The sequence below is a fragment of the Trichosurus vulpecula genome, chromosome 7 (assembly GCF_011100635.1).
Source record: "Trichosurus vulpecula isolate mTriVul1 chromosome 7, mTriVul1.pri, whole genome shotgun sequence".
Lineage (NCBI taxonomy): Eukaryota > Metazoa > Chordata > Mammalia > Diprotodontia > Phalangeridae > Trichosurus > Trichosurus vulpecula.
The window spans coordinates 256,122,074-256,172,945 of NC_050579.1; the positions used below are offsets into that span (position 1 = coordinate 256,122,074).

At 42.5% G+C, this 50,872-nt stretch overlaps 2 protein-coding genes across 6 annotated transcripts; one reads left to right on the forward strand and one right to left on the reverse strand.

Annotated features, from left to right (window-relative positions):
• The first annotated feature begins 25,336 nt into the window (after positions 1–25,336).
• ZNF692 (zinc finger protein 692) lies at positions 25,337–37,711 on the forward strand. 4 transcript variants are annotated; one of them, XM_036768994.1, is made up of 12 exons: positions 25,337–25,811; positions 26,289–26,466; positions 26,853–26,884; positions 27,492–27,752; positions 28,012–28,060; positions 28,197–28,331; positions 28,855–29,046; positions 29,204–29,281; positions 29,377–29,455; positions 33,071–33,185; positions 35,610–35,709; positions 37,152–37,711. In XM_036768994.1, exons 2-12 carry the CDS (start codon positions 26,303–26,305, stop codon positions 37,462–37,464), a joined length of 1,518 nt encoding a protein of 505 aa, XP_036624889.1. In that variant the 5' UTR covers positions 25,337–25,811; positions 26,289–26,302; the 3' UTR covers positions 37,465–37,711. The 4 variants fall into 4 exon arrangements, with proteins under 4 accessions (XP_036624889.1, XP_036624888.1, XP_036624890.1 ...); XM_036768993.1 differs by having other exon boundaries at positions 25,337–26,466; positions 28,173–28,331; XM_036768995.1 differs by having other exon boundaries at positions 25,337–26,466; positions 29,207–29,281.
• A 519-nt stretch (positions 37,712–38,230) lies between these two features.
• ZNF672 (zinc finger protein 672) lies at positions 38,231–50,212 on the reverse strand. 2 transcript variants are annotated; one of them, XM_036766146.1, is made up of 2 exons: positions 49,935–50,212; positions 38,231–41,437 (listed from the first exon to the last, which is right to left on the reverse strand). In XM_036766146.1, the coding sequence occupies exon 2, from the start codon at positions 40,970–40,972 to the stop codon at positions 39,362–39,364; it is 1,611 nt and encodes a 536-aa protein (XP_036622041.1). In that variant the 5' UTR covers positions 40,973–41,437; positions 49,935–50,212; the 3' UTR covers positions 38,231–39,361. The 2 variants fall into 2 exon arrangements, with proteins under 2 accessions (XP_036622041.1, XP_036622042.1); XM_036766147.1 differs by lacking the exon at positions 49,935–50,212 and adding an exon at positions 46,909–47,043.
• Positions 50,213–50,872: the final 660 nt, after the last annotated feature.

Below are 50,872 nucleotides of genomic sequence, written 5' to 3' on the forward strand. Positions count from 1 at the left end.
GCTAAGAGAATATTCCTCACTCTGAAATTGATTAAATTAAACTTCTTGATTACTGGCACCACTCCTGTCTCTAGGCCTGCTTTGGGTGGCACCCAGCACTCTCAGGTTAGAGACTGGTAAAAATCCTGTTAACAGTATCCTACACCTAGGTTCCATTTAGGACTGACAGTTGGACTAGCTTTTACAAAAGAATATTTACTTTAGAGGCATTAATTTTGTCCAAATTATTTACATCAAAGGTATAATAAACCAATGAGGTATAATTTCCTTCTTTTCCCATGAGATGCCCACAACTCCTCCCACACTTTCCACCTCTCTACTTCTCTTCCAATCTATCATATTCCCAGAAATAAAATCACAAAAACAGATAATACAATTACAACAATGCCTATTGTATTTTTCCTCATCTCTGGGAAGGAGGGAAGGGAATTGAGTTTAGCTCAATCCTAATCCCAAATTCCAAAGTCCAAAATTCACCTCAAGTTCCAGTCCCAGGCATTCCTAGTTTCTATGACCTTTCTTGTCAGGGTGGCTGACTTCAATAATCCTTCCTGGAATCCTGGCTTCCAGGTCACCAGGCCTTAAGTTCCCACTATCAAGACTGGTGGGCATTTGTAACACCCACACCTAAAACTGAGGAGAAATACAAGGAAGCAGAACAAAAATAGGAACACTCCAGGCCCATTTCTCAGAGCCACTGGATAAAAGGAAAGATGAGGGGGAAAAGGTATACAGTTATCTTCTCTTCTCAGTAGTTGTAGTTCACAGTACTGGTGCTTGGGGGTGAATGTATGTGTGTCCATATGTGGATGTAGAGGGAAAGAGTTCCCAGGAAGGAGCCAAGCTTGTTCAATCTTCCAGTTTTAAAAGAGCAGAACCTCCTTCAAAGCCAATAAAAGGAGAAGTCTACTCCTCCCCACCAGTGAGGTATGGGGAAAGAGAAAACCAGGATCTGGAAGGTTAGACAATCTGCACATTCGCTTGTATACAATGTGTACATAAGTTAGGATTGGAATAGGGATATTGGGGAGGATGAGAGACACTGATAGATTAGAAAACACCACCCCACCTTCTGACCTCTCTTCTTCACTTACAACCTTGAAAGGAGGTTGCCATGCTCCTTTTTTCCCCACCCTCCTATACTCGTGAATTTGGGGTCAAAATACATTTTACATCCACTGAAACTTGGTGGAGAGCTTCAAATTTCTGCATATGAAGGTCTAAATGGGAATCCTCTAGGAGATAACTAAAATCAAAGAAACCCTTAGAAAGGGGTAGCTAGGTGGCTCGGTAGATAAGTGCCTACCTTAATAAGACTCCACTGCTCATTTTCTGTTCAAATCTGGCCTCAGCCACTTACTAGCTATGTGACCCTGGGGCAAGTCACTTAACCCTCAGTTTCCCCATCCTTTAAAATGGGCTGGAGAAGGAAATGACAAACCACTCTAGTATTTTTGCCAAGAAAACACCAAAGAGGCAAAACTGAACAACCAAACCTATAAAAACCAGAGTGTCCCACCACCACAATTCTTTCCCTCATTCTTTCTGTCCCTCCCTCCTTCTCCAACCTAACCAGAGACTCCCACCACCACAATTCCTTCCCCCATTCTTTCCATCCCTCCCTCCTTCCCCAGCCTAACCAGAGACTCCCACCACCTCAATTCCTTCCCCCATTCTTTCTGTCCCTCCCTCCTCCAACCTAACCAGAGACTCCCACCACCATAATTCCTTCCCTCATTCTTTCTGTCCCTCCCTCCTTCTCCAACCTATCCTGTCACATTCCAAAAACAAATCAAAAAAAAAAAAAACAGCAAAATTGCAAGGAGTATCTCAGTTGTTTTTTTTTTTTAATTATTCTCCTCTCTTCAGCTGGGGGAGATGTAGTAAGGGAAGAGCTGGGTAGTCTTCATTCAAAGTCCATATTTTATCTCCCCCGACTTTCATTTTATTTTTTCCTAAAATATTGGACCCCAACACCTCTCCTGACCTCGTCTTCCTCCGTGGTTCCTTCCTGGGGCTTTCATTAAAGAAAAAAAATCCATGGGCCTTGCTCTTGAAAAGGCCTTCTGTCTTCCCTCTTGCTGAAGATCCAGATTCACAAGTTTATCTTTCCAGAAGCGTAGGCTTAGCTGTCTTAAAGAGTGCTTCCTCAAACTCTGCTTTCCACAGCTGCAGAAATTTTAAGAGAGTTTGACATGGGGGCAGGAAAAGAAAAAGTACATTTTGAGACACAAAGTGGGTGGGTTGGGTTTAGGAGTAAGGAAGAAGGTTTGGTGGTGGTAGTTTGTATTGATGGTTCTGGTGGTGAGTACTTAAAGGGGGTGAGGGGAGAATGGAAGCAAAGGGGAGAAGAGGAGGAGGATGAACCCCTCTCCTCTTTCCCCCTCTCTCTCCCCAAACTCCGCGTCCACCTCAACGCCCCCTCAGATGCTCCCGGCCTAATAGTAAAGAGGAGCCAAAGGTATTGGGCGGGGATTGAATCCTGAGCTGGGCGGGCAGAAGGCTCTGCAGGGCGGCCTTGATCTCGTTTGGACCCACGGGGTCTTCTGGATCACCGTCGAGGCACTCCTTCTTCAACCTGCTGGCCTCAAGAGCAATGCGGTCGAAGAAGTCTTTGACAACCGAGTAGAGGATGGCCAATGCCCCCTTCGAAAGAGGGGCCCGGCCATTGGACAGTTGCTGCTTCAGCACCTGGACCACATAGGAATCCCTCCAGGGCATCCTCCGGTGCCTTTTTCGGTGGACTTTTTTCGAAAGTCTGCGCTGCAACATCCGGGCCTGCACAGGGCGTCCCCTCCTAAGAGTGTCGGGGGAACTGGAGGAACGATCTCCGCTTTCCACGGTACTAGTGGTTTCCACGTCCATCTACTGTCAGGGTCTGGTGGATTGAGATTGTGTTAGGTGGTTGGGTGGACTTTTTTCCCCTTGATTTGCCCCAACCCTCCTAGATCCCCGGGGTAACCCGGCTTGAAATGGCAAACCAGAACCTCTCTCCGCCTTTTATACGGCCCTGCACCACCCCCCCAGACCTCCCCCCACACAGGTCACAATGGGAGCCCCTATGCACTATCTTATCTCAGTGTGATGACTGGCTAAAGTAGGACTTAAAGGAAACTGGGACTCCGATGGTTTAAAAACACACTCTCTGCCGCTAAGGCAAGGGGCATATTTAATTTGTTTAATCTCTCTAAGTTAGTTGCAAAGAGTATGGGACTCTGTTCCAGTTCCACAGTTCATCTTCAGTCTTTCTTTTTTTAGGATGGCCTTCAACTGGTACCCATGTCAAAAATGGTCATTCCTCGGCTTCCCCACCCACCCTTAACCCAGTTTTCTATTAAGGATCTCAGATCACTTTCTATGCAGGTGCAAACAAAAATTTATCATTCAGCCATGTTTCTACAGGCCCTCTTTAGCTCCCCTCTTAAGGTTAGATTAAAGAAAGGAAGGTTATTAGAAGGAGGGGGAAGGGATGGTGAGCAGAGAGGAAATATCAAATAGAGAAGCACAGAATTTTAGAGCTGGAAGAGAGACCTTAGAAAGTTAGGTAATAAACATTAAGTGCCTACTGTGTCAGTCACTAAAGGCCAAAAAACAGTTCCAGCTCTCAAAGCTAAGAGTAATGAGGGAGATGACATGAAAACAGCTTATGTACAAACAAGCTATATACAGGGTAAATTGGAGATAATCAGTAGAGGGAAGACACTAGAATTAAGAAGGACTGGAAAAAGCTTCCTGTAGAGGGTAGGATTTTAGCTGGAACTTGAGGGAAGCCAGGGAAGCCACAAGGAAGAAATGAGAAGGGAGAGCATTCCATTTATAGGAGACAGCCAGTGAAAATGTACAGGCTTGAGAAATGGGCTGTCTTGTTTGAGGAACAGCAAAGAAGCCAGGGTCATTGGATCAGAGCGCAGGTTAGAGTGTAAGTGTAAGAAAACTGGAAAGATTAATGGAGGAGGATGAGGGGAGCAGGTTATGAAGGGATTTGAACACCAAGAAAGGATTTTTAATTTGATCTCAGAGGTGACAGGGAGCCACTGGGATTATTGAGTAGGAAGGGTGACAAGGTCAGAGCTTAATTTTAGGAAGATTATTTTGGTAGCTGAGTGAAGGATAGACTAGAGTGAGGAGACTTGAGGCAGGGAGACCAACCAGCAGGCTATTGCAATAGTCTAGGCATCAGGTGATGGAGGACGCATACCAGGTGGTGGAAGTGTCAGAAGAGAGAAGAGGTCATATGTGAGAGATGCTTTGAAAGTGAAATGGGTCTTAGCAACAGATTGAATGGGGGGAAGGGGTGAGAGTGGTTGTAAAACTGGGAGGATGATAGTACGTGACAGTAATAGGAAAGAAGGGAGTGTATGATGGGAACCAGAGCCTGGGAACATAACTTCAAGTCTCACAGTTAATGTAGACTCTCTTGAATGAATTAAACAGCAAAAGAAGCTCTGTCTCATGGGAACACTTGCACGTGATCCTGGGCCATCCTTGGGACTACACCTTCTTTTTCTGTTGCTATGTAATACCTGACCTGGCCTAAGGGTGGTGCTGGAATCCACCAGTTTGTCCTCCTGCTGCCAATGACTGGGTTTCCTGAGCAAACACCCCCAATAAACCTAATAAAGCCTATTTATTGCTAAACTGGCATGGGCCCTTCTTTCTTCCCTATCTTGGTATTCTCTCAGACGGTGTGAACCCCTTACAACTGGCATAATCAAGGCAGATTGTTCCTTTGAACAGATCTTGTGTCCTTACAGGGAGGATTCTGCGGGGAAAATAATGAGTTCAGTTTGGGATTTGTTGAGTTTGACCATGGAACAGACGGTTCATTCAAAAGGCAGTTATACATGTGAGACTGGATGTCAGCAGAAAGGTTAGGGCTGGGTGAGTAGATCTGAGAATCATGGCACATGGAGATAAATGATAATCGGATCTCTAAAATGTTGATAATAGCACCTATCTCTCAGGTTATTGCAAAAATAAACTGAGGTAATTTTTGTAACGCTTAGTTTGCTTTAAAAAAATCCAGCAAGGAAAGGATGTGCGGAAATTGGAACATTGTTGCATTGCTGGTGGAGTTGTGAGCTGATCCAGCCATTTTGGAGAGCAGTTTGGAACTATGCCCAAAGGGCTATAGAAATGTTCATACCCTTTGACCCAGCAATACCACTTCTAGGGTTGTATCCCAAAGAAATCACACAAGCGGGAAAAGGACCCATATGTACAGAAATATTTATAGCAGCTCTTTTTGTGGTAGCCAAGAATTGGAAATCAAAGGGATGCCCATCAATTGGGGAATGGCTGAACAAGCTGTGGTATATGAAGGTGATGGAATACTATTGTGCCATAAGAAATGGGGATGATGCAGACTTCATAACAACCTGGAAAAACCTACACGACATAATGCTGAGTGAGCGGAGCAGAGCCAGGAGAACGTTGTGCACAGCCACAGATATATGGATTCTGTGAGGACCAACCCTGACATACTGCGCTTTTCTCAGCAACCTAAGGGGCAAGGACAACTCCAGGGGACTCACGATGGAGAATGCTATCTTCATCCAGAGAAAGAACTGTGAAGTTTGAATACAGATTGAGGCGCACTACATGATCGCCTTTTTTTTGCTTCTCTTTTGTTTTTTTGGGTTGTTTTTTTTTTTTTTTGGTTCTGTTTCTTCTTTCTCATGATTCATTCCATTGGTCAAAATTCTTCTCCACGACTTGACTAGCGCATAAATTAATTCAATGCGAAGTTATACATGACAGTTATATGAGATTCCATGCAGTCTTGGGGAGGGAGGGGGGAGGGAGGGGAGAAAATCTGGAACTCAAAACTATGTAGAACCATGTGTGGTAAACTAAAAATAAATAAAGAAATTAAAAACAAAATCCAGCAAATGAGACTTAAGAAGGAGTGATAGGTTGGAGAACCAGGAGAGAGTGGTGTGATGAAAACTTAGAGAGATGAGAGTGTCAAGAGGGTGAGCAATGGTGTCAAAGACTGTAAAAGGATGAAGCTTGAGATAAGAAAATTATATTGGGCGATTTTTTTTCTGGTCTTCAGAGGCCATCTGGTTTACGCCCTTCATTTTATTTTTTTAATATTTAATTTTTTTCCAGTTACATGTAAAATGTTTTAACATCCATTTTTTTTTTAAAAATTGAGTCCTAAATTCTTCCCCTCTCTCCTTTACCTCCCCCTTCATAGGGAAGGCAGGCAATTTGACATAGGTTATATATGTGCAATCATGTAAAACATATTTCCATATTAGTTTTGTTGTGAAAGAAAACACATACACGCAAAAATCAACAACAACTTAGGATAAAGAAGAAAGAAAAAAAAGTATGCTTCGGTCTGTATTCAGACTCCATCAATTTTTTTCCTCTGGAGGCAGACAGCATTTTTCATCATATGTCTTTTGGAATTATCTTACTTAGATTATTGTATTGCTGAGAATAGCTAAGTCATTCACAGTTGATCATCACGCAAAATTGGTGTTACTGTGTACAATATCCTCCTGGTTCTGCTCACTTCACTCAGCATCAGTTCAACTAAGTCTTTCCAGGTTTTTCTGAAATCTGCCTGCTCATTTCTTATAGCACAATAGCATTATAGCATTACAATCATATACCACAACTTGTTCAGCACCCCCTCAATTTCCAATCTTTGTCACCACAAAAAGAGTTGCTATAAATATTTTTGTACATATAGATCCTTTTCCTTTAAAAAAAAATTTCTCTTTGGGATATAGACCTACTAGTTTTATTGTTGGGTCAGAGGGTATGTGCAGTTGTATAGCTCTTTGGCCATAGCTCCAAACTGCTTTCCATAAGGGTTGGATCAGTTCACAACTCCACCCACAGTGAATTAGTGTCCCATTTTTCTCACATCTCTCCTGAACATGTGTCATTTTCCTTTTCTGTAACATTAGCCAGTCTGATAGGTGTGAGGTGATACATCAGAGTTGTTTTAATTTATATTTCTCTTATTAATAGTGATTTAGAACATTTTTTCATATGACTATGGATAGCTTTGATTTCTTTGTCTGAATACTGCCTGTTCACATCCTTTGACTATTTATTAATTGGGGAATGACTGGTATTCTTATAAATGTGACTCAGTTCTCTACATACTTGAGAAATGAGATCTTTATCTGAAAAAAATTGCTATAATATTTTTCCCCAAGTTTTCTTCTTTCCTTCTAATCTTGGCTGCATTTGTTTTGTTCGTGCAAACCCTTTTTAATTTAATGTAATTAAAAGTATCCATTTTACATCCCATAATGCTCTCTATCTTTTGTTTGGTCATAAATTCTTCCCTTATCCATAGATCTTACAAGTAAACTATTCCATGCTCCCCTAATTTACTTATGGTATTACCCTTTATGTCTAAATCATGTACCTATTTTGGCCTTACTTTGTCATAAAAGTGTGAGATGTTGGTCTATAACTAGTTTTTGCCAAACTGCTTTCCAGTTTTTCCAGCAATTTTTGTCAAATAGTGAGTTCTTGTCCCCAAAACTTGGATCTTTGAGTTTATCAAACACTAGGTGACTATGACCAATGTCATACACTACTTGTGCACTGAATCTATTCCACTGATCCACCACTGTGTTCCTTAGCCACTACCAGATTGTTTTGATGATGACCACTTTGTAATACAAATACTGCTAAGCCACCTTTCTTCACATTTTTTATCAATTCCCTTGATATTCTTGACCTTTTGTTCTTCCAAATGAACTTTGTTATAATTTTTTCTAGCTCTATAAAATACTTTTTGGTAGTTTGATTGGCACGGCACTGAATAAGCACATTGATTTAGGTAGAATTGTCATTTTTATTATATTGGCTCAGCCTACCCATGAGCAATTCATATTTTCCCATTGTTTAGATCTGGCTTTCTTTGTTTTTCTTCCTCCTTTATTTCTGTATATACACAGGATGCTCTGCAGAGAATAAGAATGTTCAGAAAAATTAAAAATACATACATTTTAGCATCTTTTATGAAATAAAAAATCAATTTCTCTTGCAACCAGTCTTCTTTACTCATAGTTCAAGTTAGTTCAAGTCCTCTTCACTTTTTGCCATAATTATGCAATAGATTCCTAATGTGGTTCTCTGCTGCTAGTCTTCCTTCTCCACTTCATGCTTCACACAGATGCCTAATTGATATTTCTAAAGCACAGATCTTGCAATGTAACTTCCTCAGCTCAAAAAGTTCTATTTGGCTCCCTATTGTTTTGACATTCAAATCTTTCACTTGGCTCTATTCTGTTTTTTGCAGGGTCCTCCTTACTACAGTCCACCCAAACTAGGTAAACTACTTGAAGTTTCCCATACAGGACAATCCACTTCCCACCTCTGTGTGTGATGAGGAATTAATTTCTGAAATGCTTTGCTCTACCTCAGAAATCCTTCATGGCTCAGGTTAACTGCCACCGATTTCCTCTTTTCTTTATCTCCCCTGTTCCCCACCCCCATCTCTCTGTGAAGACATTTTTGGTTTTTGTATATACGTTCATTTGCTTCTCTGAAAACATTATTCCCCTAATAGAAGGTAAACCCATTCTGGGTGGACTCTTATTATTATACCCCTTAAATATGAGTATACCCCAAAGCTCTGTCATTGGTCCTGTTATCTCTCTTGCTCTTTCACTTGTTATCATCCTCCCCTGTGCAGAGTATTTACATATATACATATATATATATATATATATATATATATATATATATATATATATATATATATATATATCCAACTCTAGTTCATCTCTTCCCCTGAGCTCCAGAATCAGTAACATGTTTCTGTTTGGCTATTAAGACATTTCAAACTGGATCTACCATAGTACTTCCCAATTAACATGTGGACCACATATGTGGTTGTGGTTATGGTGTGTGCTAGGTTCTCGAAGGGGCCCATGACAATCAGGGAGATGATATGACTTGAAATTGAATTGGATTTGAGGGAGGGCTGTGCAAAATAATCAGCCTCACTTTCTCCTCCAGTGCCATCTGGGTTCCAGTGGCTAGATATCACCCAGGAACCCCATGTATACAATCAGTTGACAAATCATGTTCATTTACAACTCTACAACATTTTTCATCCATCTCCCCACCTCTTTCACAAGGTGAAAGTTAAACTCACTAATATTCTGGATTATTTCAACAGTTTCCTTAATTATTCTCCTTTCCTCAAATTTCTTCCCACTCCAATCCAATCTCCACATAGCTGCCAAAGATTGGCCTAAAGCACGGGTCTGAGATATGTCACTCCCCTTTCCTACAAACTTCAATTTTGTTTTCAGGATCAAATATAAACTCCTTCCTTGGTTTGATATTGTTAAAAGCCCTTCACCACCTGGCCATATCTTATCTTTCCAGCCTTATTACACATAACTTTACATTCACTTTGTGGCCTAACCAAGACTCACCTGTTCCTTACACAAAACACTCTATCACCCAATCTCCCTTTACATTGACTGTTCCCTCTTGTCTACATCCTCATCTCTGCTTCTTAGGATCTCTAGTTTCATTCAAGACTAAGCTTCAAGCACCACTTCTACATGGAGCTTATTCTGCTACTCCCTCCCCTCCAAAAACTTAAGTTGTATTGGTAATACCAAGACACATACATGTATGTATAGATGTATAGATATGTATATGTATGTATACGTATAGATAGACTGTAACCTCCATGAAGGCAGGGGGACTCTTTTACTTTTAATACATTTTCCTAGCATAGTGCATATAGTAGACAATTAAACAAATTTCCTAGTGATTGGTTGATCAAATAAGTTGCTAGATATTTTTTAAAAATCGCCTTCTAACAAAAACCTGTTAGGAAATAAAATAGATGCTACAAAGTCCAATTTTACTTTGCCTAGAAAAGAGAATTCTGACATGTTGCATATGTTATCAAGATGTGGGTTTTTGTGCCAATTGGTTTTGACTTTTTATTCCAAGGTATTAACAGGATTTTTACTGAGCCAGTGCTCAGAGCTGCACAAAGCAGGCCAACAGAGGGAGTGCCAGTAATGAAGTAGTTTAATTAATTAATTTCAGAGTGAGCAATGTTCTCTTAGCTGAAGTAAAAAGCACAGATTACACTTAAATCACAAGTGAGGAAGGAGGAGGGAAGGTGGATTACAAACAATCATTTAGTGGTTTCCCACAAGAAACCCACAAGTCCCACAATACAACAATTCTGGAGTCAAGTTTTCTGGGGGTCATGACCACCTACCCAAGTACAGAACCAGAGTTCTGTGATGAGAATGGGTTCTACAATCTCTGATTCACTTTACTTAAGGTCCAGTGATTGTGAACTTTGTCAGTTTTGATGAATCAATTTAAGCTGCATTGTGAGCTCTGACTTCTAAGCCAGAGAGGCACCTCTTGAGAAAACTAGATTATTAGTATATTCATTACACATATCATATCAATTAATATGTAAATTATAAGTTCTCTTCAAAGGCAAAGCTCACTGGGTGAGGTTGGAGAGTATCTAGAAATAAGTGACATAAAAACAAAGTCATCAATAAAATGTCAATTTTAAGATAAACTTAATAAAAATGTGGGGGAGTAGAAAGACAAAGTACAAGAACCCCTGAAGCTAATACGGTAAACTATGCCACTTTCAATGACAACAGCATGATAATAAGGGGAGAACATCTTAAATTGCAACAATTAGTATTTATTGAGTCATCAATAATACATTAAAGACAGAAAAATGTAGATTTTCAGAAACATTTTTCATAAAAGTGGTTATGGAGGGGGGCGGAGCCAAGATGGCGGCTGGTAAGCACGGACTAGAGTGAGCTCCGTACCCGAGTCCCTCCAAAAACCTATAAAAATGGCTCTGAACCAATTCTAGAACGGCAGAACCCACAGAACAGCAGAAGGAAGCAGGGCTCCAGCCCAGGACAGCCCGGATGGTCTCTGGGTGAGCTCTATTCCACACGGAGCTGGGAGCTGGGAGCTGGGAGCTGGGAACGGAGTGGAGCAGAGCCCAGCCTGAGCGGCGTGGACGATCCAGACCAGAAGCCTGGCGGAGGGGGCCCTAGCGCCCTGAATATGTGAGCTGCGGCAGTTAACAGACCCCTCGACCCACAAACACCAAAGACTGGGGAGAAGGTTAGTGGGAAAAGCTGCGGGAGTGGAAGGAGTTCGCCATTCGGCTTCCAGCCCCGGGGGCAGCGGAGGTGGGGCAGCTACAGCTGTTGTTACTTCCGGCTTCAGGCCCACCTGGTGGGAGGAATTAAGTGGCGGATCACAGCAGGGGTGCACAGCCTGCCGAAGATCTGAGCCCAGTCTGGACTGGGGGTCCTTGGGGAAGGAGGAGTGCGGCTCTGATAGAGCTGGCACCTCCCCCCCAAACGTAGAACATAGAACTCTGTAACCTACAAGCAGTCATACCCCACTGAAAAACTCAAGGGTCAAGTTAGTTGTTTGGGAATATGGCCAGGCAGCGAAAACGCGCCCAGATTCAGTCTCAGACTTTGGATTCTTTCTTTGGTGACAAAGAAGACCAAAACATACAGCCTAAAGAAGACAACAAAGTCATAGAGCCTACAACCAAAGCCTCCAAGAAAAACATGAACTGGCCCCAGACCATAGAAGAACTCAAAAAGGATTTGGAAAAGCAAGTTAGAGAAGTAGAGGAAAAATTGGGAAGAGAAATAAGAAGGATGCGAGAAAACCATGAAAAACAATGACTTGCTAAAGGAGACCCAAAAAAATACTGAAAAATACACTGAAGAAAACAACACCTTAAAAAATAGACTAACTCAAATGGCAAAAGAGCTCCAAAAAGCCAATGAGGAGAAGAATTCCTTGAAAGGCAGAATTAGCCAAATGGAAAAGGAGGTCCAAAAGACCACTGAAGAAAATACTACTTTAAAAATTAGATTGGAGCAAGTGGAAGCTAGTGACTTTATGAGAAATCAGGATATTATAAAACAGAACCAGAGGAATGAAAAAATGGAAGACAATGTGAAATATCTCCTTGGAAAAACCACTGACCTGGAAAATAGATCCAGGAGAAATAATTTAAAAATTATTGGACTACCTGAAAGCCATGATCAAAAAAAGAGCCTAGATACCATCTTTCAGGAAATTATCAAGGAGAACTGCCCTGATATTCTAGAGCCACAGGGCAAAATAGAAATTGAAAGAATCCATCGATCGCCTCCGCAAATAGATCCCAAAAAGAAATCTCCTAGGAATATTGTTGCCAAATTCCAGAGCTCCCAGATCAAGGAGAAAATACTGCAAGCAGCCAGAAAGAAACAATTTGAGTATTGTGGAAACCCAATCAGAGTAACCCAAGATCTGGCAGCTTCTACATTAAGAGATCGAAGGGCTTGGAATGCGATATTCCGGAGGTCAATGGAGCTAGGATTAAAACCTAGAATCACCTACCCAGCAAAAATGAGTATCATGTTCCAAGGCAAAATATGGACTTTCAATAAAATAGAGGACTTTCAAGCTTTCTCAGTGAAAAGACCAGAACTGAATAGAAAATTTGACTTTCAAACACAAGAATCAAGAGAAGCATGAAAAGGTAATCAATAAACGGAAATTGCAAGGGACTTACTAAAGTTGAACTGTTTTGTTTACATTCCTACATGGAAAGATGATGAGTATGATTCATGAGACCTCAGTATTAGGGTAGTTGAAGGGAATATGCATATATATATATATGTTCAAGTATATATATAAGTGAATGTGTATGTATGTATGTATCTATGTGTATATGTATGTATGTGTATGTATGTGTATATATATATATGTAAAAGAGAGAGAGCAGACACAGGGTGAGTTGAGGATGAAGGGAAGATATCTAAAAGAAATAAAATGAAATTAAGGGATGAGAGAGTAACATACTGAGAGAGGGAGATAGGGAGAGATAGAATGGGGTGGATTATCTCGCATAAAGGTGGCAAGAGGAAGCAGTTCTTTGGGAGGAGGGGAGAGGGCAGGTGAGGGGGGAATGAGTGAACCTTGCTCTCATCAGATTTGGCCTGAGGGGGAATACCATACATACTCAGTTGGGTATCTTACCCCACAGGAAAGAAGAGGGAGGAAGATAAAAAAAAAAATAATAAAAGGTGGGGGGATGATGGAGTGGAGGACAGATGGGGGTGGAGGTAATCAAAACAAACACTTTGGAAAGGGGACAGGGTCAAGGGAGAAAATTCAATAAAGCGGGATGGGTTGGGAAGGAGCAAAATGTAGTTAGCCTTTCACAACATGAGTATTGTGGAAGGGTTATACATAATAATACATGTGTGGCCTAGGTTGAATTGCTCAACTTCTTAGGGAGGGTGGGTGGGAAGGGAAGAGGGAAGGGAATTTGGAACTCAAAGTTTTAAAATCAGATGTTCAAAAACAAAAAAACTTTTTGTATGCAACTAAAAAATAAGATACACAGGCAATGGGGCGTAGAAATTTATCTTGCCCTACAAGAAAGAAAGGGAAAAGGGGATGAGAGGGGAGGGGGGTGATAGAGGGGAGGGCTGACTGGGGAACAGGGCAACCAGAATATACGCCATCTTGGAGTGGGGGGGGAGGGCAGAAATGGGGAGAAAATTTGTAATTCAAACTGTTGTGAAAATCAATGCTGAAAACCAAATATGTTAAATAAATAAATTGCATTTAAAAAAAAAAAAGTGGTTATGGACAAAAAGACCTACTCCTAGGCCTAGCCCCCTCTTTCCTGAGATATTTTGAGAACTCATGCCATCATCTCTACATCAAAAAGCCCTTCTCAGTGATTTATTTTCACATGCCAGTAGCTTTTCTACACATCAAATTGTGGAAAGTCTTTTTCCTTATTATTGTGCTATAAGAAATGACAAGCAGGTTGACTTCAGAAAAACTTGGACTTATATGAAGATCATATAACATGAAGTGAACCAGGAGAACATTGTACATAGTAACAGCAGTATTTTATGATGAAGAATTGTAAATGACTTAGCTATTATTCTCAGCAATACAATGATCCAAGACTCAGGAAGGGATCCACGATGAAAACTGCTATCTGCCTCCAGATCTGATTGGAAGAGAAACTGTGTCTGTAGCAGGAAAGGAACTGTGTCTGAAAAAGACTGAAGCATATCATTTTCCCCCTTCTTCCCTCTTTTTTTCTTATTTCTTTCTTTTTTGAAAGACATCTTGCACAAAATGACTAATATGGAAATGTGTTACATGATTGCACAGGTATAACTTATTGTCCGATTGCTTACCATCTATCTCAGGGAGGGAGGAGGGGAGAGAGGGGGATAGAATTTGGAACTCAAAACTTAAAAAAAAAGTTAATATTGTTTTTACATGTAATTGGGAAAAAATAAAATATTATTAAAGGGCATAATGTATTTTTTAAAAGTCTTTTCCCTATTTGGATTGTTGGAGCTAACTAAAAGTAGAGAAGAAAATTGCCTTACTTGACAGTTATCATAAAAGGATAATTGTCAAGTAAGGCAATTTTGTCTTCTCTGCTTTTTTCTTCTTCCATTTTACAGTTAAGGAAAGAAAGGTTTCTTGTCTGCCCTAATTTTACATTTCCCCACTTTACCTTGCATACAAAATGGATCGATGATCTAATGTTGGGAAGCATTCATACATTCTCATCTTATGAACTGACCCCTTGTCCAATCCCCACATCTACTCTCTGCCAGAGGATCACAGATCTTTTTCTAATTTGCATTATACTGGTGGGCTCCTTTCCAGGTCTTCATTGTAAGGGTACACAGAGGCAGCATTTGGGATGATCACAGTGTGTCTTGCTACAGAAAAAGTTCCTTTTCCAATCAGATGAATCGCATTATATCTTTTATGCTTCCTTCTTTTATGCAATTTATCTTCCTAAGTTGGTTTTGCTGCACTCTATCTACGCACCTTACCACAAAAGTTCTCTTAGGTGACCTAATTTGGTTTTTCAGAGATACTTAGCATTTTGTGATTTTTTTAGCTGCATATAGAAAAATTAAAGGAATGGGGGTGGAGGGGGTGGCAGCAGCAGGAAGGGCATTGCAATTAAGAGGCTATTTCAAAAGTGGATAGTAATGACAGCTTACAATTTCTCTAGGATATTAGTGTAAGTAAGGAGGATTTTGTAACCTAATTTTAGAGTTTAGTTTCCCAGGCTCCATAACCCATGACAGTCTCTAGTTTCCAGGTGTTAGATAATATTTCCCAGGCCTATATAACTTGTAAACATCTCCACCACGGCCTCTCAGTGAGATATGGGGTGACATAATGTGATGATACTACACTTGTATTGAATGAGGATATTGCTAAAGTTAACCTGTGAGCTTAATGTTGGCAAGATGCCTTCTTTGTCTCTTGCCCTATAAGGCAAGTGGGCACTGGTCAGTGAGTGGGAACCCATAGGGGAATATGATGGTGTAATGCTGCGTGTGCCTTGTTTGGCCCCCATCAAGGCTTGCAGGGAATCTGTGTTTGCCTCAACCAGCCCGCATTCTGACTTAGGGGATCACGTAGGAGTTGTAGCTCCTACTATATTCTCACTGGCCCCTGTGAGAAGGGTGATTAGGGAATGCTGTAAGAGTTGCTGCTCCCATTATCAATAACTCCCTTTGAGAAGACTAGACTAGAATAAAATAAGTTCATTAACCCTCCAAAGCTGTCTCCCTGTCCTTCCTGTCTGACCAGCTCAAGAGTGAACCTGTCACTGTTAGAGGCTAGAGTCTTAAAACTACAGTACCTCCCATGTGTTATTTGTGAAATAGTAATATGAGTATGAATAGAGTATGAAAGTTATTAAAGCCATCATAGAACTAATTTAAAATAGGAAGTAAGAAAGAGAGGAAGAATCAGACTAATAAAAAATGTTTTCAGCATTAATGGATGAGGTGATGATGGTATCACTGACAGAGAGTAAGTTTTCCAGGAAAAGATGGCAACTTCTGTTTTGGATATGCTGGGTTTGAAGGCTTGGTAGGCCCCATATAAGTAAAACTGTAGTTTCAACAGTTGGAAATACAAGTCTGAAATTTTGGAAGGCTATTCAGGGCTTTAAGAGTCATCTGTACATAGGCGAAGTCATAAGTGATTAAGATTGCTGCAACAGAGGCTATAGAAGAAAGGATCAGAAAGCTAAGGACTGGATTATTGAGGAATGTAATCAGGAAAAAAGAAAAACAGAAAAGAACAGCCATCGAGGAAGTAAAAAATATTAGGAATATAACATATTCATGGAAGTTAAAGGAGGAAAATTACTCAGAGGGTCTTTTTCTGAAATTTTTTTTCCAGAAGTATCAGTCAATTAGTAAGAGATTTACATTACAATTATAGTGAAGTCTTAAGAATATCAAAGGTCATATATATATATATATATGTATATATATATATGTATATATAGTATATATATATATACTATATGCGTGAGAAGGAAATTTATCATTTTCATATTAATTGATATGTGTAATGAACATACTAATAACTTAGCTTTCTCAAGCCTTGCCGGCTTGGGAGTCAGAGCTCACAATGCAATTTAAACTGATTAATCAAAACTCCAACAATGCTCACAATCACTGGACCTTAAGTGAAGTGAATCAAAGATTGTAGAACCTGTTCCCATCACAGAATTCTGGTTCTGTACTCTAGGGGAGGTGGCCACAACCACAAAAGATCTGACTCCAGAATTGATGTATTGTGGGACTTTTAGGTTTCTTGTGGGAAATCACTAAATAATTGCTTTGTAATGCGCCTTCCTGCTCTCCTTCTCCCACCTGTGATTTCAGCTAAGAGAACATTCATCATTCTGAAATTTATTAAATAAGCTACTTGATTACTGGCACCACTCCTGTCTCTAGGCCTGCTTTGGGTGGCACCCAGCACTCTCAGGTTAGAGACTGGTAAAAATCCTGTTAACAGTATCCTACACCTAGGTTCCATTTAGGACTGACAGTTGGACTAGCTTTTACAAAAGAATATTTACTTTAGAGGCATTAATTTTGTCCAAATTATTTACATCAAAGGAATAATAAACCGATGAGGTATAATTTCCTTCTTTTCCCATGAGATGCCCACAACTCCTCCCACACTTTCCACCTCTCTACTTCTCTTCCAATCTATCATATTCCCAGAAATAAAATCACAAAAACAGATAATAAAATTACAACAATGCCTATTGTATTTTTCCTCATCTCTGGGAAGGAGGGAAGGGAATTGAGTTTAGCTCAATCCCAATCCCAAATTCCAAAGTCCAAAATTCACCTCAAGTTCCAGTCCCAGGCATTCCTAGTTTCTATGACCTTTCTTGTCAGGGTGGCTGACTTCAATAATCCTTCCTGGAATCCTGGCTTCCAGGTCACCAGGCCTTAAGTTCCCACTATCAAGACTGGTGGGTATTTGTAACACCCACACCTAAAACTGAGGAGAAATACAAGGAAGCAGAACAAAAATAGGAACACTCCAGGCCCATTTCTCAGAGCCACTGGATAAAAGGAAAGATGAGGGGGAAAAGGTATACAGTTATCTTCTCTTCTCAGTAGTTGTAGTTCACAGTACTGGTGCTTGGGGGTGAATGTATGTGTGTCCATATGTGGATGTAGAGGGAAAGAGTTCCCAGGAAGGAGCCAAGCTTGTTCAATCTTCCAGTTTTAAAAGAGCAGAACCTCCTTCAAAGCCAATAAAAGGAGAAGTCTACTCCTCCCCACCAGTGAGGTATGGGGAAAGAGAAAACCAGGATCTGGAAGGTTAGACAATCTGCACATTCGCTTGTATACAATGTGTACATAAGTTAGGATTGGAATAGGGATGTTGGGGAGGCTGACAGACACTGATAGATTAGAAAACACCACCCCACCTTCTGACCTCTCTTCTTCACTTACAACCTTGAAAGGAGGTTGCCAGGCTCCTTTTTTCCCCCACCCTCCTTTACTCGTGAATTTGGGGTCAAAATACATTTTACATACACTGAAACTTGGTGGAGAGCTTCAGATTCCTGCATATGAAGGTCTAAATGGGAATCCTCTAGGAGATAACTAAAATCAAAGAAACCCTTAGAAAGGGTAGCTGGGTGGCTCGGTAGATAAGTGCCTACCCTGATAAGACTCCACTGCTCATTTTGTATTCAAATCTGGCCTCAGCCACTTACTAGCTATGTGACCCTGGGGCAAGTCACTTAACCCTCAGTTTCCTCCTCCTTTAAAATGGGCTGGAGAAGGAAATGACAAACCACTCTAGTATTTTTGCCAAGAAAACACCAAAGAGGCAGAACTGAACAACCAAACCTTTAAAAACCAGAGTGTCCCACCACCACAATTCCTTCCCTCATTCTTTCTGTCCCTCCCTCCTTCTCCAACCTAACCAGAGACTCCCACCACAATTCCTTCCCCCATTCTTTCCATCCCTCCCTCCTTCTCCAGCCTAACCAGAGACTTCCACCACCACAATTCCTTCCCTCATTCTTTCTGTCCCTCCCTCCTTCTCCAACCTATCCTGTCACATCCCAAAAACAAATCAAAAAAAAAAACAGCAAATTACAAGGAGTATCTCAGTTGTTGTTTTTTTTTAATTATTCTTCTCTCTTCAGCTAGGGGATGGGGTAAGGGAAGAGCTAGGTTGTCTCCATTCAAAGTCCATATTTGATCTCTCTCGACTTTCATTTTATTTTTTCCTAAAATATTGGACCCCAACACCTCTCCTGACCTCGTCTTCCTCCGTGGTTCCTTCCTGGGGCTTTTCATTAAAAAAAAAAAATCCACGGGCCTTGCTCTTGAAAAGGCCTTCTGTCTTCCCTCTTGCTGAAGATCCAGATTCACGAGTTTATCTCTCCAGAAGCGTAGGCTTAGCTGTCTTAAAGAGTGCTTCCTCAAACTCTGCTTTCCACAGCTGCAGAAATTTTAAGAGAGTTTGACATGGGGGCAGGAAAAGAAAAAGTACATTTTGAGACACAAAGTGGGTGGGTTGGGTTTAGGAGTAAGGAAGAAGGTTTGGTGGTGGTAGTTTGTATTGATGGTTCTGGTGGTGAGTACTTAAAGGGGGTGAGGGGAGAATGGAAGCAAAGGGGAGAAGAGGAGGAGGATGAACCCCTCTCCTCTTTCCCCCTCTCTCTCCCCAAACTCCGCGTCCACCTCAACGCCCCCTCAGATGCTCCCGGCCTAATAGTAAAGAGGAGCCAAAGGTATTGGGCGGGGATTGAATCCTGAGCTGGGCGGGCAGAAGGCTCTGCAGGGCGGCCTTGATCTCGTTTGGACCCACGGGGTCTTCTGGATCACCGTCGAGGCACTCCTTCTTCAACCTGCTGGCCTCAAGAGCAATGCGGTCGAAGAAGTCTTTGACAACCGAGTAGAGGATGGCCAATGCCCCCTTCGAAAGAGGGGCCCGGCCATTGGACAGTTGCTGCTTCAGCACCTGGACCACATAGGAATCCCTCCAGGGCATCCTCCGGTGCCTTTTTCGGTGGACTTTTTTCGAAAGTCTGCGCTGCAACATCCGGGCCTGCACAGGGCGTCCCCTCCTAAGAGTGTCGGGGGAACTGGAGGAACGATCTCCGCTTTCCACGGTACTAGTGGTTTCCACGTCCATCTACTGTCAGGGTCTGGTGGATTGAGATTGTGTTAGGTGGTTGGGTGGACTTTTTTCCCCTTGATTTGCCCCAACCCTCCTAGATCCCCGGGGTAACCCGGCTTGAAATGGCAAACCAGAACCTCTCTCCGCCTTTTATACGGCCCTGCACCACCCCCCCAGACCTCCCCCCACACAGGTCACAATGGGAGCCCCTATGCACTATCTTATCTCAGTGTGATGACTGGCTAAAGTAGGACTTAAAGGAAACTGGGACTCCGATGGTTTAAAAACACACTCTCTGCCGCTAAGGCAAGGGGCATATTTAATTTGTTTAATCTCTCTAAGTTAGTTGCAAAGAGTATGGGACTCTGTTCCAGTTCCACAGTTCATCTTCGGTCTTTCTTTTTTTAGGATGGCCTTCAACTGGTACCCATGTCAAAAATGGTCATTCCTCGGCTTCCCCACCCACCCTTAACCCAGTTTTCTATTAAGGATCTCAGATCACTTTCTATGCAGGTGCAAACAAAAATTTATCATTCAGCCATGTTTCTACAGGCCCTCTTTAGCTCCCCTCTTAAGGTTAGATTAAGGAAAGGAAGGTTATTAGGAGGAGGGGGAAGGGATGGAGAGCAGAGAGGAAATATCAAATAGAGAAGCACAGAATTTTAGAGCTGGAAGAGAGACCTTAGAAAGTTAGGTAATAAACATTAAGTGCCTACTGTGTCAGTCACTAAAGGCCAAAAAACAGTTCCAGCTCTCAAAGCTAAGAGTAATGAGGGAGATGACATGAAAACAGCTTATGTACAAACAAGCTATATACAGGGTAAATTGGAGATAATCAGTAGAGGGAAGACACTAGAATTAAGAAGGACTGGAAAAAGCTTCCTGTAGAGGGTAGGATTTTAGCTGGAACTTGAGGGAAGCCAGGGAAGCCACAAGGAAGAAATGAGAAGGGAGAGCATTCCATTTATAGGAGACAGCCAGTGAAAATGTACAGGCTTGAGAAATGGGCTGTCTTGTTTGAGGAACAGCAAAGAAGCCAGGGTCATTGGATCAGAGCGCAGGTTAGAGTGTAAGTGTAAGAAAACTGGAAAGATTAATGGAGGAGGATGAGGGGAACAGTTATGAAGGGATTTGAACACCAAGAAAGGATTTTTAATTTGATCTCAGAGGTGACAGGGAGCCACTGGGATTATTGAGTAGGAAAGGTGACAAGGTCAGAGCTTAATTTTAGGAAGATTATTTTGGTAGCTGAGTGAAGGACAGACTAGAGCGAGGAGACTTGAGGCAGGGAGACCAACCAGCAGGCTATTGCAATAGTCTAGGCATCAGGTGATGGAGGACGCATACCAGGTGGTGGAAGTGTCAGAAGAGAGAAGAGGTCATATGTGAGAGATGCTTTGAAAGTGAAATGGGTCTTAGCAACAGATTGAATGGGGGGAAGGGGTGAGAGTGGTTGTAAAACTGGGAGGATGATAGTACGTGACAGTAATAGGAAAGAAGGGAGTGTATGATGGGAACCAGAGCCTGGGAACATAACTTCAAGTCTCACAGTTAATGTAGACTCTCTTGAATGAATTAAACAGCAAAAGAAGCTCTGTCTCATGGGAACACTTGCACGTGATCCTGGGCCATCCTTGGGACTACACCTTCTTTTTCTGTTGCTATGTAATACCTGACCTGGCCTAAGGGTGGTGCTGGAATCCACCAGTTTGTCCTCCTGCTGCCAATGACTGGGTTTCCTGAGCAAACTCCCCCAATAAACCTAATAAAGCCTATTTATTGCTAAGCTGGCATGGGCCCTTCTTTCTTCCCTATCTTGGTATTCTCTCAGACGGTGTGAACCCCTTACAACTGGCATAATCAAGGCAGATTGTTCCTTTGAACAGATCTTGTGTCCTTACAGGGAGGATTCTGCGGGGAAAATAATGAGTTCAGTTTGGGATTTGTTGAGTTTGACCATGGAACAGACGGTTCATTCAAAAGGCAGTTACACATGTGAGACTGGATGTCAGCAGAAAGGTTAGGGCTGGGTGAGTAGATCTGAGAATCATAGCACATGGAGATAAATGATAATCGGATCTCTAAAATGTTGATAATAGCACCTATCTCTCAGGTTATTGCAAAAATAAACTGAGATAATATTTGTAAAGCTTAGTTAGCCTGGCATCTAGTGGGTGCTTAATAAATGTTTGCTTTAAAAAAATCCAGCAAATGAGACTTAAGAAGCAGTGATAGGTTGGAGAACCAGGAGACAGTAGTGTGATGAAAACTTAGAGAGATGAGAGTGTCAAGAGGGTGAGCAATGGTGTCAAAGACTGCAAAAGGATGAAGCTTGAGAAAAGAGAATTGTATTGGGCGATTTTTTTTCTGGTCTTCAGAGGCCATCTGGTTCAGGCCTTTCATTTTATTTTTTTAATATTTAACTTTTTTCCAGTTACATGTAAAATGTTTTAACATCCATTTTTAAAAAAAATTTGAGTCCTAAATTCTTCCCCTCTCTCCTTTACCTCCCCCTTCATAGGGAAGGCAGGCAATTTGACATAGGTTATATATGTGCAATCATGTAAAACATATTTCCATATTAGTTTTGTTGTGAAAGAAAACACATACACGCAAAAATCAACAACAACTTAGGATAAAGAAGAAAGAAAAAAAAGTATGCTTCGGTCTGTATTCAGACTCCATCAATTTTTTTCCTCTGGAGGCAGACAGCATTTTTCATCATATGTCTTTTGGAATTATCTTACTTAGATTATTGTATTGCTGAGAATAGCTAAGTCATTCACAGTTGATCATCACGCAAAATTGGTGTTACTGTGTACAATATCCTCCTGGTTCTGCTCACTTCACTCAGCATCAGTTCAACTAAGTCTTTCCAGGTTTTTCTGAAATCTGCCTGCTCATTTCTTATAGCACAATAGCATTATAGCATTACAATCATATACCACAACTTGTTCAGCACCCCCTCAATTTCCAATCTTTGTCACCACAAAAAGAGTTGCTATAAATATTTTTGTACATATAGATCCTTTTCCTTTAAAAAAAAATTTCTCTTTGGGATATAGACCTACTAGTTTTATTGTTGGGTCAGAGGGTATGTGCAGTTGTATAGCTCTTTGGCCATAGCTCCAAACTGCTTTCCATAAGGGTTGGATCAGTTCACAACTCCACCCACAGTGAATTAGTGTCCCATTTTTCTCACATCTCTCCTGAACATGTGTCATTTTCCTTTTCTGTAACATTAGCCAGTCTGATAGGTGTGAGGTGATACATCAGAGTTGTTTTAATTTATATTTCTCTTATTAATAGTGATTTAGAACATTTTTTCATATGACTATGGATAGCTTTGATTTCTTTGTCTGAATACTGCCTGTTCACATCCTTTGACTATTTATTAATTGGGGAATGACTGGTATTCTTATAAATGTGACTCAGTTCTCTACATACTTGAGAAATGAGATCTTTATCTGAAAAAAATTGCTATAATATTTTTCCCCAAGTTTTCTTCTTTCCTTCTAATCTTGGCTGCATTTGTTTTGTTCGTGCAAACCCTTTTTAATTTAATGTAATTAAAAGTATCCATTTTACATCCCATAATGCTCTCTATCTTTTGTTTGGTCATAAATTCTTCCCTTATCCATAGATCTTACAAGTAAACTATTCCATGCTCCCCTAATTTACTTATGGTATTACCCTTTATGTCTAAATCATGTACCTATTTTGGCCTTACTTTGTCATAAAAGTGTGAGATGTTGGTCTATAACTAGTTTTTGCCAAACTGCTTTCCAGTTTTTCCAGCAATTTTTGTCAAATAGTGAGTTCTTGTCCCCAAAACTTGGATCTTTGAGTTTATCAAACACTAGGTGACTATGACCAATGTCATACACTACTTGTGCACTGAATCTATTCCACTGATCCACCACTGTGTTCCTTAGCCACTACCAGATTGTTTTGATGATGACCACTTTGTAATACAAATACTGCTAAGCCACCTTTCTTCACATTTTTTATCAATTCCCTTGATATTCTTGACCTTTTGTTCTTCCAAATGAACTTTGTTATAATTTTTTCTAGCTCTATAAAATACTTTTTGGTAGTTTGATTGGCACGGCACTGAATAAGCACATTGATTTAGGTAGAATTGTCATTTTTATTATATTGGCTCAGCCTACCCATGAGCAATTCATATTTTCCCATTGTTTAGATCTGGCTTTCTTTGTTTTTCTTCCTCCTTTATTTCTGTATATACACAGGATGCTCTGCAGAGAATAAGAATGTTCAGAAAAATTAAAAATACATACATTTTAGCATCTTTTATGAAATAAAAAATCAATTTCTCTTGCAACCAGTCTTCTTTACTCATAGTTCAAGTCCTCTTCACTTTTTGCCATAATTATGCAATAGATTCCTAATGTGGTTCTCTGCTGCTAGTCTTCCTTCTCCACTTCATGCTCCACACAGATGCCTAATTGATATTTCTATAGCACAGATCTTGCAATGCAACTTCCTCAGCTCAAAAAGTTCTATTTGGCTCCCTATTGTTTTGACATTCAAATCTTTCACTTGGCTCTATTCTGTTTTTTGCAGGGTCCTCCTTACTACAGTCCACCCAAACTAGGTAAACTACTTGAAGTTTCCCATACAGGACAATCCACTTCCCACCTCTGTGTGTGGTGAGGAATTAATTTCTGAAATGCTTTGCTCTACCTCAGAAATCCTTCATGGCTCAGGTTAACTGCCACCGATTTCCTCTTTTCTTTATCTCCCCTGTTCCCCACCCCCATTACTTTTAGCATCTCTCTGTGAAGACATTTTTGGTTTTTGTATGTACGTGCGTTTCCTTCTCTGAAAACATTATTCCCCTAATAGAAGGTAAACCCATTTTGGGCGGACTCCTGTTTTTGCATTTGTATTCCCATCCTGGGTCAGCTAGGTGGCGCTGTGGACAGAGCACCGGGCCTGGAGTCGAGTTTAAATAAGACTGCAGACGCTCACTAGCCACGTGATCCTGGGCGTGTCATTTAACCCTGTTTGCCTCCTTTTCCACATCTGTAAAATGAGCTGCAGAAGGAAATGACAGTGGGGTATCTTTGCCCAGAAAACTACAAATGGGGTCACAAAGAGTCAGACAGGCCTGAAAAGACAGAACAACAAATCCCCAGCCCATAATAGGTGTTTAATAAATGTTAGTTGATTGATTTAATTGGGTTTGTTCATTTGTTTATTCATAAGAATTATTGTGCAAATTTATTTTTGTTCAATTGAGTTTCTTCTATTAGGTTTGTGAAACTTTTTTAACAAAAAAAGTTTGGAAATTGTCTTAAAGGGGAAAGTACAGGGTTTTTTCATTCGCATGTCCTACTTTCCCCATCCGGGTTCACAACCCCTTAGAACACATTTTGAGTTCTTTGGTCTAGGCAATTTATGGCAACTCCCACGATCCCTTGCTGCTAAAAACAAAACAAAACAAACAAAAACAGCTAACCACCTTTTGCAGCAAGCTGGTGGGAGTGTTAATGCGTGAGTCTGTTTACAAAATGAGCGGCGGACTACAATTCCCAGCAGCCACCACTTGAGGTTATTGCCTAGGCCCACGTCCTCCAGCCTCCTGCCCCAGTTGCTGTTCCGGGCTCGACACTCCCGCAGCAGCCGAGGCGATTTTTTTCTTAAAAGAGAAACGGCGGCGGGCACCTTAACCGGGCCTTTCTCCGTCCCCCTCTCCCCCGCCCCGGTGGCCTGAACCAGGGACTACAGGGGGCGCAGGCGCACACGGGGTTGGGGTGGGCGGGGAACACAGGTAAGACGGGCAGGCGGCGAGTGAGTGAGAGAGAGAAACAGAGGTTGGAGGGAACACGGGTTTCTGGAGGTCTGAAGTGCCGTTTCTGACTCTATCTCCCATGCTAGACCGAACTGTAACTAGGATGCCCCGTTGCTGCCGTTTATATCCTGCTTTCACTCACAAAGCAGGGCAGCCACCCAGCCTCTATTGTGACGTCAAAGTGATCCACTGCCGCCCCTCCCCCTCCCCCCATTGAGTTAAACTGGTATCCACAATGCGGAAGCCTAAGCGTAGCGTGCCTAGGGGCGGTGGCACTGGGTTATTGGAAAAGTGAATTTAGTCCCAGCTGTGCTGTTAATTTCCTGTGATCTCCAAGGTCCCTTCTAGCTCCGAAACTTCCGATTCCTTCATTCTTTCACCCTTGTTGAAAAATCTCATTCCATTCTGGGATAAATCCAGCTCCCCCACTCGGGCTCTTATCTAGTGAATTAGTCTGCCGGTAAGACCGTCCTGCTGGGGCAACGTGGTGGTGTTTAGAGTGTTGGATAGGGAGAAGGAAGACTCGGGGTCAAATCCCAGCCCAGCTGTGCAACTTCTTACACCTCTTCCCCCACTGGCCTTGACCTTATAAATACCCTTCAAAATCAGGAAAAGAAGTTTCACACTTAAAATTTGTGTTACATTGGCAAGGGCTGGGAAAGAAATAGAGTATCAGAGCTAAAAGGGTTCTTCTTAGAAGCTGTTTAGTTTATCCTCTTCCTTTTACGTATGAGGAATCAAGACCCAGAGAAGAAACACGATTTGTTAGTTGTCACATAGGGAGTACATACCTACAATCTGAAGTACTCTGTATGACTTTGGACAGTCACCTCCCCAGTCCTGTGTCCTCTTCTGTAAAATGAGAGCTACAGAATCTAAATAATATTTTTATCTTCTCCCCTTCCCTCATGGAGGGATCCTCTCTCCACCTTCCCAGTCCTAGGGATCCCCATGGCTGCTTCCTTGGGTTCCCAGAGGCAGAAACGAAGGGAATTGGATGCCCGTCGAAGTAAGTGCAGAATCAGGCTGGGTGGCCACATGGAACAATGGTGCCTTCTCAAGAAGCAGCTCGGGTTCTCCCTGCACTCCCAGCTTGCCAAGTTCCTGCTTGATAGGTCAGGAGGATCTCTGTTGGGCTACAGAGTACTGTGGGAGGGATTTGCAGTAGAGGTGTAAAGTGGCTGGGGGAGCAGTTGGGGGGAGGGGAGGGAAGTGGGGAGGAATTTAGATAAAGCTGAAAGGGAAAAGTTTGGTATTACTGGTACTTTTAAAATAAAGGTTTGTTTATACACAGCATTGCACCCCATTTCTCTTGTGTGAGGCTTGTCTCCCTAACTAGACTGTAAGCTCCTTGGGGGCAGGGAACATTTCTTAACTTCTTTATCCTCCACAGTGCCTACCACCTACCATGGTGCTGCTATGCAGGTGGTAGATGCACAATAAATGCTTGATTGATTTGAAATGAGCCACTCACCCGACTCCACCTCCTTTCCTTTGGCAGGTACAATTCTCCAGGCTGTGTGCTCTGTGCAGGTAGGTAGGACAGAGTGAAGTCAGTTAGAGAAAGGAAAATATGTGGGGTGATGGAGACTGAATGCTTCTACTATGGTTGGGTTAGCAACTACAAGAAACAACCAAAACTGTACTCAGCAGCCAAAGTTAAAAGCAAAGTTAATTTTAATTAAAATTGGTAGGTTGTATGTAAGTTTAAAGGGGATCTGCCTGAAGGGGATTCAAACATGTCTGAACTATATACAGTAGAAAAACAACTACTAGCTAGATTAGGAATCAGGATTAGTGTTTGAATTTTGATATTGGGTAAATTAGCCTTTCTGAGTTTATGTTCATACTCATCTGTGAGATAAGGGGTTTGAACGTGATGACCTTTAAGGTCCTTTCCAGTTCTGAATCTATTATCCGGAGAAGAGGAAAAGTGGCATGGGGAGCCAGGTAATTTGTGCTAATTTTACCATAAATGAGAATTTAGATAAGTGGATGAGAGACTCCAGATATGTTTTGTAGGGGGTAAAGGTAGTAGCGAACAACATTCATTGTAAAATATGGGCTCTCTGGAGGGTTCAAGGTTAGGAGAGGGAGACAGGGGAAGACTTGATGGTTAATATCAATCTCTCTTTTCCAGGCCCTGAGCCTTCCCCCCCAGAGGGTCTCCAGTATCTGGTATTCTTGTCCCATGCGCACAGCCGTGAATGCAGCCTGGTACCAGGGCTTCGGGGACCAGGAAGCACAGCTGGGGGGCTTGTATGGGAGTGTTCAGCTGGTCATACCTTTTCCTGGGACCCCTCCTCTGGCCCCACACCCCCAGGATCCAGTCCTTCCTACATCCAACAGTCAGCACTAAGGAACTGGTGGACCAAGTCAGGGAGCTGGCAAGAACATGAAGGTGAACTGGGGGTGGTGGGGAGATCTCTCTCCTCTTCTCAGCATTGGACTCTTCTTAACTTCCCCTATCTCTTCATCTCAGTTCTCTAATTTGTTCTCTCCCCTTCGCCGCCCCCCCATTTATCTTCTAATTTGATTCCTCCCACTCCTTTGGCTCAACTTCTTCCCTTCTGACTTCAGTGATTCTCCTCTCTGATCACTTCATCTCTTTCATTTCAACTCTGACTTCTCTCCCTGTTTCATCCCATCCCCATCCCCAGCCCAGGTAACTGAGCACTATGATGGGACCCAAGAGTCTGGGATGCCCAGGTGAGTCCATGAAGAACTGGGGACAGAATAGGAGTGGAGGGGTGGGGGCAAGGGTGTGAGAGATGGTTAGGCTAGATTAGGAAAAAATGAAATGTGTGGGGAATGGGTCCAGCCTTGATACCCCTTGGGAATGCAGGGGGGTGGTACCCCTACCTGAGATTTCCCTGCCTCATGGAGAAGATGAAGAAAAAGGAGAGGAAGAAGTGGATGATGAAGAAGATGATAATCTCAGTGATGTCAGCCCTTGGACCTACAGCCCCTCTCCAGATTGGTAAATGCTGGATGAGAGGATAGGGATGAAGATTAGTGACTTGGGCGGACCTGGAGGAACCAGGGATGAGAGATAACAAAAGACTGAGGAGATTTAAGATCTAGGAAGATAATGAAGGGAGGAGTTCTGTATAGGAAACTCTTAGAGGAAGGTTAAGATGGTTGTCTGGAAGTACTGAGGACTTGATTGATAAGGAAAGTTTGAGGACAAAAGCTATCAGGGAATTCTTGTGGGAATGAAATCAAAGTCTGGCAGTAGAGGTTGATGGGGGATGAGAAAAAGTACTGGAAGAACTTTGGAGGTGAGATGGGGCTGATGGGCTGATCAGAGACTGAGGGGAGTAGGAGTGGGGGTCTGATATTCTAAGTTTAGGATTTTGACTCTCAGTTCGTAACATATAGAGGGAGCTGAGGGGATTTAGGTGACAGAGAGTAGTTAATCATCTGATATCAATCAGCTAGCATTTATTAAGTGCCTTCTGTGTGCCAGGCACTGTGCTGAGCTATTGTCCTTTCCCTACCAGTGAACTAGGCACATCTAGTCCCCTTCCACCTTACCTCCCCCCACTCAAAGAAGAAGAAACAACACCTCCACTCTCAAGCTCTTCCATTGCTGATTCATCAGAAACTGGAACACCCCATCCTGAAGAAGATAGAGTACAGCCTGAGTTAGACAGACTATCCCAGTTGGGCCAAGGGAGAAAGACCCAACCCAGGTAGTATGAGCAGTAAACAAGTGAAGGCATTCTGGCAAGGCTTCCTTCCTGTGGAACTTCCAGTGAAGGGTTGGAAAAGATAACTTCTTCCTCATTTCTACCTCTGGAAACCCATGATTCTTTGCTCCCCATCTCCCTTCCCTCTTCATTCCCAAAGCAGACGAAGACGACGACAAGGACCTCCTCCCGTGCCTTTGGATGAGGACGTAGCACAGATTGGTCCCAAGAGGATCAGGTAAGATTGATGAGGCTTGAGGATAGAGGAAGAAAGGGGAGGGGTAGTATAGAGAACCTTGGGAAACCTCATTTTCCTGCCTTGTCTTCCTTCAGAAAGGCTGCTAAAAGAGAGCTCCTTCCTTGTGATTTTCCTGGCTGCGGGAAGATCTTCTCCAACAGACAGTACCTGAATGTGAGGCATAGAGAACGGGATGCTGGGTGGGAGATGGGATGGAATAGTTTGGGGAGAATGGGGTTAGGGGATTAGAGTTTGGGATTGAGGGGAGGACACTGGGAAAATGTAAGGATAAGGAGAAATACCAAGATTTTAAAAGCTTGCTTAAAATATATCGTAATGGCAGAAGAGTTGATGATATGTTGTGTTATTAGAATAATAACACTATATAATAGTTGTAATTGCATTCAAAGGCTTGGAGAGTGCTTTACATGTGATATTATTTGGTCCTTATAAAACCCCTGTGAGGTACATGTTATTATTACATATTGTATAGATGAGGAAACAGATTTAGGGAGCTGAAGTGATTTTGTCCCAAGTCTTCCTGACTCCTACCAGCAGTCTATCCACTATGTCAAGTTGCCTTTGGGAAGCTATAGATTAGGAGTCAGATCTCAGTTTGAATCAGGAATGTGGCCCCAGGGAAGTTAATGCCTCTCTCTGGGTCCAATTCTTCATCTATATGAAAAGTGAGTTAAATGAGATATCTCTAAGGCCCCGTCCTTATTTGAATTCTGTGATTCTATATCATCAAAGAGACTTTGTGGAAACAGGCAGAAAATCTAAGCCAAAAGTATCAAATGCTTGCAGTATCATCTCTCAAAGTTATAAGCAAGTGAGGTACCTTAAGAGTTGGTGGGAAAGAGGAATACCAATGCCCTGTGATATGTCAGAATAGAAATCCCAGAGATGGGCAGATGGGAAGTACGGTAGTACTATATGTAAAGGACATCATAAACAATGGTAGGTTTAACATCTAAATCAGGGGTTCTTACCCTGGGATTCGTGAACTTGTTCTTTAATACAGGTAACATTTATGTAGTACCTTTAAGGTTTTCAAAGAGTATCATCTCACAAGTATCATCTCACTTTGTAATATTTAGATAACTATTTCAAATATAATTGGTTTCCTTACAAAGTTCCTTTGTAAACCTATGGTTTTTTTTTTATTTTACTCGTTTAAAAATGCACTGAGAAGGGGTCCATAGGCTTCATCAAACTGTAAAAGGGGTCTGACACAAGAAAGGTTAAGAACCCCTGATGTAAATGGGTAAAAGAAATACTGTGGAATCTCCGTGGGTGGAAATTCCATACATAAAATACAATGAGGCAGAGGCCATGCTTTATGTGAAGGCAGTCTTAATGGCTAAGGTGAATTTAAGCATATCTTCAAAATGTTTTATTTCAGAGATATGAAAATTTTTTTGCCAACTTCATATTACCAAAATTTGGACAGCAATGAGGTTATATAGGAAGGTGTAGATTATAATGAATATAAAAGAAAACTCCCTGTTATTTATTAATGTCCTCCTACTTTTCCCCCTATAGCTTTTATATCTCCCACATCACTTATCACAATATTAGGCACCTGTTATGGATTCAATATATACTCATTATCGTTGTGCAGTAGAAAAAGCACTAGTCTGGGAGACAAAATACCTTCTGGTATTAACTAGATATGAGGTCCTTAGGCAAGTAAATCACTTCTCATCTGTGGGCCTCAGTTTTCCCATTTGACAAATGTGGTAGTTGGACTAAATAATAATGCACTGCATTTACAGCACCTTACAGTTATAGAACCACAGAATTTGAGAAGAGACCTCGGACTGTCTGGTACAACCCATGAATGAAAAGGAATACCCACTATAACCTCCTCAGTTCACCTTCCGGGCCTCTCAGGGCAGCCCATTCCACTTTTACACAGTTCTAAGAGTTAGGAAGTTTTACCAATTTCAAGCCTAAATTGTCCCCCTTGCGACTGCTGCCCATTCATTAACTCCTTGGTTCTGTTCTCGGGGGCTAAACAGAAGTCAAACCCCTCCTCCACAAGACAGCCCTTTAAGTGCTTCTTCCTCAGTCTTCCCTAAACTAAACTTGTAAACCCAGTTCCTTCAATTGACACCCCAAGGAGTTAGGGAGGAAGGTCAGAATAGCCTTGGGTTATTTTCTCAAAGGCATTCTGGAAAGTCTTGGGCTTTCCCTCTAGGGATTTTAAATGTAAAATACTAACTTGAATTCCATGGCCAAAGGGGAATAAACTCCCAATACACAAAGCTCCTAACAAAGGAGAAAGGCTTTATTTAATAGGGACGTGTATATAAACATGTATGCATGTATATATTCTGTAGTCTGCAGAATCACTTTATTTCTATTCCTCAGAAAGAGGAAGGGGAGCACTTGCAGTTATAACATCTCTAAGAAGCAAAACTATATCTTTACACACATAATAAGAAAAGAATATAGAACAACAGAGATTAGATGTTATAGAAAGCATTGCAGCAGTTTTTTGGCCTTATCACGTAGAGTCATAAAATATCATAGCTTGAAAGGGGCCTTGGTGACAGTCTGGTTTGTGAGGTTATCATGTAAAGAAACTGAAGCCTTAGAGAAGTTATCATTTGTTCTTGGTTATACTCTTTGGTAGCAGAACTCTGACCAGGATGAGAAACCAAGCCCTTCTATTCCAAATCCAGAACCCCTGCATTCTGTAATCACTATTCCATGGTAGTTTGCCTACAGCTACTTCCTGTTGCTGTTCATTTCTTAGGGACCAGTCAAGAATATTTCCGTTTCTTATGGGCACTAGAATTACAGCAAACTAGGAATTAGTGTCATTTATCAGATCCATCAACCTCACGCTTCCTACTCTCATCTTGACATATGATATGAGCTAAAAATATAAATGGTTCCCAAAAGGGGGAAGGGAAGAAAATGGAGGTTTTTGTTAAAGACTTTCTAAACACGTAAGTTAACATCTTAAAAAAAAAAAAAGACAATCGGGGCATCTAGGTGGCACAGTCAGTAGCGCACCGGCTCTGGAGTCAGGAGAACCTGAGTTCAAATTCGGCCTCAGACACTTGACACACTTAATAGCTGTGTGACCTTGGGCAAGTCACTTAACCCCAATTGCCCTGCCTTCCCCCCTCCAAAAAAAAAAAGACAATCATATCCCAAACATCTTTGTTGATACAACACACAGAATATTAGGTTAGATGGTCCATCCATATGATCCATCACTGCTTTTGCTTAGTAATTCTTATGTTGTTTTAGGGATTGGGAAGAGGATTGTGAAGGATATGGAGAATTGCAGGAGTTTAGATAGTGGGTATATGGAAGAAGTGTTGGGATTCAAAGATATTGAGAAACAGGAATAAGGGGTGAGATGGGAATCTCTGGTAGGTGGAGCTAGATCGTTGATAGTTTGGATAGAGGTGTCTCAAAGTAGGGCAGGAGGTGAGATTTGGTGTAGAGACTTATGTATGAGCTGGAGAGGATTAATAGAGACCCAGACAAGGATTGGGCGTGATGGGATAGCTAGAGAAACTAGAGATAGGAGGCTGGATAAAAGAATCTGGGGACAAGGAGGGGAAATTTTCTGTAATTTATATTTAGAGGAGGATTTAGGGGTGGTGTGGTTTGAGAGCCAAGGTTGTGATACTGTCTAATGGGTGTGTATGTGTTAGTGTTGGGGGAAGGGTGGTCTGCTTCAGGGTCTGATATGGTGGGAACTGGTGAGGAAAGCTATACCCTCTCTTTCCCTCCACCACTACTCTTCATTCTTCCTGTCCCCAGCACCATAAAAAGTACCAGCATATCCACCAGAAATCTTTCTCCTGCCCAGAGCCAAGCTGTGGAAAGTCCTTCAATTTTAAGAAGCATCTGAAGGAACATGTGAAACTCCATAGTGGTAAGGACCACTCACTTCAATTTGACAAGTAAATGTTTATCACTAAGCTCCTGCTGAGTACCAGGCACAGTGTTAAACATTGGTTATATAAAGTTAAAAAGAAAATAGTCCTTGCCCTCAAGGAGCTTGGGAAGCCTTCAAGAATGAAATTGGGAGAAATTCTACTGGGGAAAAAAACATGAATGCAGTTAATACAAAATATATGTAATTAAATACAAAGTAGTTTGGGGGTATAGAGTACTAAGAACTCAAGGGATCAGAAAGAGCCTTGTTGGAGATGATAATGAGCTGAGCCCTGAAGGAAGCTAGAGCTTCCAAGAAGCATAGGTCAGCAAAGGCCTGGAGGTGGGAGATGGAATGGTTTACATGGGGAGCAGCAGATGGGCCAGTAGAGTGTTAAATAGGGAGTAATATGAAATCAATCTGGAAAGAAAGGTTGAATGAAATTGGGAAGAGCTTTAAATGCCAAACAGATAAGTTTGTATTTTGTCCTAGAGGAAATAGGGAGCCACTGGGACTTCTTGAGGAAGGAAGCTATGTGGTCAGATCTCTGCTTTGAGATTAGCAATATCATATAAGGAAGTAAATGAGGAAAGAAAAAATCTCCTTCCTAAGAGAAATATCCAAAAGTGGAATGGGATTCCTAAGAAGTCTTCAAAGGACCATTTGTGGTGTGTTTTTCCCATTCTCAGTATCTTTCAGAGGTCACAGGCAGAGGCTCAGAAGCATATCTGCCAATTCTTTCAGGACCTGTGGACATACTTCTTCTGTACCAGGGGGCATCTGTGCACTCTCTTACTTGTTTAGGGTATGAATTTCCTATTGGTCATTTTTGTTTTGTCCGTTCAAATCCAAAGGTCATTTTCCTTGGCAGAGGAAACAGAAGAAAAATAAGGTTGAGCAGCTCTTGCCTTTCCTGTCATCAGTTATTGTCATCCTAATTTATTTTATCCTTTAATTCTCTTTGCTTTTCATTCATTTCCCCCAATATAGCTAAAAACAAAAACAAGAAAAGCTTTTTTGTTGTCCTTCCTTTCCTGAGCTTTCACTCACACTGAGAATTATGCCATGCTTTTAAATCCACCCTCTTTTACCTGTCCTTGCTGTATGTGTCTTTTTAAAAATGTCAGTTGGAGCATATAGTTGAGTAGCCATATTAATCTTTTTAAACAACTCCCCTTTTCTCATGGGAAGTTTCTTTTTGTGACTTCAAATTTCATTCTTGAGGCTTCCCAAATTTCCTGGTCTGACTTCTGTAGAATTACGAACCATGCAATCCTTCCTCCGAATCCTTTGAAATTTATCCTAAAAATGTCTACTAAATATCAGACTATTTCTGGCTTTACTCTTCTCTATCACAGACTCCAAGATATAGTGGTCACTTCTCTGAAGGTTCCCACAATTTCCACATCAGTTCCTCCTTGTTTGGTGAAATAGAATAGAATTTTCCTGTGTTGGCTCCTCTTCTTTTTGAACAATGAAAGGCACATTAAGACGCCACAAGTTGTTTGTAATTGAAGGGACATCCCCCCCCTTACCTCTGTGTGATGCCTTTGTGACAGACCTGTGACCTGTTTCCCAGTCTCCTCATCTACAGCCTCTTTTTGTCCTTGTGGTCTGTGGTATACTCTGATGACAGTATTATTTCTTTCTCTTCTCCACTGATTCTTAGCCATGTTTTCTACCATGTTTTCCTACCCTGGTTCTTGTATTTCCATACATGATTGTATCTTATAATATACAATATATAATTAATATATAACACAATATATAATTTTTCAGTGGCCTCTTCACTACTATTGCCAGCTACCCACTTCAAGCATCTATAGCTAGCTCTCCTAGTTCCCAGTTTTTCCTTTCCTTTTTGTCTCACCACCAACCCCCAACCCACCCCATTTCATCTACTCCAGCTTTCTTTCTAGTACCCAAATCCTAGTATCTCCCTGCCTAGCATTCTTTCTTGTCAGGAACCTAGTATCTTTTCTCTCTACCTATTGGGCCTTCACAAAGAAAGAAATCCAGATGGCTGTATTTCAGGGCAGGATAGGCAGGAGGACACTGGGAGACCGTTCTTTTCCCCTGGAAGCTGAAGGGACAAGGTGGTGTGGGGAATGATAATGATCTAGAAAACTTACCCATGTTGAGGTACTTTATATTTTTTCAAGTACTTTCACACCTTCTTTGATTCTCAAAACAACCATTTTTGATAGGAAGAATCCCTTTTTGACAACTGAGGAAACTGATTTTCAGAGCAGTAAATTACTTGTCTGTGTTAACATAGTTAAGAGCCAAGACTGTAACTTGAGTTCTTTTGGCTAATTGTCTTTTTCTCTGAGGTTTCCCTGTAGCAGAATGAGAAGCATGGCTAGAGTAAATATAGAGCAATGTAGACAGATTCTGGGATATCTCCTTTTGTGGTTTCAGATACTAGAGACTACATTTGTGAGTTCTGTGCCCGCTCCTTTAGAACCAGCAGCAACCTCATCATCCACCGGCGTATCCATACAGGGGAAAAACCACTGCAGTGAGTAGAAAGGGTTGGGGTACGTGAGGCCCTTGAAGGAACTGGAGTCAAGATACCAGGATTCTGGGAGAAGAGAATTAGAGCTGGGGTCAAATGTAGGGGTGTAGGGGCTGGAAGATAGGGGAAAGAAACTGGGGCAATCGGCCTCAAGAAAGGACAAGGAAGAGGTAGGGACTTGAAGGAAGGATGCTGGGGAAATATCTAATCCAGCAATCATTTAAGCACTTACTATGCAAAAGGCACTAAACTGTGTGCTGGTGTAATGTTAATGGAATAGGAAGATCTTCCCCATCCATTAATAGGCCTATGGGACCACATGTGATTGAACACTGTGTTACACTGTGAGTCACATTGAGCCCATTGGGGGAGGAACTTGCCTAAGGAGGGGCTTGCTTGGTGGGAGGCTTGCTAGTAGGAAGGCTTTCACTGCTTTTTGTACTAAGCTAATTAGGCACTGAATCTCGAGGGTTGTAATGCCTTCTGGCTCTGAGCCAAAAGTGTATATATATTCTGAGGTGAGATTTTGTTTTGGGGGCTTTCTCATGAGAAGGACCTTTTGGTTCCCTGGATGGGACTCTTGAGTAGCAGTTTGTTAAGACCCGCCCCACCCCGCCCTGCCACTACTCAGATGTCTGTGCTCTCTCGATTCAGTGGTGTATGTAGGTGGTTGTATTACTTTTTTCAGACGGTGGGGAGCCCTTGTCTATTGATCTTCGTGCTAATTTCTCTGCTTGTACTTTTTCCACCTTCAGGGTGCTGACCTTTCCCCTGAAGTAGTGAATGTAATTAAAGTAAGATTGTTGACACCTTTAAAGTTGCCTTTCCTTTAAGAAAAGCAGACCAAAGAATCTGTGCTAGCAGGCCATCCTGGGTGTGCCAGGGTGCTTGCTGTTACAGCTGGTAATACAAAGACAAAATGAAAAATAAGGAGAAAAAATATTGGGGAGGATAGAAAAAGCATATATTAAGTATATACTATTTGCCAGCCATACTGCTAGATGCTGGGCATACAAAAAGCAAGCAAGCAAGAAGTCCCTGTTCCCCAGAAGAGGCCTGGTCAAGGCCAAATAAGGCAAAAGCTTAACTGTTAGAAGCAAGGGTAGTGCCAGGGACAGCATCAGATGAATGGTATCTCACAAAAACGATGCCTAGACTGAGTGGGAACAAAAACTTGGGCCAAATATGGGGATACCTACATCCCTGTAGCAAGGAGGACTTAGGAAGTGTTAAAGGCTAAAGGAGTGTGTAGTTAGCAGAAAACATCCAGTTTTTGAGGATAGATGGTTAGTTCCAAAGAGGGGCCCAGGACACCTTGGTTTTAAGATGACCTGGAGGATTAAGACTGGCTACAATGCTAATGTTTTGAAGAGCTGGTGGAATTGGGGTATGTATGTGCAGTTACTGGGATCTAATTCCCTAACCCTTCTCTCCCTAACTTTCAGGTGTGAGATCTGTGGCTTTACCTGCCGCCAGAAAGCCTCTCTGAACTGGCATCGACGCAAGCATGAGGAGGCAGCAGCAGCTTTCCAATATCCCTGTGAGTTCTGTGGCAAACGATTTGAGAAGCCCGACAGTGTCATTGCCCATTGCAGCAAGAGCCACCCTGCCCATCGTCCTGGCTCTGGCTCAAGCCCCACACTCTCAGAGCCCTACCCTTCCCCCACTATCTCTAGTTCTACTTCTGTAATTTTGCAATCTAGCCTTTCATGTGAGTCCCAGAAATCTACTCCCTTGGATTCCAGCCCTTCCTCATAGATCCAGATGAATCAAACCTCAGGGTGTTAGGAAGCAAAGTGGAAAGTGGCATGGGGAAAGGTAGGAGGTCTTCAGGGTGACAGTATAAGTACATAGGTGCCAGTCATACTTTTAAGGGGAGCCAGAGTCGGATCCAGTCCGATTGCCTTGCTTCCTAATGCTAAAAATGCAATAAAATGATTATTTTACATATATACTTAGTTGAGATTGAGTTTTTTAATTAATTTAGGAAATTGAACTGTTAGAATTGAATTCTATAGGAAGCTGTTTACTAGAGTCCCTGGAAGAAGTGTGAGGGGTCTTTTTTTTCTAAATAGCCTAAGCCTCAACAACAGTCTTACCTGTCACTCACCCCTGTTAAGGGCCTAATTTTCCTTTCAGGATATACACATTTAATTTCCAATTCTTCCCCATGTCTTTTTAGAATGCCTTCCTTTCTGGAGGAGGTAAAGAAAGGTCCAGAAGAAGGTGAAGATAATGGAAAATCTAGAAAATGGGTTTGGGAAGAGGTAGGAGATAAAGCCTTAAGGTATGACTTCAAGAGGTACTTAGGGGGCTGCAAGGCAGAAAATGGGAGGATTACCAGAAATGTACAGCTTCTCTCTCCCAATAAGATCTGCTGGTTTGGGAGAATGGTGTTAGTCTAGGCTCCAGGAAAGAATGTCTGATGTAAGGGAGGATGGGATGAGAATAGGAAGGTCCTTTAAAGCGTAGGCATAACTTATACTTTAAATTCCTGTAGATTCAATAAACAAGGCTTAAGACATCAGAAACAACAAAAACCAACCTTTATTCTAATGACCACTTACAAGGAGAAAGGGATGTCTAGAGGTTTCTTCTGGTTTTCTCCATTCTTGTCCCTCCATCCTCTTTAGTCTCATTAAGAAAAAAGACTGTGGCTGCCACGATGCCATCAAATTAGCCTTGAAAATTACAAACGCTTCCATGCTTCAGTGGAAAGTCAGATAAATGAAACATACGATAAGTTCTTGGCTTATCCACCTTCCTCTCAATGAGGGACCCCAGCTATCATAATCTTGGGAGCACAGGAGTTGAGTCTGCCAATATATAGTATTTTGACTGAACCAGGATTCTTGATGGGGATGGCTCAGGAGGATTGTTTGCAAGGAACCTCATGCATACCCTTTATCTCTTCCCTTCAGTTTCACTGGCATAAGGCTATTTCTGACATGCACAATTTTTGTACTATTTTGCCATGTGACACTATTTTGGGGGTCTCTTTCCAGATCTTTTATACTTTCACACCTACCCTTCTCATTCCTTGTATTTCACCTACACCTCATTCTCAGTTTTCTCTTTCCATTAGCCCCACAGAAATGGAGAGACCAATATACATGAAAATAGAGAAAAAGGAAAGAGAGCAAAGACAAGAGAAATAAAGAAGTGGGATGAAAAAGGACAGAAAACAAAAGAAAACCAGGCATCAAGGATAGAGACATAGGAATACTGAGAGGTGGGAAAAGACAGAAGGAAATAAACAGAAAGATGCAGACAGAAGATGGAGATGAGGTATAGACAAAGAGGGAACAAACCAAGATGAAAAACACTGTCCCATCCAGGCAGAGAGGGTTAATTCAACCTAACTTCTACTACATCCACTACAGAGAGATAAGGCAGATAGGAATATGAGGAAGTAAAGAGACTAGAAGAGGAAAAGTACATATGCAGAAAAAGAAAGGTGACAAATAAGACAACATTGGGATACAGAAAACTAAAAAGGAAGACTCACAGCAACTGAGGAAAGAGACTGAGAATGTGGTCAAAGAAGATATACAGAGGAAGGACAGGAGAAGGCAGAGAAAGCCTTTACTATCTATTCCCATTATTTAGTCAGAACTTTTCCCCACACTTCCTTTTGGGAGGTTAGCGAGGAGCCTCAGTACCTCTCTCCTACTCCTGTTACCCTCAGGCCTGACTTCTCTTGGCCAGAGCCTACTGAAAAGATCAGGGTAGGTGCCATCCCAACCAACCCACCTGCAGTAGCTCCTGCAGCTGCTCTGGCACGGGCATGGGCCCTCTGGTGCTGTGACAGTGATCGGCTGTGGCTAAAGCACTTTCCACACTCAGCACACTCTGAGGGGCGTTCACCCTGGTGGGTCTTGCGGTGCAGTGCCAGTTTGGAGCCAACGCTGAAACACTTGCCACATTCAGGGCACTTGTGGGGCTTGTCACCAGCATGGTTCCTCTTATGAACATTTAAGTTGGAGATACATGTGAAAAACTTGCCACACTCTTCACACCGGTACGGCTTTTCACCTGTGTGGGTACGCTTGTGCTTTGTGAGGTCTGAGCGATCACTGAACCGTCGGCCACACTCTTGGCAAGGAAAGGGCTTTTCCCCAGTATGAATCCTTTGGTGAACAATCAGGTCTGACCGTTGCCCAAAACTCTTGCCACAGGTGGTACACTGGTGTGGCTTCTCCCCCTTATGGCTTCTCCGGTGCCTCATTAGTGTGGAACTTTCACTAAACTTCCGTCCACAGTCTGGGCAGGCATAAGGTTTCTCCCCTGTGTGAATTCGGTGGTGTCGTACCAGGGTGGCACTCTCTGTGAAGCACTTTCCACACTCGGGGCACTTGAATGGCTTTTCCCCTGTGTGTGTCTGCTGGTGTCGTGTCAGGGTTGAGCTTTTACTAAAGCTCTTTCCACATACATTGCACCGGTGCAGTCGGGTCATCCCATGTGTCTCCTGGTGGGCCTGGAGCTCTGACACCTGCCTAAAGACTTCCCCACATACGAGGCACTTGTGGGCTTCCTCCAGCTTGGCTCCACTATGTCTCTGACTGTGGCTTTGCTTCTGGTGTACAGAGAGCTGTTCCCCATTGTTGAAGATCCTTCCACACTGACTGCACTTACAGGGCTTTCCAGCCTCATGGACACGACGATGTTTCAGCAGACCTGAGCTACTTCGGAAGTCCCGATGGCAAGCACCACACTGATAGGATTTTTCCTCAGGGTGCAATGGGGCAGGCAGGATAGGCCCTGTATGAATAATAAACCTATCTCCAGTGGCCTCTGGGCCTTTAGGGAGCTCACCTTCAGTGAAAGCACTAGAACCACTATGGGTCCTTTCATAGTGGAAGACATAGGCACTCTGACGAAAGCTTTTTCCACACACAGGGCATCGGTAAGGCCTTTCACGAGGGTGATGTCGCTGGTGACAATACAGGACGGAACGATAGGGAAAGCGTTTCCCACACGCATGGCATTTGCAGGGCCTGCCTCTAGTATGAGTACTCTGGTGTAAATCTAGATAGACACTCTGATGGAAGCTCTTGCCACACTCATTGCAGATGTAAAGAGTCTCTCCAGCATGTGTACGCTGGTGCGCCCTAAGCTCTGCATTCTGTGCAAAACCCTCACCACACTCTAGGCATCGGTAGCAGCAATCCCCAGCATGTGTACGCTGGTGGAGGTGCAGCACTGAACTGTAGCGGAAGCTCTTGTTACACTCAGTGCATTTATAGGGCTTCCCTGCTCCATACATAGCTGGAAAGGGATGGGTGGAATACCAGGAAACGTTTTCTGTAACTGGATTCTGGAGGAAAGGGGTGGGCCAGTTAGAGGAGGTATGTGGGGGATAGTTTTCCCTGCACTCTGAGGGGTGGGTGTTGGTAATTTTCTTTCCTCCAACACTGAACTCTGGTGGTAGGAACCTGAGGAAGTAGGATGTGTTGGGTAAGCTGAGTAAGCTTTTTCCTTAAAATGTAGTTGCCTAAAAGCAGAGATGATGACTAGGTAGGAATAGAACTAAACTCTTCTTGCTTTCGGGAGGGACTGTAGACAAGAATGATATTCTCCTGATAAACTTATTTTTCTTCTTAGCTGAAAGGTCCACTTGGAAACTCTTCTGCTTGGAATCTTTATTTTCTTTCTATCATTGTCAGCTGCCTTGGTTGTTCTTTCATGGATTTTCTTCCCTATAAGGCTTCAGGGGGTGAATTGTTGTACCCTGGAGAAGAATGAGAGAATCTAACTCAACAGTGCAAACTAATACATAGGTGCTGAGGGACATGGATTAAAAGTGAGATGAAGCTTCCTTGAGATGTGTTTTGATGCAAGTTAGGAAGGCAGACTGTAGCTCCAAACTGGATCCAGCATGGTGAATATATTCCTATTGAGTATAGGCAATATAAGGGCAACATGGCAGACTTGGATACACTGGCTATAAGAGTGTAGACAAATCTCTAAACTTTTGACCCTGTTTTTTTTTAATTTATTAAATGTGAATAATGTCTTTTGCAGCTCAAGTGACATATTTTGTATAAGTATTAAAGAACTATATCAAAGGCAGTTTTTATTATTGACATGAGGCAGATTAAAAATCTGTTTATAATTTAAGAGATGCTTCATCACCCTGCAGCCAACTTACTGATGAGCCTCTCTAATTTAGTTAAGCTAGGACCAGGCTAGCTTGAAGCCCTTCCAAGGTGGCACAACTTGTCAAGCCTTCTCTCTTCTCTCATTCCTTTGAGAGTCAAGAGTCCACACTATAACATAGTAAGATATCTAAGGCTTTTGTGGAGTTGTATTGCCAGAACTCAAATTATGTTTATTTTAATTATATTTATTTTAAACTCAGATGACCAGATTGCTGATTCAAGCTTAACTTCAGGCCGTATTAAGAAATTTATCCCAGAGCAAATAGATGCTCAAAATTATGGATTTCATGGACAATTTCATGTACAACATTATATTCACCTGTAAATTATCCATGGATGAATCAATGAAAATTTTTTAAATGGCTAACTTCTCCTAGCAGTATGCTAGGTTGATTCCCCATAATATTCCATTTGGGGTCCTAACCCTAAATTATTTTCTTGATTTTAAGCGATGGAATCCTAATAAAGCTGCCCCCAGCCCCAGTATTCTAACTTCCTTATAGGCCCCATTGAACAGCAGGCCCACTGCCCCTCCCTAGCCACCTCTGCACTCAATATTCTAACTTCTTCGCATATGCCTCACTGTTCACTAGAACAACAGGTGTGTCCATGTGATGGGATCCCAGCCACTGCCCCTAGCTAGCCACTGCCCTCTGACCCATTCCTCATGTTTCCCATGAAAACAGCAGGTATATCCATGTACTCAACTACAACCACACAGATGTGGTCTCAGACAGGATCACAATACTCAGCCAATCAGAAAACAGCACCACCAGGATGTCTAAGCAGGATGTGGACCCCAAAACAATGGAAGTGACTTTACCTAAGTAAGCACCTGCACAGTAAAAGCTGTCCTTTAGGTGAACTTGTGACAGAGGCTTATTATGATATCATTATCATATATACATACCCTCCCTCCCCCTTAAAGAGGTCTCTGAATGGTCATTACCTCACTCTGAGTACCTGAAGAGGCCTTAGCCAAAAAAGGGCCAGGGTCTCCCATTGCATCCTGGGTCATCTCCAGTCATCCTGATGAATATCTGGTCGATGGACCCAGATGGCTCTGGAGGAGAAAGTGAGTCTGGTGACCTTGCACAGCCCTCCCTCACTCAAATCAAAGTCAACTGCAAGTCATGTCATCATCTCCCTGATGTCATGGTTCTCTTCGAAAATGAAGGACAAACAACAACCAACAACATACCGCACCCCAATGGGTTTTTCTGTATGCATTGTAAGTAATGGCAGGTGCCAATTGCACTATGGCTGGGACCCCTCCCCTATTACCTAATCTCTTAACAAACCCCTCCTGCCTGTTTAATATTCATAATTTCTGTTATGTAATTGCATCTTTGCCCTATAAAAATCTATCTTGCTTTCTTTGAAGTTGCTGGTTCCTTTTGGAACTTAGCCTGCTTCATGAGAGGCATCAATCTCAATAAATGACTATACTTGGATTAGAGGTGGTCTCTCTCTCAATTCTTTGAGACCGTTGCAGCACAACATCATGAAACCACAACAGTTTTTGGCGTCCCTAGGTGGGCAGTCTCTGACTGACCCCTCCCCCACCTCTACATGCAGCAGAATCTCTGATTTGGACCCCCTCTAATCCAAAGGCAGGCCTATCTTTCTCCCTTCTCTTAGCTGGGAGGTCTTTCCAGCACCTAGGAAAGCTTGACTGGATCGCTTGGGCCAAGGCCCTTTCAGCTGGCAAATTCCCTCTAGACAGAGGATGCTCTGTTTGGGAATTTCGAGAGTTCTTTCTGAACTCAAAAAATTTTTTTTCTTCATACTTCAGTGGGACACCACTAAAGAGATGAATATGGGAGGTGGGAGGGATTTCCTTAGACTTACCGGCATTCAGTCCCAACTCCCATCCCACAGGACTACTAAACTATAACAGAGCCTGGTCTTTGTATAATCTGGAGGACCAAGAAAAGTTATTGCTATCTGTGCTTTCTGTTTGTATTTGTCTGTTCTGTGTCTGTTTAAAATTTTCTGAGTCTGTGCCACCTTGTAAGATTTAAAATGCAGCTAGCCAGAAAAGAAAAAACTGTGCTTGGGCTGGAAAGACTGATGGTCTCTTAAAGAAAGGTTGCTGGCAAAAAAAAAAACAAAACCCAAACAAAAAAAAAAATCCACCCCCCCCCCCTCCTTCCTTGGACTCTGGCCAAGTTCTAGAGGACAGGGGACAGAAAAAAGAGGAAGGGGGAACTTCTCTCCTCAGATCTATCTAAGAGAAAAAGGGTCACTTCACTGATCAAAGACAGGCAGGTTTCAAGGCTGCACTTTGTAATAGGACTAGCATGTTTTAACCCTTTCCTGGGTCACAGAAAGAGAAAAGGTTTGTGTGAGTCAGGATTCAATCAAAGGTAATTGAATCTGGTTATATTTTAAGTGAACTGTTATCTCTCCTAATTCGATGTTTAAGATAAGTTAGAATTTACTATGCTATCTGACACTAAGACAAATTGGGAAAATGCATAGATCTGAAAAAGAGATTCAGAGACAAACTTTGAGCTCTCCAGTATGGGGGAGAGGGGACGAGGCAGCACTGGATCTTTTCTAGAGTCCCACTCACCTTGACTGGCAGGTTCAAAGCTACCACTTTCAAAGAAGTTCTAAGGAGTAGACACAGAAGTGGAGTTTACCTGAGTAAAAGTTAAAAGAAAAAAAAAACTTAAGACCTCCTCCCTGTGGTCCCAGCTCTGACCAGGCTAAGGCTACAGTGCCTTCTCTCTGTCATCTTTGCTCTGCTGGAACTAATGCTGCAGTGAAAAGTTAGAACAGCTAAACACATTTTAGCAAATTCTCTCACCATCCCTCCCCCCCCCCCCACCCCGGCCCAGGTCCTTGCTCTCATACCACCCAAACCTGGAGCTTCTGCTCCAAGTTCCCCAAAGCTGAGCAACCCCTACCAGGAAGCTTGTAGATTCCTCTGGGATGCCAAAAACAGTTGTGATTTCATGATGTAACCATATGGGAAATATGAGGAATGGGTCTGGGGGCAGTGGCTAGCTAGAGGCAGTGGTTGGGATCCCATCACATGGACATGCCTGCTGTTTCTGTGAGAAATACCAGTTCATGGATACACCTGTTGTTCTAATAAGCAGTGAGGCACATAGAATCATTGAATTTTAGAGGTGGAATGGACCATCTGGTCTACCACCTTAGTTCCCCTATTCCTTCCAACTCCTATCCATTCATTAATAAGCAAAAAGAGACCAGGGATGCTATGGCTTGCCCAGTCAGCTAGCCCTAGTCCCAAAGAATCTCTGAATGAAGAATAGCTACATGGCCAATATATAGCAGTTTGGATTAGTCTTGGTCCAGCTCCTTCATCTCTCAGTTCTGAACCAGGTTGGAATTCTACTAGAGTACAAAAGGGCATGTGCCCTAGAAAATAACCTGAAAAAACAAATAAGCACACAAATGCACTCAAACCAAATGTAATTTCTAAAATATCATAACTTTTGCTTCCTTAATGTGAATAATCTAGTGGTGATTACTATAGAAAAATTTTACTAATTTGGAATAAACTGTGGGTGACAGGAAGTATTATGTCTGATTGTTAAAGATTAAACTTTTTATTATTTTAAAAGATATACATTTGTTACTTGAGAATATTGTACATATAAACTAAGATATAGTGGCACTATTAATACAATTTATAATGGGCTTAGAACAAAACTCTAAATTTTACCACTTTTCTAGTCTTTTGCTTAATAGCCAAATCATACCTTATAATAAAACATATATGTATACATATATAAAAAACAGATTTTAAAATGTATCTAAAATAAGATTTTATTCTTTTGTGAAAAGACAATTTGAAGTTAAATTATTTCCCTATTTTTTCCATGTTGTAGCACTTTTAGCTTCCTGCTTTAGGCTCAGACTCATGGGTGCTTAATAAATGTTTATTGACTAAGCATGGACTAAGCATGACCCAGGCCCTTTTGATTAAGTTAAAATGTTAATTATTTCCTGTGCTTTCATAAAATCCCTAAGAGGTGGAAGAAAGGGCCCCAGAGACTTAGGGTAAATATTCTAGAATATTTATTGGAATGAAAACTAGATCTGGCCCTGTCTCCCCTGAAGACTTATGTGAATAAAAGAAGGCTAGAAACACAGCAGGTTTGGGACATTTTGAAGGGTGTTTCAAACTAGGTTGTTAAAAAATGATGGAATTAGGAATAAAGTCTAATTCTCAGCACAGTCTTGGAAGACCTTTCATAACAGAAGAGAGATTAATAATCTTAAACCCTAAAGGATTATGGTCAATGTTACTCAAAAGAAAGGGGCAGATTCAGTGATTTTTCAAGTTTCCTCATCCTGACATTCCCAGGGAAAGAGAAATGAACCAGGGAAGGAGGAAGGATACAGTCTCTTAAGGACCAGTTTGATCCCTAGTTCCTAGATTCTTCACATCCTCTTCTCTACACTTTGCAATCAGAGTTGGCTCTGCCCAGAGGGTGAAGGGGCAGAATGCCCCAGTAATTAACCTGGAAGATTTACATTTTTTGGTGAGGAAGAAAGAATCTCGAATGCCTGGAAATAATGGAGATTTATTGTACTTTCATAGGATTTTTGTTAAAGGATAAACAGGAGTTGAAGTTCATTTTTATCTCCTCTCTTCCAGCCTCCCTCAATTCACTTTGACATTTGAACTATAAATAACTATAAAGCAATATCCTATATGAAGGATTAAAAAAAATCTCAAAAGGATTCAGTTGAATCCCCTGCTATGAATTAAGAGAAGAAAAAGGGATGCAGTGGGAAACCCATCTCCAGTTTAATTTCTGATGTGCCTAGTTGTATTGTGTCTTCGCTGACCTCCTCCTGGACTGGAAGGTGGTCCTCAGGCTGTATTACAATTTTACAAATTCTCCTCCTCCACTCTCTCTCTCTTTCTTCAGGCCAAAGGGGCCTCTTAGGAACGTGAGGGTGCTGAATTGTTTCCAATCTCTTCAGTTCCCTCCTCCCTATCCCTAAAACCTTCTCCCTCCACCCCCAGGGAAAAAAACAAAATCGAACAACTCACCAATGGGATTAGTAAGGCCCAACTTAGATGACAAGTAATACGGGGGTAGGACCAGATAAGGAGAAGGGAAAGGAATTAGAGTCAGTGCTTAGTGCCTCTTTGACTCCTTGTCTCGATGTCCTCAGTGTCCAGAACAGGAAGTCTCTAGCAGGAGCTCCTTCCTGTCGGCCAGTCTGGGGCCGCTCTAGGATATGGGACTTTATAGGATCTCAGACACCTTAACCCTTTGCAGCCCTGGACTAGACAGCAATAAAGAGCCCTAGAAGGGTGAGGATGTGAGGGTAAGTTTAAAGGGATAGATCACATCATAGAGTTATGAGGGGCAAGAGAGAGGCTAGAAAACTGGATTGTGGATGCTACAGAATTTTTAAAAATCTTAGGTGCCACTATTCCTCTTAAACCAGAGAGAAGAGAGGGATTTAGGAAAAGGGAATTTTTCCTTAACATCCCTACCCTAACCCCCCAATCTAAACTGCAATTAGAGAAAAGCTAAAGATTCAAACTGTAACTTTCCTAATTCTAGAGTTCAAATCCAGGAAAGATGAGGGGCCTATTCCTCCCACCAATGGCTGGAGAGCTGAGGGTACAAATACTTAATGCTTAATAAAAAGCAACAGATTCTGTTTGCCTACTCCCATTTACCCCCAAACCCAAAGTTAAACACTCATCTTGAGGTGGCATCATTTGTGGAATTTAGAGGACTTGAATATCTCATTTGCTTAATTTTTCAACAGAGCCAAGGTCTTACAGATTCTTCCAAATGTCTCTTGCCTTGTTTCCAGAACCAGTCTGGTATGTTTAAAGAAGTTAGTGGGTTGGAAATGGGAGAGTAGTCTTCCCTTGTCTCCCTAACTCCCAACTTGCCCCTTCAAACACCTTTTAGGGATTTGATAATAAAAACATCCTACTTTTCTTCCTGGGAATTTTACCTTAACTCCTCCCAAGGGTTTTTAATAATAATAGCTAATATTTATGTGGCATTATCTTCTCAAAACAACACTTGGTGGTAATATCTTCATTTTGCAGATGAAATAGTCTCTGATAGGTTAATCAACTTGCTTAGGGTCACACAGCATGAAAATGGCTAAGGTAGCATTTGAACTTAAGGGACTTGCCTGAATATCACAAAGCTGTTGAACTGAATCAAGTCCAAAGCCCTCATTTTTGCCTCTGAGATCCTGTGGCCCAGAAAACTGATTTACTCGGGTTCATTCCGGTAGCAAGTGGTAAATCCACACCTTCTGATGCAAATACAGTCCTTTTTGCACTACACCAATGGGCCTCTCCTTCCATTATACTAGTCTCAAATTTTGGAGAACCCTGAAAAAACTTCATCTGCATAATCCCTAGGATGTTCATTAGCAGTTCTCTTCTCAAGTGATTTTTGATTGCCAGTCAGCCACCCATTTTTCTTGAATTCAGATGTTCTATTTCTCCCTCACATGAGAGCAAGAACCTATTTTTTAGTAACCACCCCTGTGTTATGCACACAAGCAAGACCCAGTGAAAAACTGGAGTGTTTTATTACCACTCGAAGTTGGAATGGTATTTGACTGGAACAGATTTTGAGGTATTGGTTGACTACTTGCTCTTGTCTGGGGGGAAGGAGGAGAGGAGAGGAATCTAATAGAATTCTCCAGAAGTCACTAACAATACTTTATATTTTCATAGATTTTTACAACACATTTGCAGACAATTACACCTCTAACCTTTCTAACAGCTCTTTCAGGTAGTTAGGATAAACACCCCATTTCACAGACCAGACTCAGAAAGACTAAATGTTTTAGCCCCAAATCACATAGCAAGTTAGTGGCAAAAAAAAAAAAAAAGCTTCACTACACTCCCCTCCCTCCTGCCTTTTACCCCACCGAATTCAGTTCCTTAAGAAAGTAATGTTGGGGAAAGGGATCAGTTCTCCTTATTCGCAAACCAGAAAGTTTGGGTTACTCAGACTCCTGTTTCTTCGTGTGTGTGTGTGTGTGTACATTTATGGCATAAGCGTCAATCCTGGGTAGCAGGACAACTGTAGCAAGGATGGGTACCGAAAACATATGCTGGGATGGGCACAGTGATTTCCACAGTGGTGCTTCCATGTCTCAAACTCCTCTCTGGGAAGGGTTGAAGCTCTCCTGTTCCCCAAGTTAAGGAAAACTCTGATTAACTTGCCCCTAAAGCTTTTGCCTACAAATGTAAAGCCCCTTTCTCCAGGCCTCGGAGAGGCAAAATCCCTCTTCTTACGGGTCCACATTAGTCCCCAATCCCTGGTCAGCCTCTCGAGAAAGAAACATCGCCCCCTCCTCCCTACCCCGGAATTTGAATCAAGGGATTTATAAAGGACAAAAGCGTGAAAAGGGAGAGGGACGGGACTCCTCCTTCCATTCCTAGACCCTCCCTCCGCTCGGGCGCCGGTAACGAGACTAGGGGCAGTCGCGGACCTTCCCGCTGCACTGGCGGAATTGTGAGTCTTCGGCTCCAGGGACCAGAGGAAGAAAGATCATACTAAGAGCTGGAAGCAGGCTTAGAGAAGGGGGAAAGGGAGGGACACGAAGAGAGAAGGCCAGAAGGGAGGAAGAACAGGAGGGGGAGGGGAAGAAAGGAGGAGGGGAGAAAGAAGGGGAAAGGGAAGACAAGAGGAGAGGGGAGGAAGAAAAGGAAAAGTGGGAGGCAAAGGGAGTGGAGGGGTAAAATGTGAAGGATCAAGTACGTCAGGGGAGAAGTGATAAGAGAAGAAGCAGTAGGCAGGAATGTAGGAGAGTTTGCTTTTAGGTAATTCCCCCTCCCTCAGACGCCCCCCACGCCCCCCACCCCGCGCGCACAGACAGGCGTGCGCTAGGCTCGCTCCCCCACGCATCGTTCCGTTGCCAGGGCGGACTTTCCAGGAAGACGGTTTACTCCAGCGGAAGACCGTGGCGTGGAAGAGGTCGCGCGAGGCTCGGGATTAGGAGCCCTGGCACCCTTCAAGCCCCATCGTTACCTCCCTCACTCCCATCATCCTTCCCTCATCCGCCCCGTCTGTGTTCCCTCACCGATGGCCGGGGTGACTCCTCCAATGCTCCAGCTGCTCCGGCCCAGCCGGCTCAACGACCCCCAACCGCCGGAGCTGGGAGAGCGAGAGGAGATACCGGGAGGGGAAGAGGTGGATGGGGGAACAAGCAAGCCTGGAGTGGGGGATAAAATGAGAGGGAGGGAGGCGCCAAAGACTCCAGCGCCTCAGGATAGGGATTTATTCCTCAGGCCTCTCCTCCTCCTCCTCCTCCTGGGTCCCCGCCTTCTCCCCGGCTCGCCCGGCCAGACCGTGCGTCACGGGTTACGGGGCAGATTGTCCCTGACACGCCCCCTCCCCAAGGCACTAGAGCGCCACCTGAAGTTCGAAGTCGCGTATTGGAAAAGCTTCCTGGGAGGAGAGGGGAGAAAGGAAAGGAAACGGTCAGACAGATAATCTTGCGGGGGTGGAAGATGAAAAGGCTTGGACACAAAATCCGTGCGACCTGGTGTAACTTAACTTCTTTGGGTCTCAGTTTCTTCGTCTTTAAAATGAAAGGGTTGGACTATATGACCCCTAGGTTGCATGCTGGCTCTAAATCGATGGATCCCCTCCCTCCAAAGCTTCCTGATGTCCTTGACCCTGGTCCCTAGCTCTCACGCTCCTCTTCCTTTGGCCAATCTGGTATTTACCCAATCTTACCCTAATCAACGTCCATCTAAGTAAAGATTGCGTCGAGACGGTTTGAGCCTTTAAACTTCACTTCGGCCAACCAGTGGCTGCTTTGTGTCCTCAGTTACTATGTGTCACTCACAAACGGTAGACAAGGCAGGCACTCAGCACGCGTTTCTCCACTGTAGCCTAGAGTTTTGACTCAAGAAGCATGCGCTCTTTGGGTCTGAATTATAGCCAGACCTTGGGCTATTGTGTCCTCCCTCAGCGACAAGACCCAGAGATTTGGGACAGCGTCACCTGCAATTA

Bases quoted from the DNA above. Each gene is read 5' to 3' on its own strand.
- ZNF692 (XM_036768993.1), top strand. From the start codon at position 26,303: ATGGCTGCTTCCTTGGGTTCCCAGAGGCAGAAACGAAGGGAATTGGAT. The intron at 26,467-26,852 runs GTCAGGAGGATC...TTCCTTTGGCAG, and splicing joins GCCAAGTTCCTGCTTGATAG to GTACAATTCTCCAGGCTGTG. The intron at 33,186-35,609 runs GTAAGGACCACT...TTGTGGTTTCAG, and splicing joins ACATGTGAAACTCCATAGTG to ATACTAGAGACTACATTTGT.
- ZNF672 (XM_036766146.1), bottom strand. From the start codon at position 40,972: ATGTATGGAGCAGGGAAGCCCTATAAATGCACTGAGTGTAACAAGAGC.